The 72,089-nt window shown below is 34.7% G+C and overlaps 1 protein-coding gene, 1 long non-coding RNA gene and 1 pseudogene across 2 annotated transcripts in view; 2 read left to right on the top strand and 1 right to left on the bottom strand.

Annotated features, from left to right (window-relative positions):
• Window positions 1-5,308, bottom strand: part of LOC120124808 (calcium-dependent mitochondrial ATP-magnesium/phosphate carrier protein 2-like) — a 9,880-nt gene extending 4,572 nt beyond the window's left edge. The window contains exon 1 of the mRNA XM_039143383.1: window positions 4,204-5,308. Coding sequence (XP_038999314.1) covers window positions 4,204-4,651 — 448 coding nt within the window. The 5' untranslated portion in view covers window positions 4,652-5,308. The remainder of the gene's footprint in view (window positions 1-4,203) is intronic.
• A 4,919-nt stretch (window positions 5,309-10,227) lies between these two features.
• Window positions 10,228-18,424, top strand: LOC120124897 (annotated as a pseudogene).
• Window positions 18,425-47,826: 29,402 nt separating this feature from the next.
• LOC120125080 lies at window positions 47,827-48,424 on the top strand. Its single transcript, XR_005516327.1, has 3 exons — window positions 47,827-47,968; window positions 48,133-48,245; window positions 48,353-48,424. It is a non-coding gene; the product is annotated as an uncharacterized LOC120125080 (long non-coding RNA).
• Window positions 48,425-72,089: the final 23,665 nt, after the last annotated feature.

Raw genomic sequence — 72,089 nt, 5'->3', positions numbered from 1 at the left:
TTTGTAGCCTTGTTGAGTAGAAGCGTAGCCAATAAATATGCATTTTAGTGCCCTTGGATCAAGTTTACCCCTTCTTGAGAATGTATATGAACGAAAGAAACACAACCAAATATTATGGGTTTTAGGTTAAAAGATGGTTTAAAATTTGGGTGGAATTTTGTGAGGACTTTAAGATGACTTTGGGACTCAAAGGATTTTAGTGGGTAGTCTATTAATCATGTAGGTGGCAATTAACATAGCCTTTCCCCAATAATGTTTAGGGACTTTGTTTTGAAATAGGAGGGCTCTTGTAGTGGCAAGGATATGACCATTTTTCCTTTCAGTTACACCATTCTGCTGTGGGGTGTTAACACAAGATGATTCATGGATGATATCCTTCTATAGAAAGTAAGGAGATAGGACACGGTTAAACTAGTCTTTGGCATTATCATATATGAATCTCTTTATTTCAGTCCCAAGTTGGATTTTAATCATGGTGTAGAAGGTTTTAAAAATTGAGGTAACATCTGATTTTTGCTTTAAAAGAAAGATCCAAGTAACCCAAGTACAATCATCTATGAATGACACAAGCCATCTAGCCCCGATTATGTTAGGAATAGTATAAAGCCCCCAAACATCACTATGAATAAGAATAAATGGACTAGTCCTTTTATTGCTTGCTGGGAAAGAGGAACGCTTGTGTTTTGCAAGTTCACACACTTCACAATGAAAATCTTCAGTACTTAAAGAATTGGACAAAAAGGGAAATATTGTCTTTAAAACTTTAAAAGGTGGGTGACCAAGGCGAAAATGATTTAGCCAGATTTGATCTTTATTAATAGTAGATTCTGATAAGAGAGACAAAAGTTGGGTATCCAAGATCCTAACTGGTCCACTGGGTTCTTCAAGGTAGTATATGTCGTTTATTTCCCTAGCACACTCAATCATCCTATTCGTTTCTTGCTCCTGAAAATTACATTGTGTAGGATAAAACAAAACATTGCAATTAGTATCTTTAATAAGTTTTTGGGATATAAGGCTGGTAAACAGTTTTGGTACACAGACATTTTTAAGTAAAAGTGTTTCACTTATGGTTATATCTCCTTGACCAGCAGCTGTTATGATAGTGCCATCTGCAACTGTGATTTTCTTACTGCTAGGATAGGGTGTGTAGGTAAGAAATTTAAGTGAGGAATTAATCATATGGTCTGTGGCTCCCGAGTCAATTACCCATGAATTTTGAGTAGGTATGTGAGTGGATATTTTCGAGATTAAAATCCTGAGAAAAGGAAGAGGATATACCTGAGAAAACCAGATTGCTTTTCCCTGTAAAGGAAGGCTTCTCCAAGGATTCCAGTAAACTCTTTAATTTTTCAACTTCTTCCCTGTTGAACTCAACAGGTTGTTCTTCAGCCTCTTTAACATCTTGTTTAGTTGCATATGCTCTGCTTTGTCCTCTCGATGAACCCCCTTTCTCGGTAAAATTCTTGTTGACTGAGGTTTTCCATGTAACTTCCAACATTTATCTTTAGTGGCGAGGTTTCTTGCAGTAAGTACACCATAGAGAGTCTTTATTAACTATTCTTGTTGTTTCTAGTCTTCATTCAAAAGTCTGTTGTTTCAAGTGTGTTGATTCCTCAGTCACAGCCCTAGTAACCAAGGCTGAACTTTCTATTTGGCTACTTTCAACTACCACCACCCCTCTTCTTCCTTCCTCAGCCCGAATGATAGCAATGGTCTCATTCAATGAAGGTAAATCCTCTTTTACTAAGATAAGGACTCTCACTATATCAAACTCAATATTTAGTCCAACAAGAAAATCATAAACATTTCTTTCTCAACAAACCTTTTTAGGATTGCAACATCTTCATTGCATTTCATTTGAATGCATTGATAATGATCTATCTCCTGCCAAAGGTTTTTTAGCATGTCAAAATATTTTGTAATGGATTTGCTTCCCTGTTTAGTGGATGAAATCTTGCTCTTGATTTCATATATCTGGGCAGCATCTTTGACTTTCGAATAAGTCTGTTTCACAGCCTCCCATATCTCTTGGGTTGTCCCGAGAAACATACAAGTGTCACGGGCACCATTGAATTCCACAGCCAAGACATGACTAGTGAGTCTTGCTCATCCCATGCTTTGAATCTAGGGTCTCCTTCTTTAGGGCTAGTTCCTAGGAGATGACTGAGCTTTCCTCTTTCTTTTAGGAATGTTCGAACCAACTGAGACCACTTAAGGTAATTTTTACCATTCAATCTGTAGGCAACTTGAATATTTTGTAAGTCACCAATAGTATTGGAATGACTTCCTTCACCAATTGTGCCTCCTTGAATGGTTTCAACTTTGCTGGAAACGGCCTCATCCACCATATTTTGTTAGGTAGAAACTTGGTTCTTTGAAGGGAATGAAAAGGCTAAGAAGGATGGTTTAAAAACGAGTAATTGGACTTGAAAAGAAGAGCTGAAGTAGCTCTGATACCATGTTAAAACTGGTTTTATTTCATCATTCTCGTACCCTAGCTTGTAGAAAGTTACAGAGTTTAAATATACACACTGCTACCTTATCGTATGAAACTGTTAAACTACGTAAGTATTGATTCTAGGACTAATTCTAATCCCTTAAAGTTAGGGATCCTAAATTAGTAGAATATTTACAAAGATCTTCCTAAATTACGAAGCTAATATCTAACAATTATCATAGAAGCAAACCTACGGTTTCCCAAAATCTGAAAATCCCAAATAATGATTAAAAAAAAGAGAACTATATTCATCAAGAACATGCACAAGTCCAAGTCTGTGACATGTTCTCTCCTTGCAAAAGAACACCAATAGATGCCTACGTATAATCCACGAAGATGCTATCTCAAACATCCAACAAAACTAAATGGCACATAATATAGACAATGAAGACATCTCCACTATTAAGCCAAAGAATCTGACACATGGAGGTACCGACCAAACATGTCTCAAATATCAAGCGAGACAAACTTTCTTTAGATTGTGGAAAACGTGCTTTAAAGCTCGTACAACACCTAGGTGTCTAATTATTAATTTAAGAACTGAAATAAGATAAGTTAAATATAATCATTCAACAGAAAACTAATATGGCATATGAAGCTTTATTCCACCTCATAATCTTCCCTCGAGACAATTTGAAAGAAACACATTGCACAATGACAATGCACATACTATAACCACGTGTCATATATTACATTTTAAAATACAGCTCTTGTAATTCTACGATGATCTCCAAGGTCAAGGTTTACCTTTCTTTACTTCCATTGGCCACTCAAACGTGCAATGGAAATGTTGTTACTTGTTAAACACAATGACATCTAACAGCATGCGTGTGACATTCAATTAAACTTTCATTATAGGTAAGTTTTGAGAGTACATGAAAGAAAGTACTGAAGGAACCACATCACATCAGGTAAATGTACAATCCAAACCAAATACTCAAGTAACAAACGAACTATGTCATGCCGGGTAAATGTATGATCCAATCCAGTTAGCAGTGGCGGATCTAAAAATATTTTTGAGGGTGCACACATATGTCAATAACACACAATTTTTTAATAGGTTAGGCACGAATAAAATTTAAGGGTGGGCATCATCCGTAAAATAGGTAACTAATCAAAGAAAATTTGGATTTTAGTGCCCACGCTCCAATACATGTGGATCAGCCACTGCCAGTTAGCATTAATTATTTCTAATATTTTAAGTTAACCAAAGACCCTCTCATTCAAACATGTATTTGAAAACCTCCACCTCAAAACAAGGATTTAAGCACCAGAATACCACAAAATCAAAGCAATCAGCCACCAAAATACTTTACAGCCACCCATCGTTGTTCATAGCTGTTTTCTATAATAGTTTTAATCATAGCAACTAGTCTCCAAAAAAAGTTACAATTAGTAAATTATTAAAAGATTTTTATACAAAGGTAACAAATTCTCTGGCAAACCCATTCAGAATTACATAATGCACAAAACCAATGGTTGCAAATGCTACTAGTTAAAGGGAAATTAAAAAGATCACAGCTTCAACATATATAAGCAAATAACCATGCAAACTCTATGATTTCTAAATCAACCCCAATCACCAAACCAGTCAAACATGTGAAGGCAAGAGAAAAAAAAAGATAAAGAAAAAAAAAAATCCCTCCATCATTATAAACTTAAAAGAGAGAGAGAGAGAGAGAGAGAGAGAGAACATAGCATACCAGCCTTAACAAGGGCATCCCAAAGCTCCTCGGGCAAAATGCAGCCATTATGTTCGACATCAATAGCTTGAAAAATCCTATAAAGTTCAAGCTCCTTATCATCCATATACCTCTTAAACTCTTGATAATCCACGCGCCCATCTCTGTTTGCATCACAAACTCTCAACAGATCGTTAGCATACTTATACTCAGTCGGAATCTGCAAAGCTGACAAACCCTTTTCAATCTGAGCATAATCCAAGAATCCCACATTGGCTGCATCAAAAAAATTGAACAAACTTCGAATTCTTAAATCCCTTTCTTCCTTAGTCTCCTGTAATGCTAAAAGAACATGATCCATTGAGACGGGTCCGGGTTTTTTGACCGGGTTGCAACATCCGGGTTTGGGATTTGCCTCCATTTTAGGCAAGCCTACATGCTCCACACCCTGCCTCGCAGCCCCGGACATAACAATAGCAAAACGACAACGCTTCTAATTACCTTAGGCAAATTTCACCAAATTTCTCGGTAAATGTTATCACTTGGGGTTATTCTTCTCTGCAAGCATGGAGGCTCAGAAAGAAAGAGATCTGTTTTATACAATTGGGAACAAAGAACATAAAAAAAAGAGACCTTTTTGTTTGAGGCAGAGAAATTATGATACACCCCCAAATAATCAATCAAGGAAAGGATCCAAGAATTTGACTCAAATTCCTGAGAGAAACAAGAAAAAGATGCACACTTCGCTTTGGTTTGAAGAGAGAATCGGTCAAAGTAAGGAAAAATGGAGTCAAAATTTCCAAGGAACAGGCATATAGCAATTGAGATAAATTCTTAAGTCTTTTCTAACAGGTCATAGCCTAAGATAAAAGAATCAATCAAAGAAGCAATATTACCGCAAATGAAAAGAAAAAAAAGAGAGCTATTATTAAAGGTAGAAGAATGAGTAGTGTTCAAACGTCCAGATAATGAGATAGCACGTACTGGCTCCCGAAGCTCTCAGATCTTCCAAAATCACTTTTCTTTGAAAGCCCCAAGTCAGAATCTGATACAGTAGGAGATTAAAATTTCTGGGTGTTTGGGTTTTTTTTTCCTTCGATGTTATGACTTTGCTTTTCGCCTTCTGTCTACCACAGGGACATGATTGAAAGAAGCAGAGGCTACTAGAAAAAAAGGAAGATATTCTTTGAACCGTTAAGAGGGTAAACCACATGTTTAGTACTCAATTATGGCTCTTGTTCCATTTCTGTCCCTCAACTATTTTTTCAAATTATACCCAACATTTAGTTTTAGTTTCATTTGGGTCACTCACTATTAAAATATTAACTGTGATGCTGACTTGTCACCAAAAGGTAAATATCAAACCATTATTAAAAAAATACAATGTCACATAAGTAGTTCTATTAATTTTTAATGGTAAGTGACCAAATTGAAACCAAAATGTAAAGTTAGATATGATTTTGAAAAAAATAGTTGAGTGACCAAATGAAACAAAGATGATAGTTTGGTTACTAAACGTATAGTTTACCCTAAAGTAAATTATATATAATTCTTTTGTTTTTGGGTAAACTACACACTTCATCATTGAATTTTACTCTCTCTTATTTCATTCATTGGACTTTCAAATTTTTCAACTTTCTCACTAAACTTTATATTGATTCTATTTTTTGATCACTATAAATTATTTTACTATTATTATTATTCTATGACATGACACTTTTATATATTATTAGATATAACAATAATTTAAAACAAATAATAAAATAATATTTTTATTATTAAATTTAAAATAATCATCGTTGTCATCGTCGACCACCATCGGCCTTTAGAACCGGTAACTGTTTAATCCCAAATTGTACTAAAAGAATCGCTTTAACATATCGAGTCTAAATCTGGTAGTTGTTTTACCAAAAAAAACATCATCAAACTCGTGAATCTCAACTAAAACATTTTGGTTTTGTTCCCTTATTTATGGACTCAGGGGGTCGAAACGAAGCCACCGATGAAATATGGGACCAAAATGCCTTTATCTATGACCACCGACATTTCAATTTCCTCACTTTTTATTAGATTCAGAACATATATTGACAAAATGAATGTCAGATTCGGACTCAAATGGTTGAGATAAAGTGGTCGATGAAATATGGGATCTAACGACCACCAACTACAGTCGTAGACGGTGGTGTCCAATGATGTCAAATAGTGGACGACCACTATATGGGTTTAATTTTAGGGAAAACTACATGTTTAGTACCTAAAGTATCACTTTTTCCATTTTAGTACCTAAACTTTCAATTTTTTCAAAACCATACGTAGAGTTTACTTTTTGTTTCATTTTAGTACCCCACTGTTAAACTTTTAGGTACTAAACTGAAACAAAAATAAACGTCGGGCACTAAAAATGAAACAAAAAGTAACATTAGGTATGATTTTTAAAAAAATTAAAAGTTTAGGTACAAAACAAAACAAAAGTGATACTTTAGGTACTAAACATGAAGTTTACCCTTAATTTTATATTTTAAATTATTTTTATATTAAATAATAATAAAAATGTCACATTATACCAAAATAACAATAAAATAATTCAGAGTGACTAAAATAAGAATAATTTCAAAGTTTAGGGTAAATTACATGTTTGGTATCTAAAGTATCACTTTTGTTCAGTTTTAGTACCTAAACTTTCAATTTTTTTCAAAATCATACTAATGTTTACTTTTTGTTTCATTTTAGTACCTGAGGTTTACTTTTTACTTCATTTTAGTGCCCCATTGTTAACTTTATGTTTCATTTAGTACCTAAATTTTTAACGGCGGTGTACTAAAATGAAATAAAAAATAAACTTTAGGTATTGTTTTGAAAAAATTGAAACTTTAGGTACTAAAATGAAATAAAAGTGATAGTTTAGGTACTAAACATGTAGTTTACCCTAAAGTTTAATGAGTAATTGGAAAATTTGATAGTACAATGAGTGAAATAAGAGATATCTTAAAATTCAGTGATGAATGGTGTAGCCTACCCTTTGTTTTTTGTCCATTTTGGGTAAATTATTAGATTGATCGCAAACCTTTTATATTTTACACTTTTCTCATTAAATTTAAAAATGTTACATTTCAATCGCTTATGCTATCAATTTGTTCATTTTTTTGGTAATTTATGTCATCGATTGTTATACTTTTGTTAGTAAAAAAGGGTTATTTTTAAATTTAACCCATGGATTTAGGTAGAATATTAATTTAACAATAAAATTTATATGAAATATTATTATTACCTCTAAACTTCAGATAAAATATCAATTTGATCCTTAAATTTAACCAAAGTCTCTTGTCGTTGAACACACCCACTATCGTCGTCATCGGTCACCATCAATTGACATCGATCATCGTATTTGTCGACTGTTGGAATCCAAAATTTTTGTTTCACTCATTTTTTAACATTTTGAACGCGAATCTGGTGTATGTTTCACCAAAAAAAATGACTCAAGCTCAATAAATTTAACCTAGAACCCTTTGAGTTCTGAATAAAATTAAACCATAATAATAAATTTATCATTAATATTTCTTTAAAAATTAAGGACACCAAAAATCTAAATATATATCATAATCAAATGCATAATACTTTTTGTTTATAATATTGTTATGTTTATAATATTAAATATAAATTTATAATATTTATAATCAAAATAATATTATCAAATATCAGTAAGGATTATATGAATACACATGTTCACTAAAGCAAATCAAATATTGTACTCTAAATAGAAATGTTAGAAATTCTTCTACGAAGGTGCTCCTCTAATATGAACCCAGATGGATTAACCTGCGAACATAACATTTAAATGTTGATATTTACAAGCTTAATGGTACACTTCTACTCTATTTTACTTCATGTAGTTCATAAATATAAGCATGCAATGCAAGACTAAGCATAGAGGTAAAAGTATAACATATATATTCTCTAATTATTAATTAAGGCTCAACATGTTACTCAAATTTAGGGAATATCATATTTCAATCACTATCAAACTATGAGTATCATACTTATCAAAATCTATAAGTATACTTCACATGAATATTATCAACCACGAGAACAGTCCATGACTATAGGACTTATGCACACAATCATATCAATCTATACCAGTATCGGTATAAAAAACAACTTTGAAATTCTCCATTAAGTCTATTTTATTGATACCCCTGATTTGGTTTCGATACCATATGTACCAAATGGTCAATTTACTATATCAAACATGCTCAAAGGCTACCAAATTTAATTTACTATATCAAACATGCTCAAAGGCTACCAAATTTACTTTAACTTGTATACAACAGGTATGTTCCATAATACCATCTCAATAATGCATCAATAAATCAATTTCATTGAGGTTTATTATGTATGCATTATACATCAATTCATGCTTGTCAACAAATACCATATTTTCATAATTTCTTACCATTTGCATAATCACATAAAATTTTTACATTATGAACCTTGACATGAGATTAGGCCATTTTACTATACTCACACCATGCATGAACTTAACACTTGATCACATTCAAAAACATGTGTAACATTAGGCCTGTAAATGAACCGAACGAACACGAACGGGGAATGTTCATGTCCGTTCTTTTAACTTTAACCGAACAAATAAATGACCACGAACATAAACAAATGGAAAATTTCTTGTTCTTGTTTGTTCATTAAGGAATATATCGTGTTCGTGTTCGTTCATGTTCGTTTATTTAAATGATAAACGAACACAAATGAACGGATGTAACGAACATAAACGAACACAATAAATGAACGTAAACGAACACAATAAACGAACGTAAACAAACACAAATGAACGAACATAAACGAACACAATAAATGAACGTAAACGAGCATAAATGTAAATAGATTTTTTATCTTTCCTAACAATTTTAGGATTATATTTTATTTAATTGTTTGAGCTTTTTTATTTGTATTTAAAAGTAATTGAATTTTAAAATATTTATGGGTATCATATTAAAATTTATTGGGCTTTAATATTTTACATAGGTGAGATTGGGCTAAACATAAATGAACGCACATAAACGAACATAAAGGAACATATTACCAAACGTTCACGAAAATAAATGAACGAACGAGCTCTCTGTTCATGTTCGTTCATTTAATTAACGAACACAAAATATTGTTCATGTTCGTTCGTTTAATAAATAAACGAACATAAACAAACTCTCTGCCGAACGGTTCGCTGAACGTTCGGTTCGTTTACAGGCCTATGTAACATGAAACAAACAATATTATTATTATATAATATCAATCATATATTAATATACATACATAGCCATCATTCCTAGAGTTTAGCAAAAGATCGATACATTGATCAAATACTCAGGGATGAATTGTAACCACTAGATGCAATCTTGAATCCAACTATGATGATCAATGCCCTCAAAATAATTAAACAATAATATAAACTTATATAACTTAGTGACGTAATCTTGAACATAAATCCTTTTGGATGACAATTATTAATTTGCTGTCTATTTGTTTGATTACTGGAATTTCTTCAGTATGCATCTAGTCGTTTTTTGGGCAGGATGCAACCGTTAATTACAACTGTTATTATAGCTAATATAACAATATCCGTTTAAGGATAACTTTCAACAATTTGACATTGAACGTTCACACCCTTGACATCCTTACTGTTCAAACCTAGGACTTCAAGGAATAACAATAATTTCTTGATCACCGAGGTATCTCGGTTCGTGCCATATATATTTACATTTGAATGTATATGAAATACATATATATCGAGAACCAATTAAATTATTCTTTAGACTGTAAGTTCAAAAAAAAAGTTGAGATTTTGAAACGAAACCTCAAAAGCAGTAACTAGCTATTCCTAGTTCAAAATAATAAATTGTTGGTCCATATTCGATCAAGAGTGCATTAGTGGTGCAAAAGAAATTAATCAGCAACGGAATATAAAAATAGTAAGATTTGACCTAAAAATAAGCTCAACATTTGACCCCCCCCCAACATCTCCACTGTTAAGATGAGAGAGACCCGACACCAAATCAGCTGTTGCAAACCCTTCATGTCTTCCCTTTGTTGTGTTTCTATTACATTTACATACATAGATATAGATTTGCCGGTTCCTTTTCTTCTTTAATCAATGTCTTGCTGAAAATTGTTCCCAAAAATACCTGAAAATTTATCAAGAGGCCAAGGAGAATGGCAGAGAAAAAGGAAAAATCAAGCGAGAAAAGGGAAAAGAGACTCCAAGAGATCTCTCTCCTCAGGACCATTCCTTATTCTGATCATCAAAGGTACTTTTTTTTCCCTTTTTCTTTGATTGTTACATGCTATTTCATGTTGGCTTTGCATATATATATATATATATATATATACCTAGGAACGAACCGAGGGTGTAGGAGTGTGATCCCACCCCTAAAATAAGTTAAATCCTCATATAATGTAGATATTTTTTATATTTTCGGTTGATGATATAATTTTGCATCTTCTGAATTTTTATAACTTTACATCCCTAAATATCTAATAAAACTTTCTATGTTTGCACCTTTATCATAAAATTTTACATCTGTCTCTGGTTATAAATTCTCTTGACCTCATCCACTAACAACCCTTCGAATGATCAAAGTCTCTGAACTAGGAGGCGACCTTCAACATCAACTCATAAACTATGGAGTTTCATATTTTTTGATTAAGTTATCTTCTATTGGCAAGACCTCTTGACCTACGTGAACTAATAAAGCTAAATTTACTGTTGGACGATCATATCTATTCAACCTATCAAAATTAAAAAAAGTACTTCTACTCGAGATCTTTCTTCTTTTTCAAATTATCCCTCACACTCTTCAAATCTCCAAGACCAATGATATTAGATGTATGTAATTCCGCCATAAATTAATGACTGCTACTTTTTATTTAAATAAAAATGGTGAACCGCTCATTTCTTTCATAACTCAAATATTACCATATATATATATATAAGTTATTTGCGAAGATTTACATTTTAGTATACTTTGATTATGTAATAATCATAATTTAGGTGGTGGTCGGAAGAAACAATTGCTGTAGTAACGGGAGCAAACAGAGGAATAGGGTTTGAGATTGCAAGACAACTTGGGGGCCATGGATTGACAGTGATACTAACGTCAAGGGACACTGGTGTGGGCATTGAAGCAGCCAAGGTGTTGCAAGAAGGCGGCTTTAACATGGATGTCCATCAGCTCGACATCTTGGACGATCAATCTGTTTCTGAATTTACCAAGTGGATCAAAGAAAAATATGGTGGCGTTGATATTCTGGTATAAACTTCCAAAACCCTTTTCATCATTTTCATTTTGATATTAATTAATTTCTTCTGTTCTTTTTTCAGATAAATAACGCAGGTCTTAACTGTTGAAATGTCAATGCATGGGCGGCTGACAGCATATGGGGCTACTTTGGGCGGTTGAAAATTGGTCCAAGTTAGGCACCAAATTGTTGAAATAATAAATGGTAAAATTACACATTTTAATCATTAAACTTTAGGGTATTTACAATATTAAGTCCTTAAGATTTAGCTATAAATACCCTATCTTATTTAGCTTCAAAATCATCCCAAAACATTATAGCTTTCTTCCAATACTAGAGAGAATATTAGAGAGTTTCTTGAGAGTTGTTTTCTCCTTTTTATCAAGAGAGAATTATCATTGTTTTCTCCTTGGTTGATCGAGAGAAGTTGTAATTCATATTTTCACATAGTGAAATTCTTCTACCGTTGCCCGTGGTTTTTATCCTATATTATTTAGGGGTTTTCCACGTAAATTTTGTGTCTTCTTTATCTTCATTTTTATTTTCTCAAATTATCAGTTGCGATTTTGCTCTATCCGATAGCCTTCTTCCGCAACAATTGATATCAGAGCTAGATTAGAGTGTGTAATATCTGCTTATTGTCTTTGTGGTTGCCACCAAAAGGTGGATCTCCAACATAAGAAAATAAGAAGTTATTACCCATTCTTTGAAGGTTCCAGAGAACTATTCACGATAGTGAAATAGTGGGAGCTATCCGTAAAAGAAGCTATGGCAACGAAATTTGATATTGAAAAATTCAATGGGAGAAATTTCTCATTGTGGAAATTGAAGATGAAGACCATCCTAAGGAAAGACGGGTGTCTAGCGGCTATCAATGAAAGGCCGGTGGATTTCGCAGATGACATCAAATGGAACGAGATGGACGGGAATGCTATGGCAAACTTTCATCTAGCATTAGCAGATGAAGTATTGTCAAGCATCGAGGAGAAGAAGACAGCTAAGGAGATATGGGATCATCTCACCAAACTGTACGAGGCCACATCGCTGCACAATAAAATTTTCTTTAAGAGGAAATTGTACACTCTCCGTATACCAGAATCTACTTTAATGACGGAACACTTAAATACACTGAACACCTTATTTTCTCAGCTTACATCCTTAAGTTGTAAAATAGGAGAACAAGAACGTGTTGAACTTCTACTTCAAAGTCTACTAGATTCGTACGATCAACTCATCATCAACTTGACAAACAGTAATGTCACCAGTCTAGTCTTCGATGACGTTGCAGTTGCTGTTCTACAAGAAGAAAATCGGCGCAAGAACAAGGAAGACAGACAAGTAAATCTGCAACAAGCAGAAGCGTTGACAACGATGAGAGGGAGATCAACGGAACATGGCCAAAGCAACAGTCACAAACATGGTAGATCGAAGTCAAGAAGCAAAAAGAATTTGAAGTGCTACCACTGTGGAAAGAAGGTTCACTTGAAGAAGGATTGTTAGAGTCTAAATAAAAACTCCAATCCACAAGGCAATACCGCAAATACTTCAGATGATGGAGATGCTCTATGCTGTGAAGCGTCAACCACCGTGGAAGGTAGAAAACGATTTGCAGATATATGGCTCATTGATTCGGGAGCAACATATCACATGACCTCAAGAAGAGAATGGTTCCATTAGTATGAACCTGTCTCAGGAGGATCTGTGTATAGTTGCAATGATCATGCCTTAGAGATCATTGGCGTGGGAACCATCAAATTGAAGATGTACGATGAAACAATCAAAGTTGTTCGAGATGTGCGACACGTGAAAGGCCTGAAGAAAAATTTATTATCCTACGGATTGTTGGATAATAATGCAAGCAAGATTGAAACACAGAAATGAATCATGAAGGTGTTCCATGGAGCGCTTGTGGTGCTGAAAGGCGAAAAGATAGCTGCAAACTTATACATGCTGAAGGGAGAGACTTTGCTAGAAGCAGAAGCCTCTGTTGCCTCATGTAGTTCAGATTCTTCAATGCTATGGCATCAGAAACTTGGACACATGTCAGAACAAGGAATGAAAGTCCTTGTAGAGGAAAAGCTACTTCCAGGCTTAACAAAAGTATCACTTACTTTGTGTGAGCATTGCATAACAAGTAAACAACACCGGTTAAAATTCAACACGTCAAATTCTAGAGGCAAAAGTGTTCTAGAATTGGTTCACTCTGACGTATGGCAAGCACCAATTATATCCCTAGGCGGAGAAAAATATTTTGTCTCATTTATTGACGACTACTCTAGGAGATGTTGGGTGTACCCTATTAAGAAGAAGTCAGATGTGTTTTAAACTTTCAAAAACTTCAAAGCGCGGGTGGAACTTGATTCTGGAAATAAGATCAAGTGTTTCAGAACAGATAATGGAGGAGAATACACAAGCGAAGAATTTGATGACTTTTGCAAGAAAGAAGGCATCAAAAGACAGTTCACAGTGACGAACACTCCTCAACAAAATGGAGTGGCAGAGCGGATGAACAGAACCTTGTTAGAAAGAACAAGAGCAATGTTGAGGGACGCAGGCCTAGAAAAATCATTCTGGGCAGAAGCAGTTAATACCGCCTGTTATTTGGTGAATCGAGCTCCAGAAGACACCATGGAGATGTGGACTGGTAAACCAGTTGATTATTCAAACCTCCATGTATTTGGAAGTATTGTGTATGTGATGTACAACGCCCAAGAAATTTCAAAGCTGGATCCAAAATCCAGGAAATGCAAATTCTTGGGGTATGCTGATGGAGTAAAGGGGTATCGCTTGTGGGATCCCACTGCCCGCAAAGTGATCATTAGCAGGGATGTTATCTTTTTAGAAGATAAGCTACAAAGAAAAGAAGATGATGACAGCGCTGAAAAGTCAGAGACTACACAGATACATGTGGAAAAGGAGTTTGAACAAGGAGATTCTTCTGAAGCAGAACCAGCACATGATGAATAAGAACCAGAGAGTTCTGAAGCTCCAACAACTCGTCAATCAGATCGTGTGAGAAGACGTCCCAATTGGCACTCATATTATATTATAGAAGGAAATGTTGCATACTGCCTTTTAACAGAGGACGGTGAGCCATCAACATACCATGAGGCAATAAACAGCTCAGATGCTTCACTGTGGATAATGGTGATGCAAGAAGAAATCGAAGCCCTTCATAAAAATAATACATGGGACCTTGTGCCACTACCACAAGGAAGGAAGCCAATTGGTAACAAATGGGTCTTCAAAATCAAGCGAAATAGTGACGATCAAGTTGAGAGGTATCGTGCAAGACTGTTAGTCAAAGGATATGCTCAAAAAGAAGGTATTGATTTCAATGAAATATTTTCTCCTGTGGTTCGACTAACAACAGTTCGAGTAGTTTTGGCAATGTGTGCTACATTGAATTTACATCTAGAGCAGCTAGATGTTAAAACAACTTTTCTTCATGGAAATCTTGAAGAAGAAATTTATATGCTCCAGCCTGAAGGTTTTGAAGAAGAAGAAAAGAAGAACTTGGTTTGCAGGTTAAACAAATCTCTGTACGGTCTAAAGCAGGCGCCGAGGTGTTGGTATAAGAGATTTGATTCCTTCATTATGTGCCTTGGATACAACAGACTTAATGCAGACCCTTGCGCTTATTTCAAGAGGTATGGTGATAACAATTTTGTTATATTGTTGTTGTATATGGATGACATGTTGGTTTCAGGACCCAACAAAGATCATATTGAAGAATTGAAGGCACAACTGGCTAGGGAATTTGAAATGAAGGACTTGGGATCAACAAACAAGATTCTAGGGATGCAAATTCACCGAGACAGAAGTAATAGGAAGATTTGGCTTTCACAAAAGAATTACTTGAAGAAGATCTTGTCACGATTCAACATGCAAGATTGTAAGCCAATTACTACCCCTCTTCCTATTAACTTCAAATTATCCTCCAGTATGAGTCCTAACAGTGAACAAGAGAGGATGGAGATGTCTCGAGTGCCGTATGCATCGGCAGTGGGAAGTTTGATGTTAGCTATGATATGCACAAGACCAGACATTGCACAAGCAGTGGGAGTGGTTAGTCAGTACATGGCGAATCCAGGCAAAGAGCATTGGAATACAGTAAAGAGGATCCTGAGATACATCAAAGGAACCTCAAATATTGCATTATGTTACGAAAGATCAAACTTACTAATAAATGGTTATGTAGATTCTGACTATGCAGGGGATTTGGATAAAAGCAAATCTACTATAGGATATGTGTTCAAAGTTGCTGGTGGAGCTGTAAGCTGGGTTTCAAAATTGCAGTCAGTTGTAGCTACGTCCACAACAGATGCAGAGTATATAGCAGTTACACAAGCCAATAAAGAAGCAATTTGGTTGAAGATGCTATTGGAGGAGCTTGGGCACAATCAAGAGTATGTCTCTCTGTTTTGTGACAGTCAAAGCGCCTTGCATCTAGCAAGGAATCCAGCATTTCATTCAAGGACAAAGCACATACGAGTTCAGTACCATTTTATTCGTGAAAAGGTTGAAGAAGGGACAATAGATATGCAGAAGATTCATACCAAAGACAACATAGCAGATTTCATGACGAATGCGATGAATGCTGATAAATTTACCTGGTGCCGATCCTCTTGTGGCCTGACGGAAACATAAGCAACATGATGGTACAAGATAAAAAGAATGATGTGAAGATATGATTGTTCCAATCAAATATTCAAGTGGGAGATTGTTGAAATGTCAATGCATGGGCGGTTGGCAGCATATGGGGTTGCTTTGGGCGGCTGAAAATTGGTCCAAGTTAGGCACCAAATTATTGAAATAATAAATGGTAAAATTACACATTTTAATCATTAAACTTTAGGGTATTTACAAGATTAAGTCCTTAAGATTTAGCTATAAATACCCTATCCCATTTAGCTTCAAAATCATCCCAAAGCATTATAGCTTTCTTCGAATACTAGAGAGAATATTAGAGAGTTTCTTGAGAGTTGTTTTCTCCTTTTTATCAAGAGAGAATTATCATTGTTTTCTCCTTGGTTGATCGAGAGAAGTTATAATTCCTATTTTCTCATAGTGAAATTCTTCTACCGTTGCCCGTGGTTTTTACCCTATATTATTTAGGGGTTTTCCACGTAAATTTTGTGTCTTCTTTATCTTCATTTTTATTTTCTCAAATTATCAGTTGCAATTTTGCTCTATCCGATAGCTGTCTTCCACAACGTTAACTACAATCTTGGGTCTCAAAATTCGATGGAGTTCGCGAAGCAGGTAATCGAGATCAATTATTATGGCACCAAAAATATGATTAAAGCAATGATTCCATTGATGAGACCTTCTCCTGCTGGTGCTCGTATTGTTAACGTTAGGTCACGCCTAGGTAAACTAAATGGCCGCCGCAGTGTAAGTAAATCACCCCTCGTATCCTATTCTCTTCATATTTTAATATATTTTTCAGATTCGAGGTGTTTATACGCCAAAATTCTTTAGATAATGTGATTAGCAAAAAAATTGTTTGTCAAGATATGGTGTATTAAAAATTATTTTTTGAATTAGAGTGTTTGTTATAATATTTGGAAAAGTCAGTATTACTTGATGTTTTCTAAGAAAGTATATAGATTGCACTACGGCTTCTTGGTTCTTTGCATCATCTACCAGTTTTTTTTTGGATTGGAGCAGTTTCCTTGCAGTTAATACACATTCCAAAAATCGCCATGTAGCTCTAATGAACAGGAGCGAGTGCAAGTGGTACTAGGGGCTTCCTCGCCCATGTAGGGCTTTGGGAATTTTTCCCCCATATAGGGCTCTACCCGAATTATTTTTTGAACTGTGATGTTTGCTACAGTGACCTCATTGGTCGCCAAGTGCTCCATAGGTCATCAAGTGTTGCTTGCGACAAAGCCTCCTCTATTGCTGTAACTCTTCTATCTACCCTTGCTGTTGTAGCTCCATAGGTCGCTGTGTGCTCCTGGAGACCTATGGAGGTCGCCATATGCTCCTGGAGAGCTATGGTGGTCACTGTAGCAATCATCATACTTAAGCAAATAATTGTTCGACTACACTATATGAAGAATTTTTTTCCCATTGCATTATTCAAACACTTTTGTCGGTACTAGGGTGGGCAAGTGTTCTTAAAATTCAAACTTTTTTAAGTTAGTTATCCATTTTATTGATATTGCTCACTCTTAAAATTTATTTGTACACATCACATACGAAAAATTTATGTTATTAATATAACGTGTTCAGTTTCAAAGATAGTTTTAAATCCACCATTGTTGATGAGTTCTCCAAATATTATAGTAAACACCCCAGTTGAAAAATTAATTTCTCTTATATGATTTTTTTACAAACACATTATATAAGAAAATTTTTCGTGTTTATGTATATATATGGGCTAAGATTTACTTACACTATATAATTGGATCCTACCCCCCCTACACACACATACCTCCCTTCATTTCTATTTATTTTCCCACACACACACATATATATATATATATATATATATATATATACCTCCCTTCATTTCTATTTATTTTAGAGGATTGAAGATGAAGCTTTGAGGGGAAAACTAAGAAATTTAGAAACACTATCTGAGGAATTAATTGACAACATGGTGTGTACATTTCTACAACAAGTTGAAGATAATACTTGGCAATCAGGTGGATGGCCTCAGAAATTTACCGATTACACCGTCTCTAAGCTTGCTGTTAACCTTTACAGCGTGTTAATGGCACACCAACTGGCTGAACGCCCCGAAGGCAAAAAGATTTGTATAAAATTGTTATTGTCCAGGATGGGTGAAAACTGCCATGAACGGTTGGTCCGGCAATGTTTCGGCTGAGCATGCGGCGGACACGGGTGTATGGCTTGCTTTGCTTCCCATCAAGGAGGTCACCGGGAAACTATTTGCCGAGAGACGGGAATTGAAATTGTAAAACAAAATTATAGGGTTTAGAAATCTCTTTTTATTCTTAAAGATGATATGTTGAGAGAAGACTTTGAAAGAAAATGATACCCAAAGACGCAAATGATAAGAGCTAGCCTTTTGTTATTCATTTAAAATGGATACCCAAAGTATGATTGTGATATGTATATTTGCTTTAACATTCAAAGTATTATTATTATTATAGTCCTTTAAAGTATTATACTCTTTACCTTTGCAATACCCAATTCGAATTAGTCAATTAATAAATTAGATATGAATAGTTATATAAAAAAATTTAAATTTATATAATTATAGTTTTTAACCAATGAACTTAAATTAAAACATAGTAAATTATAATAAATTATCATTTGAATTGAAATCAAATCATATATTATTATTTTTTCAACAAAAATTTAGATTTTAATAAATAAAAATGTAAGATACAACAAATATAATATAATACAACATGAAAATCTAAAGAACGTATGTGGAGAAAAATAAAAAATTAAAATATTTCATTGAATATATGTCAATAAATGTTGATGAATGAATTAGTTATGTCGGTGATAGGTGATTCACCTCTTTTGATTTGGATGAAAAATTGTAGTCAACTTTTTCTCATATTAATATATATTGGTGAACAAATTAGTTATGTCGATGATAGGCGGCTCACCTCTTTTGATTTGGACGGAAAATCGTAGTCAGTTTTGGATCGATTGTAAATTGATAATTTTGATAATAATTATAATGCAGGAAAAGTGCGAAGATTAAGATCAGAGGGAGGGGAAGCCCCCGTCTACTTATCATGAGGATTTATATACTGACCTTTTGTATTGGTGTCAGGGGTAGGATCATGATGACTACTTGTAGGCGAGTAAGATATGTAGGCCTAAGAGATATGGTCGACATGTCAATTGATTTTGGTTTTGACAAATCATGTGAGGTCCGTAAGGAGTTGTATCAAACAATTATAGTTTCCTAATGGGTGTAAGGCTTTGAGTTCCTTTTGTCACATGTGTGGAGATATTCCTTCGCGGGGTAATTTCTCTATAGGTTAGCTTTTCTTGAGATTTTAATACGTTGAGTGAAGGAGATTTGAAAAAAAATGTAATATTTGTTCTCCCTTGGTCAAATGAGTGTTATAACGTAAGACCATATATATTTATTGCTTTACATATATGTGGCATTCAATGTATTTATTGCTTTACATGAATCGTCGCAATTATTATTTTTAACAAATAAGTAGATTACACATATTGGTCGCATTCGATATATGTGTTTTGAAATATCTTAAGGATGATGAGAGTTCTATGGACGAATTATTATTCTTAAAGTTAGTTCTGGTAGAAGAAGTTAATCAAAAGTAAGAGGACTCACTTGATAAAGCCTTGAATGAATTGGCGAGTGTTGAGAATGTATACAGTTGTTGTAAAATGGCTTTAGTTGCTAGAGTGGTTGATGGTAGTTAAGGTAGTTTCTTCAGTCTGTTAAGGCTGTTGTATTCATTATATAAACATGTACTGGTTCATGAGTAATATAGACGTTTCTTTACTCTCACTTAAGAAGTTTCTACGAACTTCTCATTATGGTATCAATCGTTGGGTGTTTTGGGGGAAGTGCTATTGTGCTTGCTGTGTAAATTTTTTGTTTGGTGTCATGTCTCTTACTCCGGACGGTGCTTCCTGTGCTAAAACTCAACTAGGAAACTTCAAGATGTTCACTAACAAGCGTGTAAATGTGGTGCTTGATGCGATGAATTTTTTTTATTGTGGAAGCAGCATGTACTTCTCATAGTTAGAAGTCAGCGACTAGAACGCCTGCTAACCGGTGCGATGTAGCCTCCATTGGAGATGGTTGCAAATGGTGATGGTGTTATGATTCCTAACGAAGCCTATGAGGATTTTTTTGCCCAAGATAGAGCAGTTGCTTCTTGGTTGTTGTCCATGATCAGTGCCCATTTGTTACCTCAATTTGTTGGTGCAGGGACAACCGCTGCAGTGTGGAAAATGGTCCTTCAATTCTTTGCAAACAGATTTGCAACCTCAGTCATGAATTTACACTATAAGCTACAGTCCCTCAAGAAGGGTTATGATAGTATGAGATTGTTCCTTACTAAGGTTAAAGAGGTGTGTGACACTCTTGTATCCTATGGAAGTCCTGTTCTGGTTGTAGAATATATTACAAGTATTTTGAATTGTTTAGCCAGGGACTATTAGTCGTTTATGATGGTTATTACGTCCAGTGGTGATTCCCTACCCCTTGAGAAAGTTTATCAAATGTTGATTGACGCTAAAACCCAACTGGCAGGCTTTGTTACTTAAGTTGTTCTTGTGGGAAGTGCACATATTGCTCATGCTACTGTTAGCAACAATGCTACAATTAATGGTCAGTAGTTTCGTAATGAGTCCTCTCGTGCTACAAGTGGACTGTTAGACAAAGAAGAGGTAGGCCATGAGTTCAATGTCAACTATGTGGAAAAGTAGGGCACTTGGTTAGTAGATGTTGGTATAGGTTCAATCATGATTTTGTGGTTGTTGATGGTGATAGCCATTCCAAACAAGAGTCAGTTAGTGCTCACTGCTCAGTACACGGTGTTGGAAGGTTCTAGCGACGAGTGTTGTCGCAACAAATTTAATTCGAAAGTTTAGTATGATGCTTCAGCTCAGGTAAATATTATTTATACTCTTGATCGTGAGTAATGGGTGGTGGATTCAAGTGCCATGTATCGTGTGACGCCTGAACCTAATAGTAGCACACAAAGAGCTAAGCAGTATAGGTCAGATAAGCTTACTGTTGGTAATGGTATTTCCTTAGATGTTGATATGATTGGTAGTGTAATGTTACCTTCTCGTTCTTGTAACCTATTTTTTAGTGATCTTATTCATGTTCCTGGAATAACGAATAACTTGTTGTCAGTATCCAAGTGTGCTAAGGACAACGGGGTATACTTTGAGTTTTGAGCACATGGTTGTCGCATTTGTGATAGCTCCACAGGTGAAGTTATTCTTCAAGGGCATGTTGAGAATGGCTTGTATATGTTCTCTGAGACTGGCGTATCAAGTGTTTGTGAAAATGCCCAAGTTAATGTTGTTAGCTCTAATAGTTTCAATTTGTATGAAATTTGTCATAGACGATTAGGTCATGCCACCTATAATACTGTTGTAGATGTATGAAAATCAATGAATGCAGAAGTTTCAAAACATAACAATGAGAAGTGTGAGGCTTGTTACATTAGCAGGAGTCATAAATTGCCCTTTGATTTTCAAGTTCTGTTTATAGTTCTCCTTTATAGTTAGTGTACACAGATCTTTAGGGGCCTGCACATGTTGCATCAAAAGGGTTTCAATATTATTTAACCTTTGTGGATGTGTTTTCAAGACACACATGGATTTATTTTATTCAAAAATAAGTCCCAAGCAGTTTCGGTGTTTCACTTGTTTCAACTAATGGTTTTGAATTAGTTTGGGGTAACTATAAAAGTAGCGCAAAGTGACTGGGGGAGTATAGAAATTTGTCCCCTGTGCTACTCAAAACTGACATCATGCATCGTCTTACCTGCCCATATACCTAAGAACAAAACGGTGTGGTAGAAAGGAAGCATGGACATATAATAGAGTTGGCTTTGGTTTTATTGGGTCAGACGTCCATGCCTATGAACTATTGGTTTTATACAGCCATGGCAGTCATTTATGTCATAAATCAATTGCCAACAAAGTTGTTGGGAGGAGTTACCCCATGTGAAAAACTATTTGGTAAGAACCATATTATAGTGAGATGAGGGTGTTTGTTTGTAAATGCTTTCTTCACTTGAGGCCACAAGTGTGTACATTTCTGGGGTACAACCCTCAACATAGAGGATACATATGCCTTGCTCTCAGTGGAAGGGTTTATGTGTCTAGTGACGTAGAGTTTGACGAATAGGTATTTCCCTTTGCAAGTCTCATTGAAAACTCTTAGACTGGAGGTGTGTCTCCTGTAGTGTCTAGAACATCTTGAGCTATAGAAATTATTACTGATCCTCGCAAGTTTTAGATAGAAGTTGATCAGTAATATAGTGCCTCATCGTTCTCAGGGGGTGTATAAGTAACGTGTTGGAGTCTCCGTCTCAGGGCAGTGTAAAAAGCACCGATGACTTGGTGTCTTCATCGAATGAAGGGTCTACAAGACCTATACAGTGTTCAGGTATACAGAAAAATGAACATGCGTCTGTATTTGATCCTGTAGTGCATGAGTCTGGTGGTGATTCCAGTGTGTAGGATACTGGTAGTCAACTTGGCCATGGTGATTCAAGAGTAGTCCCTGACGATGTCACTATGAGTTCAATTGTGAAAAGGAATTCTATGTTAATACGGAGTAAATACGGTGTATTTAAACGAAAGACTTATATGGTGTGACCAATGATACAATGGAACCAATCAATGTTCATGATGCTCTTCGGTCTTCTAACTGGTGAGCTACTGTTCAGGCTGAATTAGGAGCACTTGAGAAGAATAACACATGGACAGTAGTGAACTTGCTTGCAGGAAGGATGATGGTTGGTTGTAAGTGGATATTTAAACTAAAAACAAAAACAGATGGGTTGGTGCACCGATATTAAAGCTCGGTTAATAGTTAAAGGGTATTCTCAGATACCTGGCCAGGACTTCAATGAGACATTCAATCTAGTGGTTAAGTTCACTACGTTTAATGTTGTGTTATCTCCAGCTGTAGCAAGACAGTGGCAGCTACGACAAATAGAAGTTAATGACGCCTTCTTGAATAGAGAGCTTGATGAGGAGGTTTTCATCCAACAACCACACGGGTTTAAATAATACGCTGAAAATGGTAGTTAGCTGGTGTATAGGTTAAATAAGGCGTTGTATGGTCTGCGTCAGGCACCGAGAAACTGGAACGAGAGGTTGAAACAATACTTGATTCAGCTAAGGTTCAGGGAGTCTAGGGCAAACTCATATCTATTTGTTCGAAACAATGAAGGAGAACATACATTTATGTTGATATATGTAGTTGACATTATCCTGACTAAGACTTCAAACGAGGACATCGAACGTGTGATTAGACTTTTGGATGTTGAGTTTTCTGTGAAGGATATGGGTAAACTAGGATATTTTCTAGGTTTTGAGGTGGCAAGGGTGAGTGAGTCCCTTATTCTTAGCCAACAAAAGTTCATTCTTGAACTGTTAATGCGAGCTAAGATGGTTCATGCCAGCCCAGCCTCGATTCCCATGATAGTGTCTAAACTGACTCAGGATATTAGAGAACTGTTAAATGATTCTCGTGAGTATTGCATTAAAGTAGGTTAATTGATATATGCTTGCGACACATGACTGGATATTACCTTTAGTGCGAATAAGGTCTCACAGTATATGTATGCGCCTCGTCAAGGTCATAGCTTACTGTTAGTAGAATAATGGGTTATATGGTAGGTACTTTAAAGTATGGCTTCGGCATAGTGCCTGGAGATACAAAGGTGAAGGTGACAACATTTACGGATGCAATTTAGGGAGGTAGTCCGGATGATAGGAGGTCTATCTCCGGTAGTTGTGTGTTTGTTGGTGACAACCTTGTTTTGTGGACCTTGAAGAAATTGAAATTGGTCTCTCGATACACCATGGAAGTTGAATATAGATGTGTGGAAAATGCAACGATAGAGGTATCGTGGATTTTTGCTCTTCTGTCTGATATAGGAATTGTAACTCCCCAAATTGCGGGTTAGTAGTTTCAAGTTTATCAGAGAGGTAAGTGGACCGTGTGAAATTACAAATTAAGTTGTTAGGCTTAATTGGGTTGGCTTTAGGGTCCAATTAGTAAGAAAAATGGGATTTTTAAATATGAGATAAAATACAAAGGACCAAAAGTGCAATTAGACCCTTGAGTGAAATGGAAGATGCTTTTAGGGTTTTTATTATGTTTTGGAAGTGTATTCCTCCCACACAACTCTTCATCATCTTCTTTTCTCTTCTCCTTCCCTCTCCAAGCTTCCATAACCTCAAGTGGTGGAAAGATTTCATTTTCTTAATTTTATTAAGTCTTAAATCCGTCCCTCTTACTGCTTATAACATCTTTATGTAAGAATATCCTTTTATCTTTGTTGGTTTGAGGAAAAAATGGTGGAAAATCAACCAAGTCAAAAAGGAGAGTGCTTGGTAGCTAAAGGAGCTTCATTTCGGGTTTCTATGATCAATGTAGTGTATTTCTAATCCTTTGGAGTATTAAAGTTTCATAAATTCTTGGTGTTTGCTAAAATTTAGATGATTGAGCATTTTAGGGTTCTTCTTTGATTTCTTAACCAAATCACATTTTAGGCGTTAATAACATGTTTTAATGATGCCTAATTACCTTAAATAACTTACTAAACCTTTTGAATAAGTTTAGAAACCAACCCATGTCGTTTGGGGTTATTCTTGAGTGAGTCTCGAGCTTAAGCAAGTCATTCCCAGAAAAAGGATCAATCCCTCCACCAAGGGGATCGATCCCAAAGTTTCTGTTCAGCAAAGGATCAATCTATTTTTAAAAGGATTGATCCCTTGGAGAAAATGATCGATCCCTCGACATAAATGATCGATCCCTTCTATGTTTTTCTCAATGAACAAGGATGGATTTGCATTCATTAAAGGTCCTAAGTGTTGTTGAATGTTCTTTTGACCCGTTTAAGGTCCTTAAGATATAAGGACGACCCATAAAAGTAAGACATAATCTGTAAGGGACATAAATGACCCAACATAGCTAAAAACACTCGTAGGAGTAGGTTACATAGGGTGTAACCATATTAAGTGTAATAAACTAAAGTATCTTCAATCGAGGACGTATACAGATAGTAAAAAAGTATTGCCAAAAAGTATGGGGCTTTGAGAAAATTAGTGAATTGGGAATGGATAAGTCGTTCCACTACTTCATGGACTTTGTGAGAATTACAATAAGAGCATTAGGAGTGTTGTTACCTAGTATTGAACTCGAGTCAGGTATCGGGATAACTAGCGATTCAGTTAGTGAACAACAAGAATAATCAATAAAAAATCCTGAAATGCCTAGAGATCTCTTTAAAGTCAGAGATGACTAAAATACCCTTAAGTACAAATTAACCTTTCCTTAACGTCCTAAGTGAGAGGGCGAGCGATATAGTTCAGGTAAGAGGAAATGGTCTCACTTAACTTTAGCAAGATCGATAACGAATAACTGAGTTACTTTGATTACCTTAGAAGAGCATCAACTAACGTGTGTTAAGACGTTAACTTTAGAGAAAGACTTACAATAATAAGAAGATAATAATAATTGTATGATAACCATAAGAGCCTTATGAGGTAAGATTCCATAAGACTTACTCTCTTGTGTGCAGCTCGGGAAACAGTGAGGACACACGAGTTACTTTAGCAGTAGGACGATCGTTTTGTGTGCTTAGAATATCCAGATATATCCAAGGCAATGTAATATGCACTTTAGTCGCTAGTTGAACGTGATATTGATGCTATTTGACCCAGACACGTTCCGAGTACTCAAGAGGAATAGACTAGCCAGGCAATGTGCTGATGTTGTGTGAACCAGACCTAGCCTAATGTTTTGAGAGGTGTTGATGCTATGTAACTCGGACCTCACCTAAGATACTTTGGAGATGCTAATGTTGTGTGACCTAGGTCTACCCAAATGTACATATATTAAGCAAACATGGGTGTGACCTATGTGATACTATGTGACCTCGAGCTACACCACGATGCTTACTTATTATTGAGTGATAGTATCGGTGTCTCTGTGATATTGGGTACCGTCATTTGTATTTAGCATGGTGATGTATTATAGGATGATAATGATGTTAGAGACTTAGTATTTGTACACTCATGGCGGGGTCTTTAGCGAAGACTAAGGGAAACATAAGACGTAGATTCAAAAGATAGAACTTAAGGACCTTACATAAGTAGCTATGATTGGAATCACGCTTGTACCTACTGCTTAGTACAATGTCTCTAGCATGCTTTAGTTTATGAAATTCTTATGTTGCTCTAGATTAACGATTATACTGCCGAGCTTTGTAAGCTCAACCTTCAGATGTTTTTCGTTGGTGGAGCATCATCGCCACAGGACTTCCAGCATCTCCAACAGAGTATTGTACTGTAGCTTTAATGGGCATGTGTATTCATAGAACCTTACTTATGAATTTGAGTTGTAAACTTCAAGATGTATTATTTCGAGTTAAATCATGCACCACAAAGCTTCGGTTTTGTAAAATGTTTTTATTACAATTATTTATGTTTTATTATGATACCATTTAGTACATTTGAAAATAAAATGAATAGATTTTGAGGATCATGGGTTACCTCGGCAACCCAATGTGGCACTTTAGGCCCAATCGGGTTTAGGGTGTTACAGGAATTGAACAAGGCACTCCTGTAGTTTGGTTTGACAATAGTGGTACAGTGGCTATGAGTAGTAACCCAATTTATCATGAAAAGGCCAAACATGTTAACCTCGATGCTCACTTTGTCCAAGAGAAGGTGGCAGTTAAGTAGTTGGTTGTGAATTATGTGCCAGCAAGCTACCAGGTGGTTGACGGATTCACCAAGCAATTATTGTAAACCTCCTTTGAATAGTTTATTTTAAAGTACAATGGAAATTTTTTGGACAAGAAGAACTGTAGAGAGAATGTTGAGAATGTAAATAGTTATTGTAAAATGGCTTTAGCTATTAGATTAGTTGATGCCAATTAGGGTAGTTTTTTAGTCTGTTAAGGTTGTTGTATTCATTATATAACCATGTACTAGTTTATGAGTGATATACATGATATGATCGCTAATAGGAAAGACTCGGAGAAGTACCCAAGTGGCCCCATCACACGAGCAAGGGCTAAGGAATTTCAAGCAGCCATGGAGAGTATGCTTACATCACATTTGGAACGTGATGAAGAAGGAATAATAAGGGAGGAACACTTTACTTTGTTTATGCATGAATTTGCATGAGAATTTAAAGTTTGCATAACATTCATTGCATTTAGTAAGTGTGCTGTTCAATCAAGCATGCATTGCATTTAAATCATCTAGTTCATTTAGGGAAGTAGTTCATTCATCAAACTGGTTCGTTTATTAATTAACTCTTAATTGTTTCATGCATGTTTTCAATTAAATATTGAATAAAGTTCACCTTTGTGTCTAGGTGCATGGGAGAAGTTGAATGGTTTCATCATATGCAAGAATGTCAGTCAGAATGTCTTCCAATTATGGATGCGATACAAATGTGTTTGGTTCTATAAATCAATTTGACATTATTCCTTTATCTCTTATCTTTCCAACGCCTTTTGAATCACCTTAATCCGATATCGGGAGCTTGAGATATGATCGATTTATTGAAGATAGTGCAGGCTGGAATTTTGTTACGGGAATTTTATGCATGGATGATTTGGATGAGTTTGAGCCAAGGGAGAGTCTTTTCAACTTCAGCCAAGTGACAAGCCATTGAAGGACTCTTAATTCACCCATTAAAGGCATTCAAATCTGATTGTTATCATCTAAGTTCAAGGGATGTTCATATTCTTCAAGGGAGCATGCAATGAAGGGTGATTTAATTCACTTATCAAGACAATTTTCAGCATGGAATAGCAAGATTCTTCCACCCATTGGATGAAATTAAGGCCAAATTCAGCTTCAAATTGTCTAGATTCATCCCCAAAATGATCTAGAATATTCATCCAACTTTGAAGATAAGAAGACAAAGCATTCAAGTGCATTTTATTGCTAAATTGATGAGAATGTTTTCATCTTTTGAGTCTTTTCATATGCTTCTTAAAAATACTATAAATAGGCACCTTTGGGATCATTTGTAGACACACAATTGAATATATAAAACATCTTTGAGAGGTTGCTTTCATTCTTGTTCTCTTGTAGAACTTTATCGGCTTCAAGATAGTCTTGTAGTCTTCATCCATTTCCTTTTGTTATAGCGTTGGTTCCTAGCTCATCTATAGCTAGTGGGTCATGTTCCATACCCTACCATTTCGATTCCATCTTTTTATATTGTTGGTTCTTATCTCCAAATAGCTAACGGGTCACAGTCTGCTTTAACCTTACAACACTTACCACGACAACACCATTCATACTTCACCATCTATTTTCATTATCATTAAACCACAACAACCATCACTCTTCCATCACCTTCAAACAACTTCCTCATTCTTTTTATTCCATCATTTCAATTAATATTTCATATCATTTCCTTCTTATGTTTATATTTATGCAATTTCAGAGTTCAAGCTATCATTACGGGGTTTTCTTACTAGAACCACGATCGGGCATTCTCATAAATGACTCGAAACCTATATTCGAGATCATATCATTTGACATCAGAGCTAGCCGATTTAGTAAGAGTATCATTTCATTTTCTCTCGCCCGGGTTAGTAAAAAATATAAAAATTCAAAAAAAAAAAAACAAAAGAAAGAAAAAAGTTTAAAGAGGGAGGGAGTAATTCTTTTTATCTTTAAAGAAAAAAATATTTACTTCATCTTTATATTCAATTATTCAATTTTTTACCTTTACTTACCATCTCTTTTCCTTGTAGCAATTTTTTTTTACCATCCTTACTACCAAGCCACAATTGTTTCAGCCGAAGTCCACTAGACCTTGTAAGCCTTGAGGATGTTCCCAAAAGGACTTGAAATCAAAGCATGAGTGGTAAAAGGCAAGAGTGATCATTAAGGGTAAAAGCCATCCCGAGTGAAACACGAGTGGGAGTGACTTTTCTTGGAGTGTTTGGTGAGGTTTTTTGTTTTGTGAGGTTATTTTTTTATTACTAATTATGTCTCATCATTCGGAAGACAATTCTCAAGTTACAGGTACCGTTGAACCAAACCTACAAATGTAAGCCATGGTGTGTGAATTGACTAGGATTTTGATGGAAGAGTTGGAACCTCTCCATGAGAGTATTGACCGTATTGAAGAGGAGCGTACTCAAGGATTTCGAGAGCAAGAAGATGTCAATGAAGGAGGAAATGAAGAAGTGGAAAGACCAAAAGAAGATCGTGCATCACAACAAAGAATGGGAAATTGAGGTATAAGGCCCCAAGGTTTCATCCATTAATGGATGATAATCTTGTTAATATCAAGATTTCCATTCCACCATTCCAAGGTAAGACGGATCCCGAGGGCTTATCTAGCATGGGAAAATAAGGTTGAGCATATCTTCGGGTGCCATGATTATTCCGAACTCAAGAAGGTAAAACTCGTTGCCCTTGAGTTTATGGATTATCCACTAATATGGTGGGATCAATTGACATCAAGTAGGAGATGCAATGGAGAACATCCTATCACTACATGGGATGAAATGAAAGCAGTGATATAAAGGCGATTCATTCCAACCCACTACCATCGGGAGTTATTCAACCGTCTTCAAAACCTTTCACAAGGTAACCAAAGTGTTGAAGATTATCACAAAGAGATGGAGGTGGACATGATTCGAGCCAACATCAATGAGGATTGAGAAGCCACAATGGCAAGATTCCTAGCGGGACTTAATCCAGACATTGCGAATGTGGTTGAGTTGAAACATTATGTGGAGATGGAAGACATGGTTCATATGGCCATAAAGGTGGAAAATCAACTCAAAAGGAAGGGTGCCACACGATCTTATGGGAGTGCAACTTTAAAATGGGGGAAAAGTTCATAAAAGAAGACTCCTCCATTGTCATCCCAAGAAAGAAGAGGACCGCCCAAAAGAAGTAAGCCCATTGCCAAAAGCAGCAAGGGTAAGACTACCGCCACTCCAAATTGTTCTCGTGACATAGAATGTTTTAAGTGTTTGGGGCGTGGACACATTGCAAGCCAATGTCCAAATCGCAACACCATGCTTCTTCGAGATGATGGAGAAGTTGAATCAGAACAAGAATATGATGAGAATGAAGATGCTACCATTGCTATGGAAGAATTAGAGCATGTCGTGGAAGGAGAGGTTCTTGTTGTCAAAAAGAGCCTAAATGTGCAATCCAATGGAGGAGATGAACAACGTGAAAATATCTTCCATACTCGCTGCCACGTTGGAGGAAAGGTATGCTTTGTTATTATCGATGGAGGTAGTTGCACTAATGTTGCTAGTCCCTTAATGGTAGATACACTTGGCTTGGAAACAACAGAGCATCCACAACCTTATAAACTGAAATGGCTCAACGATGGAGGAGAACTCAAGGTGACCAAGCAAGTTCGAATTGCTTTCTCCATTTGGAAGTACAAAGACGAGGTGTTATGTGATGTCGTTCCAATACACGCAAGCCATTTACTACTTGGAAGGCCTTGGCAATTTGATAGGCGAGTGATCCATGACGGTTATACCAACTGGTATACATTCACCCATGAGGCAATAAAGATCACTTTAGCTCCACTTTCACCAAAGAAAATACATGAAGACCAAATTCTATTGAGAGGAAAATTTGAAAGAGCCAAAGAGAGAGAGACCAAAATGGAGGTAAAAGCAAAAGAGTGTGATCAAAACGAGGGAAGGAAAATCATCATTATTTCTAAAGAGAGAGAGTTGAACAAGTGTTTAATGATGGCAAAGGAAGCACTTGTGCTCATGTACAATGAACATTTTTTGAACACTAACTACCTTGATGAAAATTTTCCTACTTTTGTTGTGTCTTTATTGCAGGAGTTTGATGACCTATTTCTGGAAGAAATACCAAGTGGGTGGCAACCTATTCATGGTATAGAACATCAAATAGACTTTGTTCTTGGTGCCGTCATTCCAAACCGACCAGCATACTGAAGCAACCCCGAAGAAACTAAGGAATTACAAAGGTAAGTATCTGAGTTGATGGAAAAAGGCTAAGTGAGGGAAAGTCTTAGCCTATGTGCCGTGCCAGTTCTACTTGTGCCAAAGAAGGATAAAACTTGGTGCATGTGTGTGGATTGTCGAGTGGTAAACAAAATTACGATAAAGTATCGTCACCCTATTCCTCGCTTAGATGACATGTTAGATGAACTTAGCGGTTCTAATCTCTTTTCCAAGATTGATCTTAAGAGTGGTTACCACCAAATACGAATCCGAGAAGGTGATGAGTGGAAAACAACATTCAAAATGAAGCAAGGTCTTTATGAGTGGTTGGTTATGCCTTTTGGATTAACTAATGCACCAAGCACATTTATGAGGTTAATGAATCATGTTCTTAGGCCATTCTTGGGTAAGTTTTGTGTGGTTTATTTTGATGACATTCTAATATATAGTAAAACCATGGAAGAACATGTTCAACATTTGAGGTAAGTTTTACTTGTTTTAAGGAAGGCAAAAATGTTTGCTAATATACAAAAATGTACGTTTTGTACTGACATAGTTGTTTTCCTAGGTTTCGTTGTGAGTTCTGAAGGTTTGGAGGTTGACAAAGAGAAGGTTAACGCCATTGAAGAGTGGCCACGACCAGCAAGCATTTCTCAAGTTAGGAGCTTCCATGGACTTGCAAGTTTTTATCGGAGATTCGTCCCAAACTTCAGCACCATAGCCGCTCCACTAACAAGTGTTATTAAGAAGAATTCTAAATTCTTTTGGGGGGAAGATCAAGAGAAGTCCTTTAATAGAATTAAAGATTGCTTAATACGTGCCCCTTTACTTGCTCTACCTGATTTTAATTTAACTTTTGAAATTGAATGTGATGCATCAGGTGTAGGAATTGGAGCAGTCTTGTCTCAAGGTGGACGTCCTATAGCCTATTTTAGTGAGAAATTAAGTGGAGTTACACTTAACTATCCTACCTACGACAAATAGATGTATGCTCTTGTGAGGGCAATGGAAACATGTCAACACTACCTTTGACCTAAGGAGTTCATCATTCACATCGATCATGAGGCGTTGAAACATATTTGGGGGCATCATAAACTCAACAAAAGGCATGCCAAATGGGTAGAGTTTCTTGAAACTTTTCCATATGTTATCAAGTACAAGAAAGGTAAGGAGAATATAGTTTCCGATGCATTGTCAAGAAGGTATGTTCTTTTAAACACTTTGAAATCTAAGTTGTTGGGTTTTACTTTTATTAAAGACTTATATGTTTCTGACTCTGATTTTGGAGAAATTTACAAAGCTTGTGAGAAAGGGACGATTGATAAATACTTTAAACATTATGGTTTTCTATTCAAGAAAGGGAGACTATGCGTCCCTCAAGGTTCCATGCGAGAATTGCTCACTAAGGAAGCCCATGGAGGAGGATTAATGGGACATTTTGGGATAGCAAAGACTTTGGCTATACTTCAAGAACATCTATATTGGCCCAAAATGAAACGAGATGTGGAAAGGTTATGTGAGTGTTGCATTACTTGCAAGAAGGCCAAATCTAAAGTCATGCCACATGGACTTTACACACCACTAACCATACAGGAAGTACCATGGATGGATATTTCAATGGATTTTGTGCTAGGGCTTCCACGCACAAAGAACAACAAAGACTCCATCTTTGTAGTTGTTGATAGATTTTCCAAAATGGCTCATTTCATTCCCTGTGACAAAACTAATGATGCCTCACATATTACTACTTTGTTTTTCAAGGAAATTTTAAGGCTACATGGTATACCAAGAACTATTGTGTCTGATCGAGATGTGAAGTTCTTAAGCCAGTTTTGGAGAGCCCTATGGAGTAAGATTGGTACTAAGCTACTATTTTCCACCACTTTCCACCCTCAAACGGATGGTCATACTGAAGTAGTGAATCAAGTACTTTCCATGTTACTTCGATCTATCATTCAGAAGAATTTGAGAACATGGGAGGAGAGTTTACCACATGTGGAGTTTGCATACAACCGTTTAATCCATACTACTACGGGGCGTACGCCTTTCTAAGTGGTGTATGGGTTCAATCCATTAACATCGATAGACTTGTTACCATTACCTGCTGATCAAATTGTGAATAAAGATGGACTTAACAAAGCTGAGTTTGTTATGAAGCTTCATCAACAAGTGAGGGAGAACATAGAAAAGTGAACTAAGCAATACGAGCAACAAGCAAATAAGGGTCGTAAGCGAATTACTTTTGAGCCAGGGAATTGGGTGTGGCTGCACATGAGGAAAGAAAGGTTTCTGGCTCAACGAAAGTCCAAATTAATTCCTCGGGGAGATGGACCATTCCAAATAGTCAAGAAGATCAATGACAACGCCTATCAATTAGATCTTCCAGGTGAGTTTAATGTCAGTGCAACCTTCAATGTTGCTGACTTGTCTCCTTATGATATAGGTGACGATTTGGGGACAAATCGCCTTAAAGAGGGAGGGACTGATATGATCGCCAATAGGAAAGACTCGGAGAAGTACCCAAGTGGCCCCATCACACGAGCAAGGGCTAAGGAATTTCAAGCAGCCATGGAGAGTATGTTTACATCACATTTGGAACGTGATGAAGAAGGAATAATGAGGGAGGAACACTTTATTTTGCTTATGCATGAATTTGCATGAGAATTTAAAGTTTGCATAACATTCATTGCATTTAATAAGTGTGTGGTTCATTCAAGCATGCATTGCATTTAAATCATCTAGTTCATTTAGGGAAGTAGTTCATTCATCAAACTAGTTCGTTTATTAATTAAATCTTAATTGTTTCATGCATGTTTTCAATTAAATATTGAATAAAGTTCACCTTTGTGTCTAGGTGCATGGGAGAAGTTGAATGGTTTCAACATATGCAAGAATGTCAGTCAGAATATCTTCCAATTCTGGATGCGATACAAATGTGTTTAGTTCTATAAATCAATTTGAAATTATTCCTCTATCTCTTATCTTTCCAACGCCTTTTGAATCACCTTAATCCGATATCGGGAGCTTGAGGTATGATCGATTTATTGAAGATAGTGCAGGCTGAAATTTTGTTACGGGAATTTTATGCATGGATGATTTGGATGAGTTTGAGCCAAGGGAGAGTCTTTTCAACTTCAGCCAAGTGACAAGCCATTGAAGGACTTTTAATTCACCCATTAAAGACATTCAAAGCTGATTGTTATCATCTAAGTTCAAGGGCTGTTCATATTCTTCAAGGGAGCATGCAATGAAGGGTGATTTAATTCACTTATCAAGACAATTTTCAGCATGGAATAGCAAGAGTCTTCCACCCCTTGGATGAAATTAATGCCAAATTCAGCTTCAAATTGTCTAGATTCATCCTCAAAATGATCTAGAATATTCATCTAACTTTAAAGATAAGAAGACAAAGCATTCAAGTGCATTTTATTGCTAAATTGATGAGAATGTTTTCATATTTTGAGTCTTTTCATATGCTTCTTAGAAATACTATAAATAGGCACCTTTGGGTTCATTTTTAGACACACAATTGAATATATAAAACATCTTTGAGAGGTTGCTTTCATTCTTGTTCTCTTGTATAACTTTATCGGCTTCAAGATAGTCTTGTAGTCTTCATCCATTTCCTTTTGTTATAGCGTTGGTTCCTAGCTCATCTATAGCTAGTGGGTCACGTTCCATTCCCTACCATTTCAATTCCATCTTTTTATATTGTTGGTTCTTAGCTCCAAATAGCTAATGGGTCACAATCCGCTTTAACCTTACAACACTTACCACGACAACACCATTTGCCATGACAACACCATTCATACTTCACCATCTATTTTCGTTATCATTAAACCACAACAACCATCACTCTTCCATCACCTTCAAACAACTTCCTCATTATTTTCATTCCATCATTTCAATTAATATTTCATATCATTTCCTTCTTATGTTTATATTTATGCAATTTTAGAGTTCAAGTTATCATTACGGAGTTTCTTACTAGAATCACGATCGGGCATTCTCATATATGACTCGAAACATATAGTCGAGATCATATCAATACATGTTTCTTTACTTTTACTTAAAAAGTTTCTACCAATTTATCATCAGTGATGTGTGATTGCAATATTTCTCAAAGTTAGGGGAGTGGTATATAAGATGATATGACTTCGCAGATACATTGGAGTGTTTTCCTATCCCTTGTTTACCAGCTGATAGTGATACTGATACATTGAGGAAGTATTCCCTTTGGGCCTAATTTCGTGTATGTTTGATATCTTATAAAAAAATGTTACCAAATATGACAAATGTCTCAGTTGACGAGACCTTATTTTTGTACTAGATTCATGAGATAGGGTATAATTTTGTGGATGCTCCACAAGTTTTAGATTCACCCATTGTTGCCAACTTCAAGCACAAATTCTGATGGGTTTCCTTGGTCTAATTCATAACTGCCTATGATGCCAATAACAATATCATAGTGATAGACAATAATCCAGATCACTAAATCCAGTAGGTTGAGAAATGTGGTTGAGCTTATTTCATCATCATTATTGTTTACAAACTATCTAGTTGCACGCTTTAAATCATCTTGAATCTCATCCTCAAACCAAACTTGACTCATACCTTGGAAGCGTCGTGTTCTTCATGAAGTTTAACGTTGATGTCGGGCACTCCATGACGAGACCCTGTCATGCTTTGTGTACATCAAGGCATTGTAGTTTTATTATCGGAGTAGAGAAAGATGGTTTAGCGAGGTGGTTTTAGGGAGGGATGTTGGGGATGATTAGCTTGGAATCTTAGACCAATCTATCTTCAACTTTTAAGATAACACTCTCCCATTAAGCTATGTGGTTGAGGGGTTAGCAGTATTTTTAGGGTTAACGATGGCAAAATCGAAGATGTCGATTTAGGATTGTGAGTGATGGTTAAAAGTTTTAAGGAGTCAAATCCGGTATGTGTAGTCGTTTTGTATGGCAAAATGATGTCATGTCACTAGTTTAACTCACTATATCAACATTTTTTACCTCGATAACGGGTAATAACAATGAGTGAATGATTTGTTATAAACTGATAAAATCAGTAACCAAATCGTTATTTTTAAAACATTAGTGGGAAAATTGAAATTTACTTAAACATTAATGACTATTTAAATGTAGTTTACCCAAAGTAAAATTCAGGGTAAACTACACAAATGCTCACTGATGTTTAAGTAAGTTTTATTTTCCTCATTGAAGTTTCAAAAGTAATAAATTAGTCACTAACATTATTAATTTATAACAAATTGATCATTTGCCATTAACATATGTTATTGCAGCAACATAATGATGACGTGGGACATTATGTTGGAAAAATGTGTTGATTTTGTTGATGAATTTGATAATTGGATTTTCCTTAAATATGACATATCTAACTGAATATTTCGAATTAACAAGATATCGTGTGGATTCTTTAAAATTCGAATATTAATATGACAATGTCCTATTATTTAAGGAATTATATTCAATTAAAATGTGATATATTATTACAAATTTATATTCGATTGAAATAGGAATACATTATTTATAAATTTATGTTTTATTAAATAAAATATAGTATTTATGAATTTATATTCAATTCAAATATGAATATATTATTACAAATTTATATTCAATTAGAATACAATATTATATATCTACAATGATTGTTTTTCTTTGAGAATCCCCGATAAATATTGTTCTAACCTTATAGGTTAAACACATGTTCTAGAGATCATTCAAGTTTACATCTCACAAGTTCATAAGTAGAAAATGTTTTTCTCTATTAATTTTTCGGTGATAGACAAAGTCTAGGATAATTCGTAATCTCCGCAATTGTGGTATTGTAATTGATCATCTAGTTGTTGTATCTTAGGAGACAAATGACCAATGAACTCGAGCACTAAAGGAGTGGCCAAAAATTTGTCTTAAGGAAATTGTGTAGTGACATGCCACAACTGTTTCCGATCAATTGATCAATCAAATAAAAGAGTTTTTTTTCTTTCTATATTTTTTATAAATTATTCAATAAATTTGATATCATTTATTTTATATTCTCAACTATGACTATGGGCTCGAATTGTTATACTTCTAATAATTCTAAGACAGAGTAAACTCAATCTTTATCATCTATCTTTATTGATATTTGAATATTATTATTGTTATTATTTTCTATTTCATTCTCGGATTAAAGGATTTTCTAACAATCTTAAGATAGATTTATTCTTATTTTACCGAGATGATATAGAATTCGTTTGAGTTTAATAATTGTTGTGTACAAGGGAATCATCAAAAATTCAGTAAAAGAAATATTGGGAAAAATCAAGAGGAATTTACGCAAACGATAATGATAAACATAAATAATTTTGATATAACATAATATATATTAGTTTTTGTAAAATTAATTTTTCAAAGTTCAAATTATGCCAAAAGTATCATTCAAATGCTTTAGGAAAAAAATTCAAAGTTAGATTTTTATCAAAATATCAAAAATCATTATTTTAAAAAAGTTTGACCAAGAGTTTTAAACTTTTATAAGAGTTTCAAAACTTACAAAAACAAGAGACTTTGAAGTTTTCACACTTTACAAGAGTTTTGAAACTTTCATAAGAGTTTCGAAACTTTCCTTATAGATTTGAAACTTTGGATTCCAACGTTAAAAATTTTATTTCCTCTTTTGTAGAGTTTCGAAAAGTTTCCCATAGCTTCAAAACTTCTTATGAAATAGCCTTTAATATGCAAATTTAATGCTTCAAACGACTCCAAACTCCCTCCAACAACCAAAAAGGCTAAAAATCATTGAGAGCACATAAAAATGGTCTTCAAATAGTGAATAAGAGACAAGAAATCTATTCCAACAATCAAAGAGCAAATAAAACCAAATTTGGATTCAATTGTGTCTTTCTTTCATTAAACACTATTACATTCATTGTAATTTTTATTCTAGTGTTATTGGGTGTGTGAGAGAGCTTTAATTTGCAAATAATTTATTTTAGAAAGGATATTCAAAGTTTGTTCATTTGTATTTTCTTCTTAGGAATGGTTGTGCACTTAAGACATTGGGGTATAAGTCTTAGTGTTGTGTAAGGTTACACCTTGTCCTAAAGGGTTAAAACAAATTAGTGTACTTGTTAAAAATCCTTAATTAAGAATCTAATGTAGTTGATGTAGACTTCATTATAGAAGTTGAACCACTCTAAAATCCTTTTGTGATTTTCTTATTTCCTGCAAAAGCTTCCAATAAATATTTATTACCAATTCACCCCTTTTGGCACTTTACTTGATCTATTAACTCAACAATTGGTATTAAAGATAGACTTATTAGAAGGTTTACAACCTCTTTATAAGATCCTAGAATAGTTAAGTCATCATTCTAGTTATCCATGGACTCTACACTAAGTTTCGATATAGTTAATGATTCTCAACCTATTAACAAGCCTCCATACTTCAATGAAACCAACTACGCATATTAGAAGAATAAGATGAAGCTTTTCATTCAAGCAAATGGTTTCAGAGCATGAAACATCATGATGAAAGGATATTCTTCTTTAACTAGAGAAATAGGTGAGTGAAGTGAAGAAGAAAATAAATTGTTCTGGCTTAACATAAAGGCAATGCACATTCTATTTTTCCACGCTTGACCCTGATGAATATAGAAGAGTATCATCTTGTTCCAATGCCAAGAAGATTTAGGAAAAACTTGAAGTCATTCATGAAGAAACCAATGAGGCAAGAGAGACAAAGATTAGTCTTCTCAATCATAATTATGAAAGCTTCAAGATGATACTAGATAAGGAAATTAAAGCCATGATCGATCAATTTTCAGTTATTTTTAATGGTCTTAAAGGCTTTAGAGAAATCACTTCTAATAAGAAGCTTTTTAGGAATATGATCTATAATATTCTCAAGTAATGAAAATCCTAGAAGATCGCCATTGTTGAAGTAAAGAATCTCGGGACTCATACTCTTGATGAGTTCATTGGATCTTTTCTTACCCATGAGATAATGGTGAAGGAAGAAAAAGAACAAGACAGGAAAGATTAAGAAAATAATAAAATAGAAAAGAAGAAATAGATTGGTGGTGCTCTCAAGTCTACAAAAGAAGAGAGTGACTCAAATAAAAATGATGAAAATGAAGAAATGACAATGTTTCCTAAAATATTCAAGAGGTTTATGAGGTCCAACAAGGGAAGAACAATAAATCCTTCAAGAAGAAACACATGTCATATGTAGCTAAATAGAGTGATGATGAGTCCTCCAATGAAAAAGAGGAAGAAGTAGCCAACTTTTGTCTCATGGCCATAGAGAATGATCCAAAGGTGACCTCTAATTTAACTATTTCAATTGATTATTCCTTTGATGAATTACAAGAGGCTTATGATGATTAACCTTAGAATTTAAGATCACGATTTCTAAAAGTAAGAAAAATATTTCCAAATTGAAAAATGAAAATGATCTCCTTTGTAAGACTAATCTTGAACTTGAAAGTCAATTTAAATATATAAAATTCAAACTCAAAGATTTTGAAAAGAAAAACAAAGATTTGTATAACTTGTTTTCAAAGGCTCATGGTGATCATCAAAAGAAACTTGATGATCTTAAAGTTTCTTTTAATCGTCTTGGAACAAAAAGATTCGGAAAAGGTGAACACTCAAAACCCAACTATGTTAAAATAACTTTAATTATTAAAACATGGAGGTCCTTAAAGAACCTCATATAAAGAATTTATTAGAAGCATATAGGCCCTCAAAGGGCTTATTGCTACTAATGATAAGAACGTCCTTGAAAAATAGATATTGAAAGGGACAAGATTATTGGAAACTAATTATAATAAACCCAAAATAATTTGGGTACCCAAAATAAAAACTTGGTCAATGTTTGTAGGTGGAGGAGCATTGCTACAAGTTACAAAGAAAAAGTTCAATTTCATGGTACCTTGATAGTGGATTCTCATGACACATGACCGATTACAAGAGCTGGCGATTAGAGCTTAAAGCTAAAAGTTGAGGGGTAGTAACCTTTGGTGACAACTCAAAAGGTCACATTGAAGGAATTGGTTCTATTGGTAACAACTATTCCATTCTCGTTGAATTTTTTTTATATGTGAATGGGTTGAACCATAATCTACTTACTATTAACCAATTAAAGGATAAAGGATACAATGTCTTGTTTGAGTCTAATGGTTATAAAATTGTTGACATTACATCTAACATGATTATGCTTATTGGTCATAGGATAAAAAATATTTACATGGTGAATTTAAATAATATTGACATTTCCAATGTATGTTTGGTTACTAAAGATGATAATGATTTTTGTTTGTGGCATAAGAAACTTGAACATGTTAGCATTAGTGTTTGTAAAAACTTGTTCAAAGCAATCTAGTAAGAGGTTTATCTAAGCTAGAATTTGATATTGATAAGATTTGTGATGCATCTGTAAAGGGCAAACACAAAATAACTTTTTAAACCTATTAATGATGTATCATCTAGTAGAATATTGCAATTAATCCACATATAACTTTTTTGGCATATTAGAACTACTAGTTTGGGTGGAAAACAATGTGTTTTTTTGTTGTTGGTAGGTGACTATTCTAGATTTACTTGGGTTCTTTTCTTAATTACAAAAGATGCAGCTTTAGAAAATTTCATCACTTTCTCTAAAATAAACTAAAATGAAAAAAGGTTACAAATTTCAAATGTTAGGAGTGACCATGAAACTGAATTTCAAAATCTTAGTTTTGACAAATTTTGTAATTCTAATGGAATTAGCCATAGTTTTCACCCCTAGAACCCCAAACAAAATGGAGTTGTTGATAGGAAAAATAGAACATTAAAAGAAATGGCTAGGACCATGCTTTGTGAAAACAATTTGCCAAAGTATTTTTGGGCGGAAGCCATAAATACCGTTTGTTACGAGATTAATAGAGTATTGATTAGGACTATAAATTTTAAAAAATAAAAGCCTAACATTAGTTATTTTCATCCTTTTGGATGCAAGAGTTTTGTCTTAAATAATGGAAAAATAATCTTGGAAAATTTGATGTAAAAATTGATGAAGGAACTTTTCTTGGTTATTCTTTAAATTCTAAATTTTATCGAGTCTTTAATAAATAAACTAGTGGTAAAAGAGTCCATGCATATTGTTTTTGATGATAATCTCCTTCCGATGAAGGATTATTGTGTTGATGATGATGTAGGTATCTTAAATCCAAGTAAGGTTGGTGAATCATCATTAAAAGAAATAAAGGATGAGGAAACTCAAGATGCCTTCAAGAATCTAGCTCTAGAGGAAAGGTAAGTTCCATACCCAAGAGAGTAAAACTATGTCAGAGGTGGTGAAATTTTGGGTGATCCATCCAAAGGGGTAAGCACTAGATCTTCTCCTAAAAATATTTGTAATTATGTTGTATTTATCTCATGCATAGAACCTAAGAATATCAAATAAGAATTAAATGATGAACATTGGATTATGGCTATGCAAAAAGAGTTAAATCAATTTGAGAGAAGTGTGGACATTAGTTGAAAGGCCTAGTAATAAAATTGTGACAAATACTAAATGGGTTTATGGAAACAAACTAGATGAGAGTGGTAATATAGCGAGAAATAAACCTAGACTAGTTACCCAAGGTTACACTGAAGAAGAGAGAACTGTTTTTGATGAGACATATGCTCATGTAGCTAGAATGTACACACTTCTCTCAAATTGATTTCTCACTATATTAGCACTCTTATCTAGTTTGTTTCTATATAAAGAACCATGTTTTTAATGAACAAGGTTATGTTGAATAACCTCATGATTTTAAAGATTCAAAATTTCCAAACCATGCTTTCAAACTTCCAAAAGCTTTGTATGATTTGGAATAAGCTCCTAGAGTTTGGTATGAAAGATTATCAAACTCTTTAATTGAAAAAGGTTTTTTATAAAAGGTTGATACAACACTTTTTATTAAGAGAAAATAGAATGATGTATTAGTAGTACAAATTTATGTTGGTGATATTATTTTTGGTACTACTAATTATATTCTTTGCCAAGAATTCTCTAATTTGATGCAAGGTGAATTTGAGATGAGCATGATGGGGGAGGTCTCTTTCTTTTTGAGACTCCAAATCAAGCAAATAAAAGATGACATCTTCATAAATCAAGCTAAATACATAAGGGACATACTCAAGAAGTTTGGCTTGGAGAATGTAAAACCTCAAGCCACTCTCATGAACACTTCAACAAAGCTTGACAAAGATGAGGAAGGTAAATGTGTAGATATTGGATTAAATAGGTAAATGATATGTTCTTTATTTTATCTTACCATAAGTAGACCAAATATAATGTTTAGTGTTTACTTTTGTACTAGATATCAATCTTTTCCTAATGAATTTACATGACAGTAAAAGAATCTTTAGATACCTTAGAGACACTCATAGTTTATGACTTTGGTATCCTAAAGATTCAAACTTTAGCTTGCATGCTTTCTCGGTGTGGATTTTTGAGGTTGCAAATTTGATAGAAAAAGCACCTCCGGTACATTTCAATTCCTAGGAAATATGCTAATTTCATGGGTTTTTAAGAAACAAAGTAGTGTTGCATTATCAACCATCGAGACAGAATACATTTTAGTTGGTAGTTGTTTTGCACAAGTTTTATGGATAAAACAACTTTTAGACTATGGAATTGATGTTGGTACCATTCCAATTAAGTGTGACAATACTAGTGCAATTTATCTCACTAAGAATCCCATCTAACACTCTAGAACTAAACATATTGAAATTAGGCATTAGTTGATTAGAGACCACATCCTTAACGAAGATGTAGTTCTAGAATATATTGATATTTTGTATCAAATAGCTGATATTTTTACCAAGCCTTTAGATAAAATTAGATCTTGGACACATAGGAGAGAGTTAGGACTTTCTAACATTCCTTAAGCCTTAGTCGAAAATTTTGAATTTTTTATTCTTTTAAATGATTTTTACATTAAAATTGATTATTATATATGCTTGGATAATTTTATATGGTTTTCCAATATAAAAATTGAAGGGGGGATATATATGTCATTTCATGTCATTTTGGACTTGTCTTACACTATTTTAAATTGACTATGAATGCATAAATGTGATCGTATGTGTTCATACATATAGAAAAAGTGCCTAAATTTTAGCCATATTCTTTTATTTTTGTTCTAATATGCCTTCAAGTCTTTTAATGCTTCCATACTATTAGAATTTTATTTTGGGTGATTTTAGGACTTAAAATTAGTAAAATTGTGTTTTCTTCTCTAGATGTTTTGAAACTCCTATGCTAGTTTTGAAACTTTAAAAATAGTGTGTTTTGAAGTTTCAAAACTATGCATAAAATTTCGAAACTCCTAAAAAAGTTTCGAAATTTGTCTCGCGATCACCATTTTCTAATAGTTTTTAAACATATTTTCCCAATCCATTTCTTAAATTCCCTTAGTCGTTCGAACTCAGTCATAACTCTCCAAAAGAGTTATAGTTGAGATCCTTTATACTTAGGTTAAATTTGCACTCTGGCATTTTTAGGATCATATTTAGATTTATTTGAGCATATTTTACATCATTTTCATATTGGGAGTGAATTATTGACACTTGGGCTGATTTTGATTTTTTGTTGCAAATTAATATACTGATGATGTGACATTGTTAATGATGTAGTCATTGTTGTATGCCAATGTTGGACTAGATTGCAGAGATGATTCTGCAGAAACTACTGCGTCACAAGGTTGTTAGAGAAATTTTAGGAATTGATAAAGCCACAGGATAAAGGCTATAATTTGAATTTAAAGAAAGAGTTTTCAGAAAAAGAGAAACTTTTCTATTAGTGAAAAGTTTAACTTTGGTGGCCTATAAATATAAAATCTTCTACACACTTTAGGCATAAAAAACCCTAGCCGTATTTTATTTTTCTCTCCTACCATCACGATGGCCTCTTAAGCCATTCATCAGGCAGTGTACCAGCAGCGTGGAGTACTTGTGCAGCAGGGCGACCGATCTAGATTCAAGCCTTCCTTAGTATTATTTCCTTCAAAAAGGGAGACATTTTTCTAAGTTTGAATTATTTATTTTTATGTTGTTATTTGGATTTGAACATAAGGTGTTCAATGAAATGCCTACTTTATGAGTTTGCCTGAAACAATATTATTATGATTTGAGTATTTTTAATGGATGTTTTGAGAGATAATTTCACCTTCATGTATATTTATCTTGGTTGTTTATTGAGATTGCATTGTACTTTCATTCTAGCATCGATGTTTATGAGAGTAAACTATATCGTATAGAGATGTATGATGCTGAGTGTTATGGTTTGTTATCTGTTTAATCTACGGTATTGATGAGAGTTAATTCCATTTGGTTGAGTATTTAATTCTTGAGAAAGGATTAAAGTGTTAATCAGTGCACAACTCATAATTGTATTGACACAACATTACCATTATTTTAGCTACCTATAAAAACAATATTTTTTGGTCCATCAATCTGATTGGTCCACTGCTCACTATAGCATTCCCTTGTTTTTATTATTCTGATTTATTTACCTTGTTGTCTTTCAATCTCCTTCTTAAAATACACAATATTTATCTCTTCTTTTTTCCAGCAACAACTATTTTGTGACATACACTCTTTGTGGGTTCGACATCTAAAGCTTTTATAGATTCTACTTTATTACTTGAAGGATACACATGATTGCTATAGCATTTATCGTAGCATCACTCATCCCTTAAATATCACAAAAACCCATCGTCCAATCGTCCATCTGCCACACTGTGGAGCTCTATTTTTTTTCCTTCAGCCATCGTCATCACTCTGATCATCTCGCTTAATCTTCCTTGCTTCCTCATTAATTATTTTTTAAAGTTAATCTCAAATGAAACCCTAGACATCTTTTTTCACAAATATTGAGTTTTGCACGATTCTTATTATTGTTTTATGTTTAATTTAATTTCTAAAATGTTTTTAACTATCTTAAACTTGTTTTACTCATTCAATTTCAAGTTTATGTTTAAGATGTTAAAAAATTGTTAGTTAAGTCTTCAAAATTTTTAATTTATGCAAAAATTATTTATAAGTTAATAAAATTGGGTAGATCATTAGAGTTATATATATGTTCTTATTACAGGAGGTTCACCCAATTGACAAATTAACTTAGAACCTTCATTTTTAGGACTGCCTACATAGTGTTCAGCTAAATTACCCAATAAAAACCCTTATCTTAGCCACTATTTTTATCACCCAAATGGCTCCCAAAACATCCCATGAACGTCCTAGAGTCTGTCAATCATCCACCTCTTTTGATGCTTTTGAGTCTTATGGCTTTGAATCCAACGATGATGGTCGTAGGTTTCGCCAATTTTTTGTGATAGAGTCATTAGACCAAAAAGGAAATTTGATGTCAACTTCTTTTTCTCCACCGTTTACAATTTTAGTTTTCTTGAGCTATTTACCTCTTGGAGGTGGATTGACAATGCGCATTCTGAATGTCATTTATCCAAATCTTGACCGTGCATTCTTCTGTAATATCATTTTACTTCATGAACAACTGATAACTCCATAAAAAAGGCTATATTTAGAGCCTTTTCAAATAAGTTATTGTTGATTTTAAGGCACATGTATGTTCATATAGATGAATTTAGGAGCATATTATTTCATTTGGTAGATTCTATTTGCCGTGGAATTTTATTTTGAAAATGGTGTTACTTGTTGATGATGTGCAAGATACTGAAGCCAAGGGTGAGTGAGGAGATTTTCCGCAGCATTCTCAGATGGTTAGGATGGTGTTTCTGGCCATAGAAAAAGATAAAAAGAGTTGAATATAATTTCATCAAAGTGCCAGTTGTCCAGTACTCACTTGATTTCGACCGCTAACCACCAATGAGGGGACCACTACTACCTTTGTACCCATTTTCACATGAGTGGAATGAACCCTAGGGTACTATAGGAATTTTTTGCACTAAAACCTTGGACATTCCCCTAGTATAAATAGAAAAAGTGGGCACAAAAATAGAAGAGTATTCTTTTGGGGGGGAAAGTGGGGTGGGAAAGAGTGAAAAGGCGGCTCCAAGCTTTCATTATTCTTCGCCCTTTCATCTTCTTGGTGGTAATATCCATATCCAAGCTCAATGCCGTGGCGAGCTAAGCATCCAAGAGGAGTTAGCATCGCTAAAGTGGTTCACAGTGGCCCAAGGGAGCTCACAACGACGCGTGTGTTGGGAATTTACTTTATCCTTATGCTTTCATTTTTATTTCTATTTTATAGGTTGTAAGGAACAAATTATTTCCATGGATGATTTGTACCCCACCATGAACTAACCTTATTTGGTGTGGGTTATTTATGGATGATTAAGTGTTTGTTTTAATAAATGGTTTAAGTTTTTATGTTTAGTATTTACTTTGCTCATTGTGCTTAATTACTTAGGATTATAAAAGCTATGAGAGTAGCCATTTCATAGGTAAAACACTTAGTGTTCAAGATAATCTAGGTAAAAGATCTTTAAGGGGCGTTTGGATCAAGGATTTCATCATTCTTGGGAGGAATATTTTTTTCCTGATTAAGATACCCATGTTTGGATGAACAAGATTCCCAAGTGAGGGTAATATCTCAATGCCAACAGTAAGTTTTTGTGTGTTTATTAGTGGGAATGTTATTCCCACAATTGAATTAGTTATTTTTTCATTCCCATACTTAAGAGCTAAAATACCCTTTCTAATCGTCTTCTCCCCGTGACCTTGCCTCTGTGAAGGAAAAAAAATTCGTGGTTTTCCCCGTGATTCTCCTGATAAGGCTTCTTCTCTCATTTCAAAAATTACTTTTTTTTCTTGTTATTTTCGGCTTTCTAAAACTGGGTTTGATTTGGAGAAGATCCATTGCAAGGAGATTTCCCATAGGTGAAGAGTATTTGGAGCATGGGGTTATGAAATTAATTGCCTTTAATTGACGTGGAACCCTTCTCATTGGTATATATATCTCTCTATCCCTCTGTTATTCTTTTAAAAGAAATTAACTACTATGTATGTTGAGAATTTTTTTATTGAAGTGATATTTTCCCCCTTATTCTCAAATGGGTGAGTGTTTCCTAGCGAATTCAGCTAATTGGAGTTGCAATTTATATTCTTTTGGTGTTAAAGCTTACTTGGTTTCTATTGTTAACTACAATTTACAGGAGGGAAAGAAAATCCATCAGTAATTGTTAATAAACATAGCACTATTTTTGAAGAAAAAAAACAGGGAAAATGCGATATCTTTCCCTTATATATAATTTTGCTCAAACAATATTTGCTTATGTTCTATATTCTTTCCAAGTTTTCATTTGACTCGTTTTCCTAATTTCTGTTTAAGTTGATAAGTTTATTTATAGCTGAAATGTGTGCTATTTAGTTGACTGGGGAAATGATGATGAATTGTTGTTTTTGGTATTTTTAAGTATCACTCTTTTGACCCTTTTTGTGCGAACTTGCGATTATGAGTTTAAGAAAATCATGCCTGTAATTCTCATATCGTGTATATGTTTGTGGTTTTTATGTTTTATGCCAGTAATGGATCTCGAGGCTTTATGAATGCATTATGTTCGAGTTCTATTTGTAATGTTGTTGAGTTCTTCCAGCTTTTAGGTGTTTAGAGAATGTTTTTTCTTATTGCAATTTCGTTTGTTAAACTGTGGATTACTCTCTATTTTTTGGGATTGAGAAGGACGATGTTCTTCAAGAAACTAGAGTTTTCAATGATCCTCAGCTTGATCCTCGAAGATGCTCTCAGGTTATCACAAAGCTTCTTTATCTACTGAACCAAGGAGAAACATTCACTAAGGTTGGTCTTTCTTTTTTAATTGTACACGAAAGGATCAAATCTTTTTTTTATTTGTTGAATTACAATTAACCTATATTGTATGTATTTCTTTTATGGTTATGTATAATGAAGGAAATGTGCTCTACCATAATGTGAATGACGATTTTCTTTTTTTATACAAATAGGTTGAAGCGACAGAGGTTTCTTTTCTATGACAAAGTTGTTCCAATCAAAGGATATAGGTTTGAGGAGAATGGTTCATGTGATGATAAAGGAGCTATCTCCATCAGCAGATGATGTTATATGTCTTGAATTTTCCATGCTCATTGAATAACTTTTTGTGTGTTTGTGCATGCATGTTAGCTTATTTTGATACTAATTAATCTTTCCTCTTGATGATAATAGGTTATTATTGTTACAAGCTCTCTCATGAAGGACATGACTAGCAAGACTGATATGTGTCGAGCAAATGTTATCTGTGTACTTTGTCGGATAACAGATGGAACTCTTCTAACCCAGATCGAACGATACTTGAAACAAGCAATTGCTGACAAAAACCCAGTTGTTGCAAGTGCAGCCTTAGTCATCAGTATCCACTTACTGCAAGTAATAGTTTTCTTAGGGTTGCTTTACACACACAAATATGCTCGCGTAGTTTTTAAATTAATATCAAAACATTTGTCATTTATTAACATGTCAAAAACATTTGGGCAGACAAACCCTGAGATTGTTAAAAGATGGAGTAATGAGGTTTAAGAAGTTGTTCAATCAAGAGCAGCCCTTGTGCAGTTTCATGCTCTAGCATTGCTCCACCAGGTATTGTTTCTTCAGAAAAAATTTAGCACACTGTCATTTTCTTTTTACTGGATTTTAACACACTTGAGAAGCTAAAGGTTGTTAGATCTAAATTCTTGATTCTTTTTTGGGATTTTCAAGATTTAATCACGAAGATCCATTGGAAAGCATATTGTTTCAGTGGTGACGGTGCGTGGGTATTAACTGGTTTTGCTGACAAAGGAGAGCATAAGATGTATTTATGGGACATGGCAAGTCATCTTGTAAAAATACTTGAAGGTCCAATGGAAGTTGTGTATATAATATAGCCAACATATATGATTAATTTTATAATGTCATGGCCATTATCTTTTGTAAGTCTGAACATTGTTGTTGCTTTTGATGGTTAATGTTATACTTCTTTTTGTTCTGTAAGCTAAAGAAATAATGTAAGCTTATCTCTTATATTTCAGTTTGCACTTTTTCTTTTCATTCTACTGTTGCATGCTGCTTGCTAGTGTTATCTATCAATCTATCTGAAATTGCTAAAATAATTTATTGCTTCCAAGTGTTTTTCATAAATGTTGCATCGTAATGGGTATCAAGAATACCACATGTTTTGTATTCTGTTTATTATTGTGTGCAAAATAAAATGAATTTGCTGTGTTAAAATAAAAAGGGTTTTGCAAAGTCAATAGGTTGCTGTTGAAATAAAATGAATCTGTTTTGTATGATGTTTTGTTCTCATTTACAGAGAAAAATGTTTAAATTATAAAAACGAAAAATGTGCTAACATTTAATAAAGCATAAAAAAATTATAAGAACCAACAAGTTTATTTTTCTAATACAAATATAATAAATAAAGTTTACTTGACTATGCAAATAATTGCAAGGTAGAATTGTAGAATTTAAATATAACATATACACACACTATCATTTACAGAGAATTCAATAAAATAAGTGAGCATCATCCTACATTTTGGCAGGAGTAAAATGACTCATCTATTAAATATTTCATATGCTTATTTAGTTAAATGTTGATGTAAAATTTTAATATAGATTTTTAGATAAATAATGTGAAAAATAATATTATTTATTATTAAAATAATAAATGATATATTTACTCTTTTATTCTACCAATTTATCTTTTAAATTTTATAAAAAAAATTATATATAAATTTTATTAAAAAGTATATAAATTTAAAATAGTAAAGTAATATATTTTTGATGATTTTTTATATAAATTTTTTCATTTAAATATTTAGAATTACACTTGTTAACACATATAGAACAAGGATAATTTGGTAAAATATATGTTCCAGTAATCTCATATTTCTTCAACCAAACACTGTAATCATACATTCCTGCCAAACATACCAAACATAGTAATGTAACATTCCCATTAATGTATCAAGTAATGTTACATTCCAGTAATCTCATTCCCGGATGTAATGCTACATTCCATGAACCAAACGCACCCTTAGTGTTCGAGAGAAACTAAGGGAGGATTAATGTGATCAATGGGTTTTAGTTGCTAACTAAGACCTAATCCATCTTAGAGATAAGGATATGGTTTTAACGACTAAAAGGTGTAAAACTTATTCGATAAGGTTAATGTTATTGTTCACATAGAGAGGTATTGCCATGGCATTTTTATCTGTCAGGTCCCATGACTAGAGATAGGATAGGAACACTTTTAGTAAAGTTTTTTGAGAAAATAGGCCATAAAAGCTTGAATCATTCTAATAAACAAGGCTTAGGATTCCTTAGTGACCCCACCAATCATTCTCATTGTAGCTTGTTTGTGTGTGGATTGTTAAGTTATCTTACTTATCCCAAATCCTCAATCTATTTGGCATTAGCATTTTTAATTGGTTACACTCTAAACATCTTGATTTTCCATAACATTTTCATCCGCCTCCCATCCACTCTACCATTGAAATTCCACCCGCATACAATTCAATTTGTCACAACATTTCCATTTGTTACCTTTCTATATATCCATTGCAATTTTATCTATGTACAATTCATTTTATTCAACATTTCCATCTTACTTGTTCATACCACATTAACTATACTTAGTTATTTCAGAATAGTGTGTAAACTTTACTCAAGATCCCTTCAATCCATGTGGATACTCACTCACTCACTACTACATTACTTGTTCAATTGTGTATACTTACTCATATTTTTGAGTAATTTATAGCACTCATATTACGCAAACAAGTTTTTGGCACCGTTATCGGTGATTGATAATTGATGATGTTGAGTTTAGTTATTGCATCATTTTATTACTTCTTTTTTCACATATTTACATGTTTTTGTGTTTACCTTTTTCAAATGTTATGTTGTCGCATGACCCGTAAAAGACCCAACGAACCATAATTTCATTTTAAACCTGAGGTTCATATAGTTCAAAATCAAGTGGAGGATCCTGCAGTTCTAAATGTTGCAGTAATTCGTAGTGATGGGGTTATAGCTCAACCATTAACTATTAGAGATCATTTAGCACCCACCTTGGTCATCCTCAAACCTGGTATTGTAGCTCTAGAGATTCAGGAAGTGCACTTCAAGCTCAAACCAGTAATGTTCGACATGTTGGACTTGATTGGATAGTTTATTGGTGCGCCTCGTGAGGATGCATTGCAACATGTTTGAGCATTTCTATAGGTGTACAATTCCTTTCGACAATAAGGTGTGTATGAGGATGTGCTGAAATTAAAGTTGTTTCTATACTCATTGAGAGATCAAGCAAGGGCGTTTCTTAATGGAGACTCGATAAAATCATGGTCAGACTTGTGCAAAAAATATTATAGCATAATCCACCCAACATGAACGCCCAACTTAGGAGTGACATTGTTTTCTTTCGTCAAGCTGGTGACAAGTCAATGTATGAGTGTTGGGATAGATACAAGGAACTCATACATCATTGCACGAACCATGAAATCCATGATTGGATGAAAGTTATTATGGTCTACCATAATGTGAATGCTCCAACGAAGATAATGCTAGATGTTGTGGAAATTGATACTCTTCTAGACAAGTCACTTGAATAAGCATTTGTCATCCTTGAAAAGATAGCATATAACGACTATCAATTCTCTTCTTCTAGGCTATGAACGTGGAGAAAAGCTCCTGGGATTTTTGAATTGGATGCTAAGGATTCAGTTTCCGCCCAATGTTTTGTTATAACAAATATGTTGACGAACTTGCAATGTTCCAGCGATCTGAAATAAGTAAAAATAGCTAGCTCAACATGTTTCTTATGATGTGGCAATCATCATGAGAGTGAATGCCCTCACTATGAAGAGTCTATCAATTATGTGGTAATTTTAATCGAGGTAATAACCCCGACTCAAACACTTACAACCCAGGATGTCGTTAGCATCCTAACTTTTTATGGGTAATCAAGAGGCCTACAATAATGCTAACAGTTCGAATAGGCCGTAGCAAAATCTTACTGAACCTTCAGGCTTTCAAAACAACAAATTTCGTAGTAAAATGTGAACAAAAATTCAGCTTCTTCATCAAATACTAACTCTCTTGAAGCTACTCTTCATGATTTTATGGCTACCATGAGTGCTTTGATGTATAAACACTCGTCATCTATTAAAACCCAAGGCATATTGTTACAAAACCAATCAACATTGTTGTATAGCAATAGTTCATCTTTAAGAGCCTTAGAAACCCAAGTGGATCAAATTGCTATAGCATTACATGAACGACCACAAGGTAGTCTACCTAGTTGATACTGAAATCACTAAGGTGCATGGTAATGAGCATCATAGTACACTTACTTTAAGGAGTAGTATCCAGATCAACCAAGAAGATAAGTTTGGGGAGGAGACACCCAAAGAACCCAATCATGAGATTGTGCATGAAGATTCGAAGATGCAAGAAGACTTACCTTCAAAGAAAGGAAATGATAAGGGTTCGACGAGTGAATCTCATGATGAAATGAAGAATATTACTACAACAAAAGATAAACCACCACCAACAGGAGTGCATGATCAAAGGGTAACTATCAATGTCTTCAACACTCTCAAATATGCTGATGATTCTAGGGAGTATCAATCACTTCAAGATGTAGAATCTATGATGAAAGATAAAGATGTAGAATTTTGCTGCAACAATGTTTTACGCACTGATGATTGCTTGAAGCTTGATGATGAAGATGATGAGTAGCACAAAGAATATTCAAGGGACATGCAACAATATATATCACTTGTAGCTAGACCAGGTACATAATTTGAACCCTTGAATTTCACTAAATATACTCTTCTCAAACCCTCACTTTAGTATCCACCCACTTTAGAACTAAAGCCCTTACCTTTACCCCTTAAACATGTTCATTTTGGATGCCATGAGAATTTTCCTATGATTAAAAACCAAGTAGTTTCCCATCTTTCTAGGCTTGAAATTATAAAGGAACTAAGGAATGAATTAGAAATTATGGAGGTATTTCGTAATAAGAAATTATTATTTGTTGCGGCAATTTCGTGGTGTGCTGACATTGTTAAATTTCTTGTTAATGGAATTTTGTCTCCTAATTTGAATAGTTAGGGAAAGAACAAGTTCATGCATGGAGTTTACTACTATCATTGTGATGAAAACTATCATTCAAATTCATGTGGAGAGAATCTTGGAGGAAAGAGGACTACTGTAAAGGTCCTACAATCTGAGTTCCATTGGCCTACATTCTTAAAGGATACCCAAAATTTCCAAAAATCTTGTAATTTTGTAATAGATGCCAAGGGACGATGAACATATGTGGAAGACATGAAATTCACAAGAAAATATATCATAGGTGAAACTATTATATGTATGGGGCATATTGGTCTATATTAGTGCTCCAATCAAACGCAAAAACACTACTATATCAAATTAGGATTTTTATAGTTTGCATCCCTTCAACCCTCTTTAATTTACGTTATAATAATTTTTTATTGTTTATGTGTTTGTGTTTGTTTTTTTTTTATTTATTTCTTTATTGTTAAATTTTAATATTAGATTTTTAGTAAAACATATTTCCAAACATGTTTGCCAATGACAAATCTTGTATGGATGTTGCACTCACTTAGAAAGGTGACTCAATTACTACTGGCACAAACGATGCATTGCTAATGATGTCCATCCTCCTGCACAAATGCCACAACAAATTATAACACTTTCAACCAAGAATCACTTGAAGAGGACAACCAATCATGTTTGGACTTCTCCACCTTAGGAATCTAAGGATGATACGCCACCACGCACCGCCCAAGAACATAACCAAGCCAGCCTGACTCCAAAGAGAAAACGCACCAGACATACGATGAGCAAAACCCCACCATCACCATAATGAGGTACCTCCAGTTGTATTAGCATTTTCATCTCATGTAGTTTTATGTAATTTAGTTCTCATGCATTTAGGACTATGCATCCTTCAAGTTTGGTGGAGGTAGTGTTCATATTAGGACATTTGTATTAATAGTGTTAGCAGAATTAATTTGCCATGGCATTAGTAAGAGTTAGGATAGTTTGTTGAAATAAGTTGATGATGCCTGATGACAGTGAATCCTTTATGGCTAGAATTGAATGTACATAACTGTTGAACATGATAGAATCAACTCTAGGACTTGATTCTTTGTGATTTATTGATACATAATTGTATGTTTTCTCTGCTTAAGGAACTTAGAATTTTTTTATGAAAAAACTCTTACATGCTTTAGCATAAATTTTTTTAATGAACTTAATTGATATATGAAGTTTAAAAGGCTAAATTTAAATCCCAAATGTTTGTGAATTATGTTGAGTTACTAATAAATGATTCGGCATAACTGTAGATGGACACTCCTCTTCTTTGCTATGGCATTATCTAGATAATTTGTTTTAATAAATGGAAGCTATATATACGAGTGAATGAAAATAGTCGCGTTATGACTCTACCTGACTAGCTTGGGGATGTGATGATTTCTCCATTTTATCTAGAGTGTGGGATTATAGTTGATAGGTTAACTACCCTCGTAGCCAGGTTAAAAAAATTAAGTGTTAAGGAAATAGGAGTGAATCTTGTGCTTAATTGAATAATAAATGCTATAGCAAAACAAGATTGTTTGATTAGAAATTTTCTAGCTTTATTAAGCATAAATTAGATACGATCACGCACACTTCTAAGAAAAGGGTATTACCCTAGGGAACAATACTTGATTTATCAACCAATCTGAGGTCTGAAACATTAATTCATATGACTTTCTTGAATCTGAACTTTTCCATGACATTTTTCCTTTGCTAACTATTATCCATTCCTTGAGGAAAAGCAATAGCTTAAGTTTGGAGGTGCGATAACTCCTTAAAAAGGCTATATTTAGAGCCTTTTCACTTAAATTATTGTCGATCATAAGGCACATGTAGGTTCATATAGATGCATTTAAAAGCATATTATTGCATTTGGTGGATTATATTTGTTGTGACATTTTATTTTGAAAATGGTGTTGTTTTACGGGGAAGATTGTGCATTGTTGATGATGTACAGGATAATAAAGCCAAGGGTGAGCGAGGAAATTTACCGTAACATTCTAAGATGGTGAGAAAGGAGAAATTTCCATGGTAATTTGGGATGACTAAGCATTAGAAAAATGTTATGGCGGTTAGGATGACATTTATGGGCGTAGAAAAAGACAAAAAAATGGAAGATGTTTTCATCAAAGTGTTAGCTGTCCAACATTCGCGTGATTTCTGCCAAGAAGGGGACCACTTCCACCTTTATACTCATTTTCATGTGAGGGAAATGTACCCTAAGGTACTATGAAAATTTTTGCACTAAAACCTAAGACATTCCCCTAGTAAATAGAAAAGGTGGCCACAAAAATAGTAGAGTATTCTTTAGGGGTAAAAAGTGAGGTAGGCAAGAGTGAAAGAGCAGTTACAAGCTTCCATTTTTCTTCCCCCTTAATCTTCTTGGTGGTAACCTCTATATCCAAGCTCAAGGGAGTGGGGAACTAAGTATTCAAGAGGAGTTAGCGTTGCTAAGGTGGTTCACAGTGTACCAATAGAGCTCACGGTGCCGAGCGTGTTGGGAGTTTCCTTTATCCTTATGCTTTCATTTTTATTTCTATTTTATGGGTTGTAAGAAACAAATTATTTCCATCGATGATTTGTACCCCACCATGAGCTAACCTTATTTGGGGTGGGTTATTTATGGATGATTAAGTGTTTGTTTTAATGAATGGTTTAAGTTTTTATGTTTATTATTTGATTTGATCATTGTGTTTGATTACTTAGGATTCTAAGAGTTATGAGAGTAGCCATTTCATAGGTAAAACACTTAGTGTTCGAGAGAAACAAGGTAAAAGATCTTTAGTGTTCGAGAGAAACTAAAGGAGGATCAATGTGAGCAATGGGTTTTAGCTGCTAACTAAGACCTAATCCACCTTAGAGATAATGATAGGGTTTTAATGACTAAAAGGAGTAACGCTTATTCGATAGGGTTAATGTTACTGTTTACGTTAAGAGGTATTGCTGTAGTATTTTACTTGTCAGATCCCATGACAAGAGATAGGATATGATCACTTTTAGTAAAGTTTGTCGAGAAAATAGGCCATAGAAGCTTTAATCATTCTAATAAACAAGGCTTAGGATTCCTTAGTGACCCCACCAATAATTCTCATTGTTACTTGTTTATGTGAGGATTATCAAGTTATCTTACTTATCCCAAATCCTCAATCTATTTTACCATAGCATTTTTAATTGGTTACACTCTAAACATCTCAATTTGCCATAAGATTTCCATAGTCCACCTATCCACTCTACCATTGAAATTCCACCCGCATACATTTCATTTTGTCACAACATTTCATTTGCTATGTAACACCCCGACCCGTACCCGACCCAAATATGAATATGAGGTGTCACATTGACTTTTTAACACTTGAAAACTTTGAAATTATGATTAAAATTTGAATTTTTACTTTTTTTGACACAGAAAAAAAAATCTTAGAAACACATAGATAAAATACATATCAGAGCATCTATGATTTACACATTTTTAGTACATGACAACAATTTGCACATAATCAAATCACATACTATTCAATTCACTCTGATATGATATCCTTTAGAAATATTATGTCCTATACCTTGCGTACTTTGCTAACGTCTCTGAACCTATGTGTGAAAACAATCACACGCCAAGTCTTTCACTTAGTGAGGCATAACGAGTATAATAAAATACTAAAACCATTTACGTAAACATTTACCAGAAAACATTTAAGTCGGAAAAACCATATACATTTCAGAGAAAATATTTCCTATAGAAATCAATATACTTCATGAAAATATCTTATGATGTTACACTTTATTCATTTTTATATCAATTTATTTTATTCGCCCAACACATATTACTAAGAACTCAAGGTATCTGAGTACATTGAGGTTGTGCACTAAATACAGTCACCACTGTTCATATAATTTGAACTGAAGTTCCACGTAGAATATGCACCGAAGTTCCACATAGATTTGTCCCGAAGGACTACATATAATTTGTCCCGAAGGACCGCGTAGAACCCTCGACTCTTGGCATGCTAACTATACCTCTAATTCTCATTCATATACTTTGGGCTTATTTGATATAATTATTTCACATTTATTTTTCATGTATCTTTTATTCACATAGAACATTTTCATATAAAATGGTTTCACATAGAACATATTCATATATATCATATTTTTATATAATAATTTACTCGTGGCATTTCATATATCATTTCTCGACTTATCAAGTATTCCCATAGAATATATACGCTACTCATAGTGTTCCAAATAATATTATTTCAATTATCATATAAAATAGTTTGGGTAATTCATACACAAGATCATAGTAAAAATAACATTTAATAAATCAATATAAAAACATGTTTCATAACATAATACAAATTTTTTATTTAAAAACATTTGAGGTTGGCTCATCGCAAGTTGTTCCCCAATCATATATAAACCAAATATGTAGCACTCACCTTTGCCTCACTTAAGCCCTAAGCAATTCCTTTTTACTTTCACCCTATCCTTATATGTCAATTTGTTCGACATTTGTTTTCAATCGAATCTACACATTAACATATCCTAGATAATTATCAAATATGAATTAACATCTAACCAATTAGCATTTACATAAAAGAAATAAAACACCTAATTTAACATTTTCGACTGAATAGTATCGGTACTCTCCACTCAGGACCGATACTTCCCTTCTATGGTACCGATACCTACTTCAGTATCGATACCATTTTAACATTCTGAAATTTCATCTTTAATTACAGTATCGATAACTTGTCCTTGGTATCGATACCTCCACATCAGTATCGATACTATTTCAATAAGTATCGATAATTTTCTTCAGATTCATACCATTTCTTTCAATTTACCCTTATAGTATCGGTATTGTTCTTCCAGTACCGATACCCTTACCCAAATTTCACTTATTTCATTTCGAATTTTACCCAAACTTCACTTAAATATCTTATCATTAACTCTATTCAGGCCCTTAAACTCAATAACACTTATCCCACACAACTTATCTCAATTAATATCCTTTAATCATCCAAAAATTATCCCTGGAATACATAAAACTAAAAATCATACATGTCATTCAAACATGTTATTAATCATTTCTAATACATCAAATGCCTTAATCAGATCCTTGACAAGTCAAATATACCTTTAAAAACCTCTAACTACTCAAATTTCATCAATTCCTTTAAAAACCCATTTTACTAATTCACCAATAATTCCTTAGTCCTTTAGCTTCTAATCATCTTTAAGCTTCCTTAAGCTTCTATACCACTCAAGGATTAAAAACCAACTAAAAAGCGAAAGAAAAACCAACTTGAAAAGTAACTCACCTTAGCATGGAGGTTCACGGGGAAGAGGAGAAGAGAAAATGAGTCTCTAGATTTTTCTTTTTCTTTTCTTTAATATCCCAGATGTTATATAACCCTTAAAATCATTTTTTAATTCATTTCTTGTCAAAAAACCATTTTACCCTTCAATCCTTCAATCTTTGATAAAAAATCTTAGACAACATTTTCTAAAATTAGTACTTGAACTTTTCAATTTATCAAATATAACCACTAACTTTTAAATCCTTACACTTTAGTTACTGACCCGGTGTTTGGGGTATTACAATTCTCCCCTGCTTAAGAAAATTCGTCCTCAAATTTTCATTGTACAAAAGTATTAGGAACTTATCTTCACATGCCCTCTTCACATTACCACATCTCTTTTTCTACATTATGATCTCTTCAAAAACTTTAACTAACTGATTTGTCTATTTCCTTAATTCTTTGACTTCATGCGCTAAAATATGTACAGGTATCTTCCTTATAGATCAAGTCAGATTGACTTCTATCTCTACAAGTGCTATGACGTAAGACGAATACGATTAATATGCATTTTGAGTATCAAAATATGAAAAACATTATGACTCTTGAATAGTCTTTACTTTCCCTTTTGACTTATTAGATTAAATCTGGCCCCGCCAAATCTTGATCTTTCCATTCAAGCCAATATAATGGTGTTCGACGCTTTCTTCCATATAGAACTTTATTTGAAGCTATCTTGATACCTTTCTTAAACTTGCTAACATGCCAATTAATTAAAAACAAACTCAATTATAACTCTTTCCATACCTACTTGTAAGCTCTTTACATGGTACTATAATCCTTCATCAGACAATAAGTCTTTAGTTTCTCATTTTCCTACTTATTCCATAATTGACAATTATGAAAATTTTCATTTTTTTTCTCTTAAGATCTTTTATTTGATCCTGAAATAGAAGCTTAAAATTTAATTATACAAACAAAACACAATCTTTCTATAAAGAAAATCATGAATTCCAGACTTTCCAACATAAAAATGTCTTTCAGCTTTGTCACAATAGCAACCGCATTAACCTTTCATGTTGCAGTTAGTAAACACTTCATCAATCTTCAAGGGATCAATCCATTTACTTTCTTTTTACTCCTTCGAATCAACACATACTCTTGACTTTTTAAATTCGTATAGATATACGTCATTCCCATATAAATAGTGATGTTCAATCATCAAAGTAACCTCAATCATTGCCAACTCGAGATCATGAGTCATTTTATTTTTTTTATTTTTTCCATAATTATCTAATTACTTAACAGCACAACTAAAAATTTTCTTCTTGTGAAAACACACATCTTATAATTATAATACACATTACTATGATTCACATAGTCTTTTTCAGATTCTAATTATATTGGCCTTGGAGCTTAGGTCAATATTCTTATCATTCTTGGAATTTCATTTGACTATAGCTCGTGCTTCTTTAATATACATATCCTTATCCTCTTAACTAATTCTACTTGGCCACGGAATACAACCTTAGAAAATCCACAATTATGCTTGTTAAATCTAGCATATTATTTTTCTCCCGATCGTTTAAACTCAAACACACACACCTTAACATAACTCTTAAAATCTTAATAACCTTATCAGACCAACCATTTATCTACATATGAAAAATAATGCCAAAATTAGATCGAGTTCCGAAAGCCTTGCTCAAATAATTTGAAAACCTTAAAGTAAACCTTAGATCCCATCAAATACAATTAAAACTGGCACTCCATGTAGTCTAACAATCTCCTTGATGTGTAGTTCCGCATACTTATCCATTGAAAAAGCAGTTCGAACATGAATAAATATGTGGTCTTTGTTAAATGACCCACAATTACCCAAATTGAGTCATTTTTGTTCGGTATCAAAGGTAACCCAGATCGAAATCCATCGTAACTCTTTCTCATTTCTACTGAGAACTGAAAATTGTTTACTTTCATTCCAAATTTATTTAATACCTTATTTTTAACATTTCAAGATTGTAAGCTACACCTCTTTAAAATCCTTGTCATACTTGGTTCTCTAAACTATTCACTTTAATTTCTTATGTCTTATTACATTAACATATCATATATTCTTCAATTTCCCCTGATTTTTCTATTATGTCCTTAACATGTACTTATATATTATTCCTTTACTCTAACAACATAAACTTGAACCTTACCTCTGCATTCATTGTGCTATCTTCTTTTTCAAACAAACAATCGACATAACATATCAATTTCTATAACTTCTTATACTCCTTAGAAGGTCATATATCCTTTTTCTTTATTTTACCTTTACTCATAACTAATAAAATTTTTCCTTCTTAATTCGAAAATTCCTTGTAACTTAGATCATCTCTTTTTCTTCGTACTCAAATATCCTTCTCATAATGGTATGAAAAGCATCATCATACTACTTATAATCTTTTCTAATTGCCAAATTATTGTACCTTCCTAGCTTTAGTAATCTATACTCCTTTGTAAAGAATCTTATTCTTTATTATTACTTATACTCAAAATTTCTCCACTTGATTCATCAAACTAAATTCATACACGTATCTAACCATTTAAAATACTTCTTCCACTACAACTTGTACAACTTCTGACGAATTTTCTAATCCAGTTTGCAATTAAAACTGACTTCTTATCAACTAGCAATTCTTAACTTCTTATTCATATTTCGAAATAAATTTCTCTTACTTCGAACAAATCTCACTTGTTTTATTTGTCTTCTTTACCACAGTAGAATCATTTTCAAATATCCTCTATAACATTGCAATTACTTTTCCAACTGGTCTTATTATTACCTACTTTGCATTTCCTTGTTTCTTACCAATCCAAATAAATGTTGCCTCTTTTACTAATAACTTGCTTAGTAGAGATGCGTCATTAAGAGTTTCTCTATGAATATTTTGAATAATTTGAGAATTCCAAAAGATTTCGAATTCACAATAACTTTTCAAAATTCCACTCAATCATAACTCGAACATATATTATACTTTCTACTATTTCACCATTATCTTCTTTTTGAAAATTTAAACCATTCATCAAAATTCTACTTTATATAATTCCTTGATCTTAATCTATCTATTAGGGCTTAACAATAGAAATATCTAATATGCAATTAAAATTATTATAAATCATTAATAGCTTCTTATATATTATTTATCCTTACCTTTGTGGCCTTAAAACTTTAACAATCACTCTATATAGATCTCCTTGTTTTTCCAATTGAGTGAAACGTAGTCTCGTTTCAATTTACTCTTTACCCGATAGCAGAATCTTTTTCAACTTAAAGAAAATTTCGTACGACACTAACCCTGTTAACTAATAAAAAGATTATCAATCCTCGGAAGAGGATACTCGTTCTTCTTTGTTACCTTACCTAATGGATGATAATCTATCCATAATTTCATACACTCATCCTTATTTTCACAATAACACTAGTGCTTTCCATATGACACACTTAGTCTATTAAATCTCTGATCTTAACAATTTTACTAATTATGTTTCTAATTCTAGAAGTTCAGTCTGAGTCATTCAATACGGCCATAAAATAAACATAATACCAAGAATATCTCTAATTTTTTTCTTTCTATATTTTAATCTATAGATAATTCAGGTAACCTTTACAGATACACAATTGGATACTCTCAATCAGTGTAAATATGTTTTAACTTAACTATGAAAGTTTGAGTATCCATCTCATCCACTAAGAAGTCTTAACAACCTTATAACAATAACTTTATAGTAGTTACTTCCAAATTCCCAGTATGGAACATATTTACTCTCTTTATCACCTTAATCCACCATACACTTGCATAACCTCTTAGCAGTGATACTACTTAATCTAGTTTAATTTTCACATCATTTAGCCAAAGATCTGCATAAACAGGATCTTTGTCAACTTTTCCCTTAAACTCGAGTGCTTCTAAACTTTTTAGTTCTTTAATAACATTCATTCTAATGACTAGGGAAGTAAACGATTGGAAATGCTTCAAAATCGCATCTAGCCTTCCGAAAAATACTCCCTGAGGCATATGTAAGTCACTTGACCTAATTAATACTTCTTCTAATTAACTATATCTCCCGTTTCACTTTGAAAGACCTCTTACTCTTACGTCTATTAAGATATAATCTCTTATCTATACTAGCAAGAACAACATTCTCAATATACTATCAGATCAGAGACTCTTGTTATTTGGTTGGCATATACAAACGAAAATTATTTACAATCGATCGGCCAATCTATTTCGAAAACTTAACTCAACCTAGCTCTGATACAAATAAATGTAATACCCGTACCCGACCTGGATACAAATCTGAGGTGTCCCATTGACTTTTAACACTTGAAAACTTTGAAAATATGACTAAAATTTGACTTTTTATTTTTATTTGACACATAAAAAGAAAAAATTAAAAACACATAGATAAAATACATATCAGAGAATTTATGATTTACACATTTTTAGTACATGCAAAAAAATTACACATAATCAAATCACATACTATTCAATTCACTCTAATATGATATCCTTCAGAAATATGATGTCATGCCCTTGCTTACTCTGCTAACGTCTCTAAACCTACGTGTGAAATGATAACTCCGTAAAAAGGTCATATTTGGGACCTTTTCACTTAAGTTATTGAATGTCTAAGAGCTCATTAAGGACCATATAGATGGATTTATGAGCATATAGTTGAATATGGTGGAATTCTATTTGTCGCGACATTTTATTTTGTAATCAGTGCTGCTTTATGGGGAAGGTGTTTATTTGGTGTTGTGCAGGAATTGAGAGCAAGGAAAAGAGAAATGGATATGTCGTGACATAAGGAGACTATTGAGTAGAATGAAAATGCCGAATTGGATTGGCATTTCGAGAGAGAACAAAATGAAGGAAGATATTTTTGGAGCCAACTGTCCCTACTTTCACGTGACCTCTGACCGTGAGCGAGAAATCCACCTCGAAGATCCGCCTGGAGGGAATCAGCACTGATACAGCCGATCCTGCTGAACCACGTCGCCCTGCTGCTGATCCTGTCTTTCTCTAAGCTTCTGCAGCGGGATCATGTCTAGTCCTCAGCCAGCCACCTAGGTTGGATCAATGCCAGCTCTGCCAGATCCTCACGTGAATTAAGCATGGTTTGGGGTCTTAGGAATTTCAACACTACGTCCTAGGGTTAATCTTCCCCTATAAATAGAGGGTGAAGCCACAATGAAAAAGACTTTGGTTCCACGCCGTTTTGAGCTTAAAAGTCAAAGGGAAAATGTCTCACCTTTCTCCGCCAATCCTATTTGTCGTGGCATTTATCCGTGAGAAGCTTGAGGGAGTGGTGTTCTAGGCATATGAGAGGAGCTAGTTCACTGGGGGCAGTTCGTGGTAGCCGAGGGAAGCTCCGACAGTGCACGTCGAAGGCTTTTCCTCATTCCCTTTGCTGTTTGCTTTCATATTTTATCATTTAGGTTGTAAGGAGCGGATTAACTTACTTGGTTCTTGTTTATTTCAAACCCCACCATGAAGTAATCCTATTTGGTGGGAGTTTATTTTTGATATTTATGTTTTACTTTAATGAATGGTTGTTTTTCTATGCTATAATATGTTTTGTTTATGAAGCTTAGTGCCTTAAGGTTGTAAGAGCTACGAGAGTAGCCATTTTTTAGGAGATTACTTAGGGTTCGAGAGAATATCTAGGTAGCACATTCTTCGTGTTCGAGAGAAACTAGGGATGAACCACATAAGCAAGGAGTTCTAGACAGTAAGTAGGCCTAATCAACCTTAGAGATAAGGCTAGGATTTTATTCGACTAAAAGAAGTTGTACATTAACGATAGGTTAGATGTTAATGCTGCCACAAAAAGGTATTACCGAGACATATCCTGTTATCTGGACCAACAGGATCACTGCAGGGGTTTACGCCAATCGATTTTTCCAAGGCATCTTAAATTTGTCGAGTCCCTTACTAGAGATAGCATAGGGCACCTTAGAAGACTCTGTCGGGTAGACAAGGCATAGAAGTAAGACCATTCTGAAAAGTAGACTTAGGTTTTCCTTAGTGACTTCTATCACTCATTCCCATAGTAGCTTGTCGTGTGAGAAAAACAAAGTCCTAAGTAATTAAATCCAACATTTACATTTTATTTTACCATTGCATCTCCATTTGTTTGCACTCAATACAATTAAATTTGCTAAGATATTTCCATCCACTTTGCCACGATATATCCAATTGCTACCATACTACCACCATTTCATTTCCATAACGTCCATCTTATTTTGCCACGTCATTATCATTTGTACATACCATCACTAACTTTATTTAGGTGACAAAGTAAAAATCTTTGATAGAACTTATTCGATTTCCTCTAATCCCTGCGGAGATGATACTCACTTATCACTATATTACTTGTTCGATTGTGTATACTTGCACATATTTTCGCACTCATATATAGTACCCACAAACATTGGACAAGTTTTTGGCGCCGTTGCCGGGGATTTGCAACTAGAAGTTAATTTTTTTGTCATAGCATTTTTATTTTACTTGTTTATTTCTTTTATAGATAGTTTTACTTTTTATTTTCTTTATTTTTTCAGGTTTTTCTTGGTGTATGACCAGAGGACACTCTGACGAGCCACTAGAACCAATTGAACCTGAGATCGAGAGGCTTTTTAGGAGAAGAAGACGTGATCAACGTTCAAATATCTATCAAATCAGAAATCAAGGCATTGGTCAAGAGGAAGATTAGGATGCCGAGGTAACTCCAAATGTTGGGAATGTAGCCAGACCTCATGCTATTCATTATCACTTAAACCCTATATTGGATGACTTAAATCCTAGAATTGTGGCACCATAAATTCAGGCGGCCCACTTCAAGTTCAAGTCTGTCATGTTCAATATGTTGAATTCCATAGGAAAATTTGGGGGCATGCCAAATGAAGATGCCAGTCAAAATATTCGTAACTTCTTGGAGGTGTGCGATTCTTTCCATCAACAAGGAGTGCACGAAGATGTCCTAAAGTTAAAGCTATTTCTATATTCCCTGCGTGAGTGAGCAAAGGCATGGTTGAGTGGCGTTCTAGAGGGTTCAATGGAGTCCTGGACTAATCTGTGCAAAAAATATTTGTTGTGGTATAATCCTCCGAACATGAACACCTAACTGAGGAACGACATCACTTCTTTTTGTCAAGTTGATGACGAGTCAATTTATGAATGATGGGATCGATACAAAGGATTGCTTCGCAAATGTTCAGATCATGGTTTTCAAGATTGGACGTAAGTGGTGATGTTTTATAATGGAGTAAATGCACCCACGAAGATGATGTTGGATGCCTCGACAAATGGGACATTACTTGAAAAATCACCAGTAGAGGCATTTGACATCCTGGATAGGATTGTTACTAATGATTATCAATTTCCATCAACAAGGCTTGGACTTGGGCGCCAATCACATGGAGCTTTCGAGATAGATTCTAGAGATACGATGTCCGCCCAACTTGTTGTTATCACCAATATGTTGAAGAATTTGCAAAGGCCAAGCGAGGTGAGAGAAGTAAAGGCGGTCAATTCAATATGTTTATTATGCCATGACAATCACAATGAGAGTGACTGCCCGACCAATCAAGAATCCATCAATTATGTAGGCAACTTCAACTGGGGAAATAACAACCCCTATTCTAACACATATAATCTTAGATAGCGTCAACATCCAAATTTTTTGTGGGGAAATCAAGGAACTAGCAATGCTCATTAACCAGTTCGGCAGAAGAATTTCAATGACTCCCAAGGTTATCAAACGAGTAAGACATGGCATAATTCTAACAAGGGAGGGTCATCTTCATCTAACACCAGTTATTTAGAGGCCACAATACAAGAGTTCATAGAAACAACAAAGACAATGTTGCAAGACTATGCAACCTCATTCAAAAACCAAGGAGCCCTGCTTTAGAGCCATAGTGCATCACTGAGGGCATTAGAGAGTCAGGTTGGTCAAATTGTCGCAACATTATAAGAACGTCAACTAGGACATCTGCCGAGTGACACTGAAGTCACAAAACCTCATGGAAAGGAATAATGCAGTGTGCTAACTCTACAGAGTGGTACACAAATTAATATAGAAGACAAATTTGGGGGAAGACCGAAGGTTGAGTCACCCCCTGAGACCGTGCAAGCTGAGCAAGAAGTTCCAGAAGAAGTACCAATAGAAGAGGATAATGATAAGGGTTCATCGAGTAAAGAGACTAAGGGGGTAAACAAAAATACCAAAGCAAATTCTGTTCCCACCCCGTCAATACAGGAAGTCAGACACCCGTATTCTTTTCCACAAAGACTGAAGAAGCATAACGAGGATATTCATTCAAGAAGTTTGTTGATATTCTGAGTCAACTTCAAATCAATGTTCCTTTTCTGGAGGCTATGGAACAAATTCCTACATATGCTACGTTACTCAAGGAAATTTTTACCAAGAAAAGAAAGGCTGAGTAGTACGAGACAATGGCCACGGCAAAAGAATTTTGCTCTTCTTTAAGCAAGCTGCCACCGAAGAGACATGATCCGGGCAGTTTTATCATCCCATGTTCGATAGGAGACAAATTTGTTGGGAAGGCACTATGTGACCTTGGCTCAAGTGTGAACTTGATGCCTAAGTCAATTTTCGTGAAGCTTGGATAGGAAATGCGAGAACCCACATCCGTCATCTTACAATTAGCCGATCGTTCACATGTTCGTCCCGAAGGACAAATCGAATATGTCATTGTGCGGGTTGACAAATTCATTTTTCCAGTGGACTTTCTGATTTGGACTTTGATGACAATGCCACAATGCCCATAATCTTGGGAAGACCCTTCCTAGCTACCGGTCGTATTCTCATCGACTGCGAGAGGGACGAACTGACCATGCGAGTGGCCGACTAATGTGTCACTGTGAATGTCCTCCGATCTCTCAAACACATGAATGATTCTGAAGAATGCCAAAGCATTTTTGAAGTGGATACAGTAATCACAAGAGAAGCAGATCAATTTTACCATGATAATTTCATTCAGCTGGAAAGTGATAATAGGCTACTTGAAGACTTAAAGGTCGAAGAGCCTAATGATTTTTCATTCAAGGAATAGCAGGCTAGCTTCCTCAAAGCTACCCTAGGTACGCATTTTGAACCTCTTAATTTCGAAGAGTTTGTTCCTCCTAAGACCTCATTACAACATACTCCTACCCTAGAGCTAAAGAATTTGCCACAACATCTAAATATGCTTATCTAGGTAGTAATGACACTTTACCGGTGATTATTTCCCTCTGCCCTTACTCCTAACCAAGAATCTAGTTTGTTAAGTGTTTTGTCACAACATAAAAGAGCGTTAGGATGGACAATGGCAGATCTGAAGGGAATAAGTCTAATAATTTTCATGCACAAAATCCTACTGGAAGAATGCCATGTCAAATCCATAGAACTGCAGCGAAGATTTAACCCAATCATGAAGCAAGTTATGATGAAAGAGATTCTTAAGTGACTTGACGCTGGAGTAATTTACCCTATTTCTGATAGTTCTTGGGTAAGTCCCGTCCAATGTATGCCGAAGAAGGGAGGCACGACTGTGGTGACAACTGAACACAATGAGTTTCTACCAACACGTACTATCACCGGGTGGCGAATCTGCATAGACTACCACAAACTCAACAAGGCCACCAAGAAGGATCACTTCCCTTTTCCTTTTATCGATCAAATACCAGATCGACTAGCTGGCAAGGCATTTTATTGCTTCTTGGACGGATACTCGGGGTATAATCATATTTCCATCGCACCAGAGAACCAAGAGAAGACAACATTCACGTGTCCTTATGGCACTTATGTTTTTCGAAGAATACCTTTTGGACTTTGTAATGCCCCTGTAACTTTTCAGCGTTGCATGCAAGCCATATTTTTAGACATGGTTGAGGATTTTCTAGAAATTTTTATGGATGATTTCTCTATTTATGGAGATGAACTTCAAAAATGCATCGACAATTTGGAAAAGGTACTCAAGCGATGCGAGGAGGCCGATCTCATGTTGAATTGGGAAAAATGTCACTTCATAGTGACCGAAGGCATTGTTCTAGGCCATAACATTTCTGCAAAGGGCATTGAGGTGGACAGAGAAAAGATCGAGGTAATCAAGAAGCTACCCCCACCAACTTTTGTCAAGGGCATTCAGAGTTTCCTTAGACATGTTGAGTTTTACAGACGATTCATCAAGGACTTCTCCACGATATCCAAGCCCTTGTGTACCCTGATGCAACAGAACCATCCGTTCGTGTTCGATCAGAATTGTCATGGCGCATTCAATGAGCTGAAGCGAAGACTTATCTCTGCACCGATCGTGGTTCCCCCAGATTGGACGTCACCGTTCGAATTAATGTGTGATGCAAGTGATTTTGCCGTGGGATCTGTTCTTGGGCAATGTAGAGGTAAAATTTTCCATGTTATATATTATACTAGTTGTACCTTAAATGAGGCACAATTGAACTACACTACCACTGAGAAAGAATTACTTGTCGTGGTATTTGCATTTGACAAGTTTCAGTCATTCTTGATAGGCACTAAAGTCGTAGTTCACACTGATCACCCAGTTATAAAATACTTAGTGAACAAGAAATATGCCAAGCCTAGACTTATTAGGTGGATATTACTACTGCAGGAGTTCGACTTAGAGGTAATCGATAGGAAAGGTACTGATAACCAGGTTGCAGATCATTTATCTAGGCTAGAAAACATTTCAGAATAACATGCCATTTTTATATTAATGAAGAATTTCCTGATGAGAAAGTTTTATATGCCACGGTAATTCCGTGGTATGCTGACATTGTTAATTTTCTTGCTAGTGGTATTTTTCCTTATGAATTGAATAGCCAGGGAAAGAAGAAGTTCTATCATAATGCCAAGTTATATTTTTAGGACGAGTCGTATTTGTTTAAATAATGTGCCTATCAAATGATTCGATTATGTGTTCCCGAAGAGGAACAACGAGACATTCTGCACCATTGCCACACAACACCCTGTGGAGGGCATTTTGGAAGTGCGAGGACTGCTGCAAAGGTCCTTCAATCAGGCTTCTATTGGTCATCACTGTTTAAGGATGCTCACAAGTTTTACAAATCATATTATAGATGTTAGCACACTAGGAACATTTCCAGACGACATGAAATGCCATTGCAAAATATTTTGGAAACATAGCTCTTTGATGTTTGGGGCATTGATTTCATAGGACCATTCCCATATTCTTTTGGAGATTTGTATATTTTCCTTGCGGTGGACTATGTATCTAAGTAGGTTAAAGCAATTGCCACACCAAGGAATGACTCTAAGACGGTGCTCAATTCCTTCACAAGAACATCTTTACTCAATTTGGAGTACCAAGAGCCATTATCAGTGACGAGGGCACTCACTTTGATAACAAGCTAATTGCCAAGGCATTACAAAAATATGGAGTGCGGCATAAAATTGCCACGGTATATCACCCACAAACAAATGGGCAAGCTGAAGTGTCCAATCGAGAAATCAAACAAATCCTAGAGAATGTGATGAACCCTATACGGAAAGACTGGTCCCGAAAACTGGACGAAGTGCTTTGGGCTTATCAGACGGCATTCAAAACACCTCTAGGAATGTCACCTTTCAAGATGGTATTTGGAAAAGCATGTCACCTACCAGTGGAGTTAGAATATAAGGTATATTGGAAAATCAAGAAGCTAAACTTCGAAGCACAACTAACTGGGGAGAAAATGTTGCTCGATCTGAATGAAATCGAAGAGTTTCGAGCACAAGCATATGAAAATACCAAGCTCTACAAAGAAAAAATCAAGAAGTGGCATGACAGAAAGCTCTTGCCACGGCATTTTCATATTGGCCAGCAAGTGCTCTTGTTTAACTCGAGGCTTAAGGTCTTCCCTGGGAAACTAAAGTCACGATGGTCGTGACCATTTAAAGTCCACCATGTCTACCCTCATTGCGTTATGGATATCAAGAACATGGATGATGGGTCCATCTTTAAAGTCAATGGTCAGAGTCTAAAGGCTTATCAAGGAGTCCGACCCAAGCATCCTAAAGATACCGTGACATTTTAGATTTACTCCTGTGCATAAATAAATTTTACTTTACTATTGTTTTATTCCATTTTACCTTAAGTGATTCATTTTTTTTATTTTCAAGGTCCATCCCACACAGCCGACACGTGAGGGTGTACGGTGAAAGCAAATAAAAAAATGGGCGACAATAAGGAAAGAAAAATGAGGGAAATTTTTCATTTTTTCAATTTTTACTTTTGCTTTAGGGTTAATATTTTTTCACTTTTCCTTTTGTCTTTTTCCCACCTAGACCCCACCCACTCATTAAATATCCCCAAAAAAATTTATTTTGTTCTTATCTATTCCTCTTTTGCACTTCACATTTTTCACTTTATTTTCTTCCCCCTTCCTCTTCCCTCCCTTTACGTCGAACCTCCATAGCCAACAAAAGCTTCAAGCTTTTTCATTCTTAATTTGTCTTGTTCATTAATCATTGTGCGATCTCGCCCATCTATCCAGCTGCAACATCTCCACCCCGCTTCGTGGATAAAGCCGCATGAGACCGGTTTCAAAACATTAAGAACCGTCAGGTGTTCTTCGAGTTGGGATTTGTCTTCTCCTATGACGAAGATGTCGACCTAGGCAGTGATGTGCTCGACATTTTCAACCAACACAAGTGGCAAAAATTTTCCAAACACCCTGAGAACGTAAACGCTTCATTAGTGAAGGAATTTTATGCCAACATCACTAAGCCGAACTAATATGTCATGGTGATTCGTGGCATATCCATTCATTTTACTTTCACTGCTATTAATTGCTATTTTAAATTATAGGATGTTGTCGAGCACCACACCACTTTCGCGCATGAAGCAAACAATGAAACATACCATGGCATTCTGGAAGACCTTTATCTTCCTGACACACAGTGGAATGGCCAGCAAATGAGCAGCAGGACGGTGTACCGAGAGAGGTTGCAACCGAAAGTCAAGTTGTGGAATCACTTCATGAAGCACAAGCTTCTCCCCATTTCCCACAATACTAGCGTTTCCTGTCAGCGGATGCTTCTATTGCATTCAATTATCTTCGGGTGTTCCATCGTCATAGGAAAAATTATTGTGGAACAAGTTCACACATGTCTGAAGTGACCTGCAATGCCTTGGTATTTCCAAATCTCATCACAGCTCCTTGCCGTAAGAAGAAGGTCCCTGAGGAGCAATTTGACGATATCTTACCTGGCATAGATGGTATTACAAAAGCCAAGATTCCTTTGTTGTTAGGTTTGAAGGAAGCCAAGGGAAAGAAGAAGGAGGCGACCACGTCTCGCGCTCCTACAACTCCACAAGCCAGGGCAAAACCAGATGCCTTGGAAAAGGTCACTAAGCACACTCAAGAGCAAGTCGAGCAGCTGTCCGACAAAATGATAACCTACTTTGCCTATGCTAAGCGCCGAGACGAGTT

This window comes from Hibiscus syriacus, unplaced genomic scaffold, assembly GCF_006381635.1.
Source record: "Hibiscus syriacus cultivar Baekdansim isolate YM2019G1 unplaced genomic scaffold, ASM638163v2 tig00110429_pilon, whole genome shotgun sequence".
Lineage (NCBI taxonomy): Eukaryota > Viridiplantae > Streptophyta > Magnoliopsida > Malvales > Malvaceae > Hibiscus > Hibiscus syriacus.
The sequence above is the reverse complement of the archived record's forward strand: the minus strand, read 5'-3'. Positions and strand labels throughout refer to the sequence as shown.